The sequence below is a fragment of the Podarcis cretensis genome, assembly GCF_951804945.1.
Source record: "Podarcis cretensis genome assembly, chromosome: 1".
Lineage (NCBI taxonomy): Eukaryota > Metazoa > Chordata > Lepidosauria > Squamata > Lacertidae > Podarcis > Podarcis cretensis.
Genome location: NC_137170.1, coordinates 33408938 through 33481026, shown reverse-complemented (window position 1 = coordinate 33481026; position 72089 = coordinate 33408938). Strand labels below are relative to the sequence as shown.

Genomic DNA, 72089 nt, shown 5'->3' with positions numbered 1-72089 from the left:
AGAAGTCAAGAAATAGTGAGGGCACCAGCACTGCAGCTTGCTTCTATAACTACCACAGTGGAATACATGCTTATTTTTGCTGAGCAACTTAAGAATTTATTCTTGCCTTTGCAGTAGATGAAAATCAGTGATCCCAATAACAACCAATACTCTTTATCTATAAAATATTCAAAATAGATTTAATGAAGTTTCATAATTATTTTTCTTGATTTATTTATTTTTAAGGAAAAACACCCATGGAAATGGGGAATGGTATATTGACAGGAGAAGCAGTAAGTGATGAGAAATGGCTCTTCTCTCATGCTGCATACAAGAAACAAGAAAAATCCCTGCTGTTGTTTGTTATTGTTTCCATTGGATGAAGAAGAGTTAAGTGAAGAGTGAATGGTTTTTCTATAGGTTTTTTTATTCTCTTTCAGTTATTTCAACTCCCAGTTCTCCCCTTCAGTGGTTAGATAAATTGAAAAGTGAAGTGAGTTCAGGAGCCACAGGACAATATAAGACAGTATGTATAACATCTGGACAATATCCTTCTGTATGTTTGTAATAGTATCAATTCTTTGGAAGTATGAATTTGAAAGTGTATGAATTAGTGTGAAAGAGCAACATGTCAAGCCTAGAGTGCCACTCGTACACACTAAAGAAAAATTCTGGAACCCTCTTTAAAGCTTCCAGGAACTTTTATCTGTTTCTTAAAGAAAGTTTTCCTAACACTAAGAGCATAAGAAAAGCCAGTAGCCTCTATTCTTGCAGTTGCCAAACAGATGCCTTATGGAAGCAACTGGTACTCAAAACCATACTCCCTCTAGCACATTTTATTTATGGGATACATTTTAGCGATCACTTCAGTCAAGTGTCAGTGACCTAGACAAAGTCTGATTGTCAAGTTTTGCAGGAGGCAACTACTTTACTCTCATAGACAGAGAGCGTTTTGTGGTTCATCTCAAGTGGCAAAATGTCTCAGGCTATCCCTGTGGAAGAGTCACTTGAATAATGCAGACAGGGTTCTGAGAGAAAAACAGACTGATAATACTTTACTGGGTAAGCTGAACAAAAGCAGTATAAGGAGAAATAAACAGAAAGGTTTTGTGTTTCAAGAAATAAACGGAAAGGTAGTGGTTCAGGCTTACCAGGCCTTAGTGTTTCTTAGTGGAACCAGGCAAAGGGCCTTCTTGGTAGTGGCGCCCTCCCTGTGAAACGCTCTCCTTTCAGATGTCAAGGAGATAAAGGATCACACAACTTTTAGAAGACATCTGAAGGCAGCCATGTATTGGGAGGTTTTTAACGCTTGATGGTTTTAGATATGCTGTAAGCCACCCAGAGTGGCTGGGGAAACCTAGCCAGATGGGTGGGGTATAAATAAACAATATTATTATTGTTGTTGTTGTTGTTGTTGTTGTTGTTGTTGTTGTTGTTGTTGTTATTTTATTACCACATAGCAGGAAGACATTCAATGCCACAAACAGAAGAAAACTCCCTTAAAACTATGCAACCAAAGAGAGCATGTGCTACCATCACAGTCAACATCATGCCATTCTGCCTAGTGTTGCAAAGGAACATCTCCACCCAGTCCCTCCTTGACTTTAAAGTTGACTTTAACACTAACAGAGGTAACTCTTACATTTCCAACAGAATAATCCTTGATATTGTGCTTCAAATATTTAAAAGAACTGGAGTAGCTGTAACAATCTTTGCTTCCCACAATGACAATCTAGCTGTAATGAACACTGCTTTTACACATACTACAAAATCAGTTTTGGGAAGTCTTGGACTGTGAGCATATTCATATTATTCTTTTAAGCCCCTGCCAGAATTGTAGCTTTAATTTTTCTGGCTTTAATTTTTCCTGATGCCAGCATTCGTGTGACCCAGCATACGGCACAGCCACTGAAAGTCAATTGTGACTGGCAAACAGTGGTTTCTATGGACTAAGACCCAGTTTCATGACAGCTGAAAGCAGTTTGAATTAATGCATGGCTGAAGGGAATTGATCACCATAATGGTTTTTAAATCACATCTCACACTTAACAGGCCCGTTTGTCAAGCAACATGGTTGCCCTATCAAAATGCAATGTTCCCTGCTTTCGCAGGAAAAAAAAAGAGGGGGGGAGATACTTTCTATCTCATTTACAGCTATCCTTTCCCCCTTCTGACCATCTTTGCCTTCAAATGGTACATTTAGCACAGTGGTTATCCTCCTTTATTGAGTGAAGAAGGGATGCTAAGATAACAAGCTGGACTCTAGCCAGCCTTGCAAAGACAAACCAGGAAACATATTGCATGAATCATTTGGAACTAGCCTGTGTGGAGGGAGATGAAAATGCTGAAGGCAAAAGCTTTAGCAGAAAGCATGCGCTACAAGACTTTGAAGTGTTCCGCCCTCCTTAACGAATATTACCTTAGGAGGCACCTCCCGGGACGCACACAAGGCCAGCTTTAAATGTTACTTCACAAGAGATGCTGGAACGAATTTTAACATTGCCCATCTGCTCTGGTTAGATTATTTCCCCCCCCCCCCTTAGAAGATTATGAAGGTGAAATAAGCACAGCTGAAAAATGGTTGCATCACTTTGTAGGCTGAATACACTTTTAATGCTTTCAAATGTCAAGAGTGTTAAATGGAATCAAATGAACAATCTGAATTCCCTTTCCTTTAAAGAAATGGTGTTGCCCTGCATTCTTTTTTATGGTCTCTACAGAAACAGTCGCAGTAGTAGCCATGGAAGCTGTTCATGAGGAAGGTGGGGTGGGCACAGGGAAGGAAAAGCAAGGAGGGGAACTAGCAATCTGTCCTGAAGCATCTGGCAGAAATCTAGCTGTGTGCTGGACTTCTGAGTGTCTTGGACAGGTTGAACAAGCAGGCAAAAGTCTGAAGAGGAGAGACGGAACAAATTGGTCTCTTGGAGACAAATGCTGTGTTATCTAAGAGGATCAGAGATGAAAGGGGAAACAGGGATCAGGCCTATGCTGAGGGAAGGAGGGAATTTCCAAATACAAAAAGTGACTAGTTGCAGGCTGACCAGAGACAAAAGATGATTAGACTTGGGCAAAAGGCATTCTGCTGAGTCACTGGATGTGTAACCTGGTAAGTTTCCAAGTAATGATTTGGTAGACCCAAGGAGCAGTGGGTAGGGCCTATTGGTAAAACCTATTTGGTGTTTCACAACTTTCCGACTAGTTGCAGGACCTTAGCCAGACCTAGCAGAGTACACGCAGAATCCACGGAAGCAATTGGCGACTTGGCTGCAGACAGGATAGACAAAGCAGGAACCAGGAACTTGTAATTAGGTGTTTATTATATACAGTGGACTATTTACAGGAACAGAACATGGATCTTTAGCTTGCTGTCTCATACACAACTCACAACTCCTACACTGACACAGAACTCTGAACTTACACATTCCAGTTAGTACGCCATTAATTATCACTCCCTTGAGAGAGCTTGACCAATAAGGGAGCGGTCTCCATGACTCTGTTATCTCCAGGCAGACTTATTCCTTCAGGTTGCCTTCTGGCTGGCTGCCAAACCTTAACTGACTCTGTGTGAGTAGCTGCTCGTACACAGTTTCCCAACTGGGCCAATACACAAGTATCTCAGGTGCACACCTCCTGTAGGAAAGCCTCATGTAGGGAAACAAATGTAACATTAAGTGATTCATAAAATCATAGAATTGTAGAGTTGGAAGGGACCACGAGGGTCAACCCCCTGCAATGCAGGAATCTTTTGTCCAACCTGGGGCTCAAACCCATGACCCTGAGATTAAGAGTCTCATGCTCTACCAACTGAGCTATCCCAATAGCTCTTGAATCGCTTATTGATGGGTAGTGCACCAATCAGGAGGAGACTTTTCTTCTCAGCAGGGCTAATGTGACCAAACTGAGCCATGTGCTTCTGTTAGCAGCTGGCAAACAGTACAAGTGTAGAATTAGTTATTACCATACAAATGAAGGTTGCCCTCTGCTTAGTCCCATGTGTATCTTCTGTTAAAGAGGGTAGCCAGCTTCAGGCAACATTTGGTTCCTCTGTTGTATTGTACAGTGGTACCTCAGGTTACATACGCTTCAGGTTACATACGCTTCAGGTTACAGACTCTGCTAACCCAGAAATAGTGCTTCAGGTTAAGAACTTTGCTTCCGGATGAGAACAGAAACCGTGCTTTGGCGGCGTGGTGGCAGCTGGAGGCCCCATTAACTAAAGTGGTGCTTCAGGTTAAGAACAGTTTCAGGTTAAGTACGGACCTCCAGAACCATTTAAGTACTTAACCCGAGGTACCACTGTATTTGCAAAGTTGTTCCATGTAGTTCCAGAGCAAAGTGTACAAAGTGACAGGTGAACTGATCAACTTGGTAAGATCCACGCCTTCCCCACATCACCAACCCTGTATCTCCTTGGCAATGTGTAAAGGTAAAGGTAAAGGTAAAGGGACCCCTGACCATTAGGTCCAGTCGTGACCGACTCTGGGGTTGCGGCACTCATCTCGCTTTATTGGCCGAGGGAGCCGGCGTTTGTCTGCAGACAGCTTCCGGGTCATGTGGCCAGCATGATTAAGCTGCTTCTGGCGAACCAGAGCAGCGCACGGAAACGCCGTTTACCTTCCTGCCGGAGCGGTACCTATTTATCTACTTGCACTTTGACGTGCTTTTGAACTGCTAGGTTGGCAGGAGCAGGGACTGAACAACAGGAGTTCACCCCATCACGGGGATTCGAACCGCCGACCTTCTGATTGGCAAGTCCTAGGCTCTGTGGTTTAACCCACAGTGCCACCCGTGTCCCATTGGCAATGTGTAGTAAAAACCAAAACAAATTTGATACAATATCATCACCCTCTTTATGTTCAATAGTTTAATTTATTATTACTGTACAAAGGAGAGGCACTTATGGGATTTTCTACCCCAGGTTTTAAAATAATTTGGTCAGCTTTGTGTATTTTTTTTTTAGTATAACTTGGCCATGATTTTTAAGTGGGCTAAACAAATCATGGTTGTCTGATCAACCTGGTGATTAAGCTTAAAATCTTAGATACAGTATATACAAGTGTGTGTGTGTGTGTGTGTGTGTGTGTGTGTGTGTGTGTGTCTGTGTGTCTGTGTGCACGTGCACGCACGCACGCGCGCGCACACACACACACACACACACACACACAATACATACATCTGATCTAAAGCTGTGGGGCATTCAAAGGCCTGCAGAACATTTCCTAGAAGCTGCAGTTCAATCATATCTTAATTTTTCTTCTGTCTCACCTCTGTCACCTGAGGATAACTGACTTGTAAACCATTCTACAATTAGTATTTCAGAATGGTACAGTGGGGCTCATGAAATTCCCAGGAAGCAATGAAGTAGAAAGAATATAGGCCTAGTTATTAAGATACTGAGATTTATTACATGTGGGGTTTTTTTTAAAAAAAAAAAACCCCACCTGAAATGAGGTTGTTAACTTGGGATAATAATTTCTGGCTCATTTTATGTACTGCAGGGATACTTTATTTAGTCAGTTGATTGGCCAGATCAATCAATTGATCTTTCACCAATTAGAAATATGCCATTGACTAAGGCAGCAGATTTCTTTTTTAATTGATGCAAGCACTTATAAAAATTAGTGTCAGATTATTTATTTTTTTCCCCATTTCCCCCCCCCAATTTTTTATTTTAATTTTTTAGTAATAATCCAAAAAGAACAAATCCATTAAAAATACAATTAAAATGGAAAAGTAGTTTCAACATATTTCATACAATTCATACAAGTAGTTTCATACAATTAAAATGGAAAAGCAGTTTCAACATATTTAGAAGTCATATTATGGGCCCAAATTCTGTCTAAATAAAAATGGCTTTGCCCACCGGCTAAGGAACTAACTGGGTTCAGATGCCAAGGAAGCCATTTCTTAAGTTTCCATCTTAGAAGAGGCATGCCTCTTTTCCTCACACATATAAGAGATGGATGGGGAAGTACAACCCTTTAGATGCTGCTCAACTACAATTTCTGTCACACTGAACGTTGGCTGTGCTGGTTGAAGCCAATAGGAGTTGGAGGGCCACAGTTTCCCTAACCTAAGACTATGCTTGCTGCAACACGCATATATATCCATGAAAAATAAAAAATTGTTTTCCTTCAGAACGGTTGTTTTATGCACATGCAAATAAATGAACATTTAATACATTGCAACTCATAGGACTGATTGACTACAATTTATTTAACTAGGTGACAGACCCCATGTACTATGCTCATCAAAGCACTCTGCTAGCACAAGCCTGAACCATTTCAACTGCTAATTTATGCTAATTCCTCATTCTGAGTATTAAGAATTCGTGCTTCCAGTTTAGTCTGGCTTTGAAACTTTACTGTAAATGTCTGCAAAGGAAATCTGTGCAGTCATGCTAATCTGGAAGAATCATTGTGCCTACTGACTTATCACTGCAGTTCAGTAGTTCCCAAAATATGAGAGTGACATACATTTCTAAAGTGAAGTGAGGGAGCTGTTGTTTCGTATTTCCCAGAATGCATCTACTACACTGAATTGTGATTTGGCCTGCGAATCACTGCAATGCAAAACAGGAGACAGATCATTGACCTGACTTTATATCAGTTGTCAGAGGCCATCCACTAACAAAACACTTCTATGTACGTAAACTCAGAAGTACGTCCCACTGTGTTCAGAGGAGCTCAGTCCAAGGTGTGCATAGGACTGCAGCCTAAATCTCCAGCATGTGGTCACTGGCGAAGGAACAGGGGTGCGGGGGGAGATCACTACCCCTGGCGGCACGATCCCGGTAGGTTGCTATTGCGGCTCCCCCCCCCCCCACGCTGGGTGCCATGCCCCCACACGCAGCACGCCATGCCCCCAGGACGCACACCATGCCCTTGCAGGCAGCGCACCACGCTCCTAGGGTGCACAACACGCCCCCCGGGATGTGTGCCTGCTGTCCACCCCCCCAACAGAGCTTGAAGCTCCACCACTGCACGTGGTTTATCTGCCTTCCCCACCACCACACATACAACAGATGTCTTGTCCCAGATTCATGTATTTATCATTTGTATTTATGACCCATCCTTCACCAAATGGCCCCAGGACAGGTTACAAAAATATAAGTATGAAAATAGGTATTGCGTACCATTAAAGTCATAAATGAAAAATCACAAAACGACCAATTATCAGAATAACAACAGCAGGTTGAACTGTTGCTAATTGCTAATGGGCTTTTTTCAAGTGCCAGAGTTGTCATCAGTATTAGATGAGTTTCACCTAAAGCAAAATATGAAACCAATTTAAAGTTTCATACCCAGGTGACACATCTGAAGGATTTTGAGGGGGGTGGGGAGGAAATGCAATGAGATTTCAGCTTTTCAAGGGGTAACCATGTTATGCTCCAGAGTCTTGGATCATCTTACTATTTATTATGGCATAAGGCAGGCATAGGCAAACTTGGCCCTCCAGATGTTTTGGGATTACAACTTCCATGATCCCTAGCTAACAGGACCAGTGATCAGGGATCGTGGGAATTGTAGTCCCAAAATATCCGGAGGGCCGAGTTTGCCTATGCTTGGCATAAGGTTATTTAGACTACTAGAGTCCACTTCACCAGAGGAAGCATGAATCTCAGTTGGCAGATACATGGATATAGAAGAAAGGGAGATGTCTACACTGCGTAGCTCAGCTGGTTAGACTGAGCATGGTGCTGATAACACTAAGGTCGCACGTTTGATCCTCTTATGGGACAGCTGGGTACGTGGCTGGAGCTATGTGCCTCCCCACACCTAGAAATGTGGCTGCCCGACCTAACAAGGAAAGCTGGTTACAGAGATGTCTCCAGGGCCTCAGGCAGGAGTCTTTCTCAGTCCTACCTACAGATGTCAGCTTCACCCATGTACTTACGGTGCATTCAAAGCATTTGCATCCAAAGCTAAGCAGTTGGCTCCTTACCTCTCTCGCCCTGACCTGGCCCACTGTGATCCATGCGGCGGTCACCACCAGACTTGATTATTGTAACTCACTCTACATTGGGCTGCTCTTTGAGACTGACCCAGAAACTCCAGCGGGTGCAGAATGCCGCGGCAAGACTCCCTACAGGGTCCTCGCCAAGGGATCACATTCACCCGGTGCTATACCAGCTGCACTGGCTCCCAGTGGAGTACAGGATCAGGTTTAAGGTGCTGGTTTTAACCTTTAAAGCCCTATATGGCCTAGGACCTCTTACCTACGGGACTGCCTCTCCTGGTATGTCCCACGGAGGACCTTGCGGTCTTCAAACGAAAACATCTTGGAGGTCCTGGGCCACAGGGAGGTTAGGCTGGCCTCAACCAGAGCTAGGGCTTTTTTGGCTGTGGCCCGATCTGGTGGAACGTTCTGTCACAAGAGACTAGGGCCCTGCGGGACTTGACATCTTTCCGCAGGGCCTGCAAGACAGAGCTGTTCCACCAGGCCTTTGGCCAAGGCACAGTCTGACCCCTCCTTTGGTAATCCTCATAGAACTCTAACCCAATGGTTGCCATTAATTTGATTCTGAATTGATTTCTGTTGTTAGCCTCTCTGAGCCCGGCTTTATTCTACCACTGAGCATTCTTCTTCAACCTACAGTCCAGTTGTTAGATCTCAGGTTCACATTTCAAGATGGACGTGCAAAAGGACAACGCAGAGCCACTGATATCTTAACTGTTTATTGGAGATAGGCTAAATGTAAAAAAAAAGGCAGATGATTCTAGTTGGAAGGTGATGCTTTCCAAACTGCCATTATCAGAATGAATCACTTCCAAGGGGATATTTTTATTCTGTTGTCAGCTGAAGTGGTGGAAAGGTCAGGCACTGTGCTAAAATTAAGCTGATAAACAGTGCTTTCAAACCCACTGGTTTTTCTTTTTTTATCAGGCTGCAACTCCAAATAGGGCATGATCCACCTATTTAAGCGATTTCCTCCAAAAATGAGGAAAAGCTTATAATATTTCCTAAGTAACATGAAGGAGTATTTCTTCACTCCTTTTTCTTTTTGTCAGATATCAATTGTAAGTTTATTGGTTCTACCATGAAAAAAAACTAAAATAAAGAAGAAATTCACCAATTCTGCACATGGGTGTAGCCAGGATTTGGGGGGGGGCAGGCTTTTGTTAGGAGGGCAGACTTTTGATGGGGGGTGCAGAACCTCAGATTTGTATTGATTTTTATTGAGTAATATCAATAAGAGTAATATCGAAGAACAGGGTGGTAGAGGGGCATTATGGGAGAGAGGAGGATGTGTGTTGGTGTGGAAGCAGCAATTGTGGTCATGCGATGCACGAGAATCTTTCCCATTCCACTTACTGTGTTCTCACAGTGGGCAATCAGATACCTGTAGGAAACCAGTGAACAGAACATGAGCAAAAAGCAGTCTCTCCTCCAGTGGTTTCAAAAAATAAATAAATCCCAGTTCTTGTCTGTGCTCCTCCAACATCACACCTGAGCCCACCTTCAGCAGGTGAGTCAGAGAAACTGGTGGGCGGCATGGTAGACTAGCAGCAACCCTAGTTTGCTATAACTGGCACCACTCTTCAAATATGGATTTTCATCTGAATCTTTCTGATACTTCAGGGAGAGTGAACAACACACACTCTCTCTCTCTACCTTTCTTTCAGTGCCCTGATACATGCCCTCTAGCATTTAAGAACATCTTAAACTCTTCCTGGACTTTAGCCTGAGAAAACCAGCCGCTTTATGGATGAGAACAGGTGATAATAAAGGCATTGGTTTAGGCTTCATGTGGTGGTAGGTTTGTGACTCACCATCTAAATAACAAAATCTGTGCAGTAAGATGAAGTCACCCAAAGATAAGGCGATGAGAACCAAGGGCATCGCTCTGCAGGGTGTCATCAGAAAAAAGAAAGGAAGCGCCATCAAAAATAAGATGCAGAAAGAACTGTTTTTTTGGGGTTAAGTGTTTTAAGTGTGCAGATCACTTAAATTACTGCTTACAGGAGTTATGAACATGTGCTGGGTGACAAATTAATTTGTTATCTGTTTGCAGAATGTATTAAAGCATTCATCAGAGTTAGACGCTGCCATTAAATACAGGGGGAGAGAATGCCTGTGATAGAGCTTTGACATTGTGAATTGAGCAACCTGGGCAGAACAAAGTTCTTGAGTGAAATGCTAATTAAAATGCACTGACAGCAATGACTTCTTATATAATAATGAAAGTTGATGAAAAACAGTGCCCAAGCAAGGTCATCTTTAAACAACACCCACATGCTCAATCATTCCTAAATCTTCAAATAGCTAGTGGGTATAGTAAACCGATACAGACTCCTCTGATTATTTGGAGGATGAGACATTTCCTGTTCCAACAAAATGCAGAAGGTTCTTCACTGAACTTTGTCCCTATACAGTGGTACCTCAGGTTACATACGCTTCAGGTTACATATGCTTCAGGTTACAGACTCCGCTAACCCAGAAGTAGTGCTTCAGGTTAAGAACTTTGCTTCAGGATGAGAACAGAAATTGTGCTCTGGCGGCACGGCAGCAGCAGGAGGCCCCATTAGCTAAAGTGGTGCTTCAGGTTAAGAACAGTTTCAGGTTAAGAACAGACCTCTGGAACAAATTAAGTACTTAACCTGAGGTACCACTGTACTGCATTAAAGAAAGGGGATGAAAAATGCCTTGTGGTAGCAGATTGCAGCACCTCTCCCCAAAAGGTCATAATTTACTGTCCACTTTTGGAACTTCTGGTGCTTTTGACACCTCTGTACTGGGATGCTAAGATGTTAGTGGATGAAGGATGGGTTCAAGTTGTGGTACCATCAGGCCTGGGCTTGGGAGCAGAAGCCAAGAGGTGTTGTTTGCTAGGACCTCCTGCTTGGTTTACCTACTCCCAGTAGTGGCTCACTAGAGGTTCCTCATCACCCTGGAAACAAGTGACAAGTGGGGTGCCATAGGGTTCTGTCCTGGGACTGTTGTTATTCAACATTTTTATAAACGACTCGGATGAAGATACTGAAGGGATGCTCATCCAATTTGCAGATGGCAACAAACTGTGAGGGGTAACCAGTGTTGCAGAATATTCAAGATAACAGATTGGAGAACTGGGTCCAAACTAGCAAAATGAATTTCAACAAGGACAAATGTAAGGTTCTACACTTTGGCAAGAAGAACCAGCTGCACAAATATAAGATGTGAGACACCTGGCTTGCCAGTGCTACATGTGGAAAGGATCTAGGGGCATTAGTAGACCACAAGCTTAACATGAGTAAACAATGCAATGAAGCAGCAAATATATATATAATGCTTTCTAGGCTGTATCAACAGAAGTTTAGTGCCCAGATCAAGGGAAGTATTAGTACTGCTTTATTCTGCCTTGGTCAAACTCCCATCTGGAGTATTGTGTCCAGTTCTAGGCACTACAATTTAAGAAGGATGTTGACAAGCTGGAATTTGTATAGAGAAGGGTGACCAAGAAGATAAAGGGCCTGGAAACAGTTGAGGGAGTTGGATATGTTTAGCCTGAATAAGAGACAAAATGGAGCTATGATAATAATATCTAAAGGGCTGTCATATCATTCATTCATTCATTCATTCATTCATTCATTCATTCATTCTCTATACCACCCTTCATCCAAAGATCACTGGGTGGTTTACAATATAAAAGCACATGGTAGATGGAGCATGCTTGTTTTCTCCTGCTCTAGAGGGTAGGACCCAAACCAATGAATTCAAGTTATAGGAAATGAGATTCCAACTAAACACCAGGAAGAACTAATGATAATAATTTATAATAATTTAATAATAATTTATTATTTATACTCCGCTCATCTGGCTGAGTTTCCCTAGCCACTCTGGGCAGCTATGATATATCCTATTCTACCTTCCAAATCCATCCCAACACTTTGTCATGATAATCACCTTGGGAAATGATTCAGACAAGCAGAATGATACTGACTATATTTTCATTTAAACCATTATATTTAGAATCTTAAGTTGCCTTACTGCCTTTCTGCCTCTCGGGAGCTCTTCCACCTGACCCATTGCAGAATGGGATTAAAGGAGGCCAGTCACACGTTTGCATTCCACATTTCTCTATAGCCTTTGGAATACTATCCTGCCTTGGCCTTAGCTGAAGGTGTTTTGAAAAATTCAGAGTGCCAACCTATACTGCTCAAAATGTTCAACAAATTGCAGATGATCTGCCTTTTTCATTCAAAATATATTTTATCTTTTCTGCTTTGTATACAACTGGCCATGATCTCCACCTTCATTCTAAAAAAAAGATACCCCACAACAACCCTAATACAATACAGCAATTGGTATTATCATAATTAATTTCAGTGGAGAGAAGCATTATTTACATAATACTCCGTAAGGACAGCTGATTCTTTAAATAGTTGATTAACTACTGCAGCTAATGAAATTATCATTCCTCATAATCAAGCTTTAATTCTTTCTTAAGATATGGAGCAAAAACAGATTTAGACATTTAGACAAACTAGATGTCTGTAGCTGAACTCAGAAAGTACTAATTAAATATATAAAGGACTGTTTTAAATCACTGTCAGAGGCAACTAACTGATCACCCAAAAGCTAATTGTTGTGCTACTTTGTTATGAAAAACAAATGTCTTTTTCTCACAATGTGCAAATGCACTGTCAGTTTCTAGAGCACAGGGACAATGTTTGTTTGTTTGTTTGTTTGTTATAAATAAATATTATGTTTTGAAGCTGCTTACAAAACAACAGATTGCATCATATTAAAAGATAATCAATTTTTTAAATGTCACAATAAAACTATTTTTTAAACCCACAGCAGAAAAAAGGCAGCATCGTGGACAGAATGGGTTACAAATAAAATTCTAAATTGTGAATTAAAAGTACACCTTAAAACCCCTGGTGAAAGAGATACCTTTCGATGGATAAAGGAGGCTAGCAGACCACTAGGCTATGAACCATTCCAGATTCTAGGTCTCCTCCCTCATGTCCTTCTCCAGCTAAATATCCATAAGAAGATAAAGAGCCCTGTTGGTCAGAGCAAAAGCCCATCTAGTCCAGCATCCTTTTCTCACAGCAGAAGCTAGCAGGTGGGACCTTAGTGTAACACTCTCCCAAACTGTGGTACCCGACTACTGGCATACTGTCTCCAACAGTGGAGGTGGAACATAGCAAACCTTCTCATATGCCAATGAAAACAATTTCCTCAACATGTAACAGTGGAATGTATGTCTGAAAAATGTGGCTCCCGAAAGCAGTCGTAAACTACCAAAGTCAGTTAAGGAAACCCTTCAAATAGAGGACTGCCCTAGGCAAAGTGAAACACATGGCCGCCTGACCCTGGTCTGATTTCTTAATACATGTGGGCCATTGTAACTAGTTTTGCTTTCGGATATGAACAATTCATGCTTCCTCATTTTTGTATTTTAAGCTAAGTGTGCTGTTGTCACAGAGAGTGTCCTGAAAGCATGTCTTGAGACTAAGGGCTGAATTAGATAATCGAGGCCTGCCCCATTTTCCAGGCCTGGCCCAGTCACGTACAAAGTGGGTGATGGCAAAGTCTGATTTTATTGAAAAGTGGGTGGGTGGGTGGGTGAGAATAGCTGGACTTACCCTGGTCTAACAGCTTACTTAACTGAAGCCTCTTCCTCATTTCCCCCCCTCCCAACCAAGCTTAATTCCTGTATCACAGCACAACTGAAGAGGTAAGTGCCTGGGGGCCACTGCAGGGAAGGAAGCAGGTTACCAGATTTTTTTCAATGAATCTGGGGACACTTTTCAACTTCAGTTGAAGGGGATGGATTTTGTCAGGGGACTGATTTGTAAATCCGGGGACCGTCCCCGGCAAACAGGGACATCTGGTAACCTTAAGCTAGCTGCTCCGGCACCCGGAGCGGCACACATGCTGTGCACTCTGGGGTGGGGCTAGCTGCCCGCAGGGGCATGATGAGTGGCAAGCGTGCCAGGGGGTGGCACCCCCCCCCTCAGGGATGACACCCGGGGCGGACCGCACCTACCGCACCTGCTTTCTCCACCAGTGGAAGGAAGATACTGTAGGGGGAGACATTAGCAACCCCACCAGCATGCCTCTCTTCCTTTATATGTTAGAAAGGCACACACATCTTTTATACATTATTGAGCAGACCTAGATTTAAACAAACAGGTATTCTGCTGTAATGTCCAGTTTGGCCTGCAACTGAGGCAAAACTTCAATTGCAAGGAAGGCATAGTAACTACTGGAGCACTGATAGCATTAGAACCTTGATGTGGTTTTGGAACATAAAGTGCTACTGTGGGGTTTGCAGCCAAAATCACAAATGCATGCTTTGCTAGACAAGCACAGGGCTAGTACACATAGAGTTATTGAACTTCCTAGATAGAACCCCCTGTGTGTAGTCACTTCCTTTGTCTCCTCTGGGTGAGAACTCTGTGACAAAGGAGGCAATCGTTTATATTTCCTTCTGTCTATGAGACTTTCTTTTCTACCATGCCTTCAAGCTGAGCAGAACTGTATAGCTGAGGTTCCATGTTAACTAAGACTACCAACTTTTGTTTTACTGTAACTTAGACATACTACTTTTGCTGTATGTGCTGCCTGCATTTAAATGTAAGTAAAACCTTTTTCTGTTTATTTTACTAAAAACGTGTGGATCATTCTCTGCAACAGGGGTGAAGAGGGGGAGGTCTGCAGACCACTAGTTTGAAGGGGATAAAAAGGTGTCATTGCCTAATTTTGTATTTCTCCCACACACCTGGGATAGGAGGCTTATATCTAAATCTAAATTTAACCCTCAATCCATCTCCCACAGTTACAACTAGGGTTTGCCGTAGAAGGAGTGTAAAATCTTCTGCCTTCTTCTTGTATGCATCACAGGAAAACAAAGCCTGTTTTCTACATCATCTATCTTCAGAAAAAGTGACTTTGTTTCCAGTCCACCCAGCAGATATTACTCAGTAATAATTTAATTCAAAAAGTTGTTGTTAAGCATAGCACTCATTCTACTAAATAAATTGTTTGATCCCACTAGAAGGAATATTGTATCAGTCATTAAATTTCATAGCATAGTTCTAATTAATTAAATAACATTAAGTCACTAAAGAAAACATGAGAGAGGGACCGTGGATTTTTTATATATATAGCTCACACACTTTATTTTAGGGTCTTTATTACTTACTTGCATTGGCAAACTGAAATTCAAGCTTTTTGTTTTTTAAAAAAATCCAGTGTCGATTCTTGAACAGTTCTTTTACATCTCAAAAGAAGAAACCTGGAATACACGATTGGCTTCAACAATCATTTTTACCATATGGGCTCTGGTGTGGTGATTCATCAACTGCAGAAGGAAATAATGATCATGGAAGCATAATTTGATATGAAAAGTTTCCAAGAAAGGAAGCACCAGGGTATCTCTAGATGTCAGGAGGTGTAAAGAGAATGGGTGGGAGGATAAAAAATTGAAATGATAGCTTTACAGTACAGTCTGCTTGGTTAGCATGAACTGCAGAGCAAGTCGTGTTTTCTTTTTTTCATACAGCACTGCCTAGTAAATTGAATGTTTATGCTTGGGTAATTGTGCAATACATTATTTAAGAAGGCTTCCTATAATAGTTTAAAAGAAAGGGGGAAAGTCTGTGTAAATATCACATAGGCAAATTGTCTAATAAGAAATGGGTTTTCTCATGGTCTTCTGCATTTCAACCAGAGGAAGGGGATGAATTTAAAGCATAATATCCTAATATTCTTTCCATACATAACAGCTGGAAAAGATACCCTTGCAGAGTTTCTGTAGAGGAGTGATATTGCAACTTTATACTCCTTTAAAATGGCATCAACAGCAGCAACTTTACATATCCCAGTACACTATTATCTAGCATCAGAGTGTTGGAGAGAAGGGAACAAACCTTGGATTAGTTAAGAAAAATCACTTTGGTTCTTCAGATTTTTATTTTTTTTAAGGACAGAAGAACTTGTGAGATTTCTGAGTTAATTTCAGAAAATCCTGGAAGAGCTCATTCATCTCTGCTGAAGTTCTTACAAGGTTTGGAATACCAAGAAAGCTTTAATGCATAATTACCTGGCCCAGTTTGTAATGGTTCTGCTGTATTCTGAACTAAGTACCAGAGAACAATTGAGATCTTCTCCAGCTTGGAATGTACAATGAGGTTCTGAGCATTGCCAGCATGCAACACCCAGAGGCAGCCAGCTACCTTATAGCTAGCTACAAGTACAAAATGCTAACTGATAACTGTGGATACATGGCGAGCCACTGAGCCAATTAACCTTTTGTTTGTTGAGTATCTCAATGGTTCCTTGCAAATGTATATGTTAGTATTGTCACTCATGCTGTCATAAAATCTTCTCTTTCCCCATTTCCCTCCCTATTGGGAGGGGTTGGTTGAATTTCCAGGCAGCTCTCCACCATACAGTGGTACCTCGGGTTAAGAACTTAATTCGTTCCGGAGGTCCGTTCGTAACCTGAAACTGTTCTTAACCTGAAGCACCACTTTAGCTAATGGGGCCTCCCGCTGCCGCCGCGCCACCAGAGCATGATTTCTGTTCTCATCCTGAAGCAAAGTTATTAACCCGAGGTACTATTTCTGGGTTAGCGGAGTCTGTAGCCTGAAGCGTATGTAACCTGAAGTGTATGTAACCTGAGGTACCACTGTAATTTGTTCTGGGAATGGCAACTCCCAGGAGACAATATGATAAAGCACATGTACACAGCACTATTAGACCACATATGCCAAGATTATGAGCCACGAGAGAACTCTCAGAAAACGGATGTACACCGGTATTCCTGTCTGCCAGCCGCCAAACACTTGCATGGAAAAAGCTTGTAATTTCCAAGATCATATTAGATCAACTTAAGGGAGGTTTGCCTGCCTCTAAAGATCACCAGCTAAATAACATGAGTGGTATTTGAACCTATTTCATCAGTCTGAGTCCAGCACTCTCCTTTTCTATTCCAATTTACCATGGTGAAAAACTTCACTGATAATGTTAATAGCGTGAACCAATCATTTAACCAACCTAAATTTTTTCTCTTTTCAATGTGCCACGCAGCTTCTTCTAGCCCATAATCACAGTATTTGTCTGTAACTGGCAGGGTAACTCTCATCACCCCATTGAAACAGCCTGTGTGTAGCTTGGTAGTACTCCTGAATGCTGCTTTGCTCTTTGAGACGCTAGTGGCTGCAGTAGGTACAGATGCTTTTAATCAATTATCAATTTTATATAGAACATAATTATATCAATTATATACTAGCTCTGCTGTTTCCTAGAGTAACAGTTCCTGTCTATGGAAACCACTGTCACCGCCAGCGGGTTGCCATATGTCTTCTTGTTCTGGGACACATCCTCTTTTTCATGGAGAGTTGTCATAGCGATCCAATAGAAGTTGGCAAATGTGTCCTCTTTTTTGCTCTTCAAAATAAGGCAACCCTACAGGCTCTGATCTTTCATTTTGTAAAGTAAGACTCTAGTCAACCTAGAAGGAATGTTCTACAGCAAATGTGCAGGTACCCTTCTAGTCATTTTTTGAGAAATGAGCCTAAATCCTAAACTGCTACTGTTTTGCTATGTCCTTTAGTGCGCTTCTGTATTATTTTCTCTGCTGTTTGTCCTTCCGTTTTCCCTAGCAACCAGGATGCATCTTTCCCGTGGTGGGTTCAGTGTGAGATCAGGTAGTCCCTAGAAGTTATTTTCTGCAAATACTACTACACAGAAAGCGTGGGTGGATGCAGGAGCTAAATAATTCATTAAGAATTATCTGTATGGTTATCTTACAGTATAGTACATCTGATGTCCTTTTAAATGTGTTGTGGATGGAGGGGCTTATTGGTTTGTTTCTGCTGGTATTTTGTATTTTGTCTTTTTATATTGTAATTTTGTGTTGTGGACTGCCTTGAGATCTATGGGAATAGGGTGGTATACTAAATAAATAAATAAATAAATAAATAAATAAATAAATAAATGGATAATGGTATACATGTCTACTTAGAAGTAAGTCTCTTTGTGTTGAATGGGGCTTACTCCTCGATAAGTGGGAACAGGATGGCAGCAAAGGCATTGGTATAGGATTGGCAGTGGGGGGGAAACAGAATTTTGGTGTCTTTAACAGTGGTGTGGCAGGCAGAAATTCAACATGTTTAGCCTTTCCTTGTATGGAAATACGATTATGAAAAGATGCACAGGATCCACCCATTTGCTGCTCTGTTTTCTTTGTTTTGCTGCCTGTCAGCAGGGGTGGGCTTTGGGAGTACGGTGCCCTAAGCAAGGACAAAATTTTTGGGGACCCCCCATAAATATTTCTTATTTTCATGTCCTCCTCCATCTCGCCTTCTATTCTGCATGCCCTTGGCATGGAATAGGTAGTGGGAAGCTACTTGAGAGGCTTTTAAAAATGTGTGTGTTGGGCTATAACCATTCTGAAGTTATAGAGTGTCTTAAAGAAATCATGTTTAATTACCTAAGACAAGCCTGCCAAAGCAGTTTTGTAAAACTTGCTTGTTAGTACACATTTTTAAAAAAAGATGATTCAGTCTATTTGTAGTCACAAAGGGAAAATATTTCTCGAGTGACGTGGATATCTAAATGCCTGATGATGCTAAAATGCATAAGCAGGGGTTTACAAACCTTTTATGCCAGAGGATTCGGCTATTACGCTTGTTGCCAGAGCATGAATAGGATCTCTTAACGGGCATTGATGTGATATTTATAGCAGTAGTAGGGAAGGAAGGCTATGTATGTGTATTCCCAGTGTGACGTGTTGTAATTTTGTAATTTCATGCGTGTGTTTGCCTATCCCTATAGATGTCCACAGATGTTTGTATATGGAGACAGGACTTGGTGCAATAGTGTGTGCAGCAGCTGGAAGCTATAGGTGCAAGTTAACATAAGGATCACTGTGAGCGAAGATGGGTTAAGGTGCTTCTGCAGTTGCTGTTTTTTATGGTGACGATACAAGCGGCAAACAAGCTGCAACTGTACAGCAGGCAGATTGTGAAGCACAACATCCCCACCGAGCCCGACTGCTGCGCTGCCCATAAAGTAAGCATGGAAGCAGCTGCTACCACTTCCCCTCAATTGTTCAAGGCTTTCTTTCAGTAGCCACCGCTACCCGAAGGCCAACAGGTGAGCAGGGGATGCCAGTGACTCCATGCTCTTGCCTGTTCTCTTCCCCTGGGGGAAGGTAGCCAGGCAGAGGAAACATCATTTCTGCTCATCTCTCACCTGCTCTCTTGCAAGCAGCTCCAGCCAGTGTGACTTTGCCGTTTACACTTCCTCAGACAAGTGTGCTGCAGCAATGCTACAAGGAGCAGTTGCTGTTTGCTCACATGTGCAAATAATAATAATAATAATAATAATAATAATAATAATAATAATAATTTATTATTTATACCCCGCCCATCTGGCTGGGCTTCCCCAGTCACTCTGAGCGGCTTCCAAAAAAATATTAAAATACTGTAATACATCTCTCTGTGTGTTTGGATCCAGCAACTGGGATTGGGCCCACAGTTTGGACTGACTGCAAGGAGGTGGAGGTGTGGTGGAGGTGGGTTAAGTCCCACCAAGCATGTTGCTGGGGCCCCACAAAATCTGGAGCCAACCAGATTAGACAGGAGGCTGGGGCACATTTGGGGTTGAAGGAGGAAGCACGTGGTGGAAGGCAGAGAAGTGAAATGGTCTAGGTTACAATGAGGTAATCGCTTGTAGGGAAAGGTGGGGATGTGAGAGGGGTAGCTCCGAATTTAGGGCGCTGCTGGCAGTTCCCCAGCTGCGGGGATGCAAAGTTGAGAAGATCCATCAGCGAGCAGATCCATTTGGGGGCGCCAAATTTTGGCATCGCACGGGGCGCCATGTTAGGAAGATCACCAAAGTCCTTCCCTATTTGGGGAGGGGGGTGTCGGCTGTCGGAATACAAATCGGCACAAAACATCTGGATCGGCCAAGGCTGCGCTAGAATGTCCGCTCTGAGGGAGGTGGCGCTGAGAAGATAACAAATGGGGGGGGGGGAGGCATGGTTGGCTCGAAGGTGAGCGCGCCTGTGCCCTCCTGGGCTTCCAACTTGTGGCTTTTCCCGGCCGGCGAGGAAGAAGAGGAGGCTGAAGCGGCACCACAAGAACTCGGGTCGGGTTACCACTTACCACTGAGGAATCCCGCTCGCCCTCCTTGACTCCTCCGACTACTGACTGCCTGAGGAGAGCGGGAGAGCGCCTGGCCCTCTGGAGCAGCTTGGCGGGAACTGGAGGCGAGAGAGCGAGAGCAAGGAGAGAGGCGCGCCGGCGCCGCCTCCCGCTCCGTTCCCCGCCTCAGCCTCCTCCCCTTCCCTCCCTTTCGTCGGCTCTGACGCGCCTCCTGCCGCCTATTAATCATCCCTCCGAGCCGGCAGGCTGCAATTAATGCCAATCGGACTCACGGCGGCGCCCGGCTCCCTCTTCTCCTGCTTCTGGACGGCTCTTTCCCGCGCCGCTCCTCAGATGCTGCCAAGCTGCGTGAGGAGGAGGAGGAGAAGCAGCAGCGCAGCGGCAGCCGGAGAATGCTGACGCCCTCCTGCCGCCGGCTGGCCCGGGCGCGGGCGGCGCTGTGAGCCCGGGCCGACGGGGCGGAGGATGGCCCCTGCGCCCGGCTCCTGGCGGGCGCTGCTGGAGGCATGGACCCGGCGGCGGACGCCAGGAACTCCTCGGGCTCCGCCAACGGCACGGTGAGCGGCGGCGGCGGCGGCGGCGGCAGCGGCGGGAGCGAGTCTCAAGGCAGCAGCGCCATCCTGATCTCCTTCATCTACTCGGTGGTGTGCCTGGTGGGTCTGTGCGGCAACTCCATGGTGATCTACGTGATCCTGCGCTACGCCAAGATGAAGACGGCCACCAACATCTACATCCTCAACTTGGCCATCGCCGACGAGCTGCTGATGCTGAGCGTGCCCTTCCTGGTCACGTCGACGCTGCTGCACCACTGGCCCTTCGGCTCGCTGCTGTGCCGCCTGGTGCTCAGCGTGGACGCCGTCAACATGTTCACCAGCATCTACTGCCTGACGGTGCTCAGCGTCGACCGCTACATCGCCGTGGTGCACCCCATCAAGGCGTCGCGCTACCGCCGGCCCACCGTGGCCAAGATGGTCAACCTGGCCGTGTGGGGCCTGGCCATCGTCATCATCCTGCCCATCATCATCTTCTCCAAGACCGAAGCCAACACGGACGGCACGGTGGCCTGCAACATGATGATGCCCGAGCCCAAGCAGAAGTGGCTGGTGGTCTTCGTGGTGTACACGTTCCTCATGGGCTTCCTCTTGCCCGTGGTGGCCATCAGCCTGTGCTATATCCTCATCATCGCTAAAATGCGCATGGTGGCGCTCAAGGCCGGCTGGCAGCAGCGCAAGCGCTCCGAGAGGAAGATCACGCTGATGGTCATGATGGTCGTCATGGTCTTCGTCATCTGCTGGATGCCTTTCTACGTCGTGCAGCTGGTCAACCTGTTCGTGGAGCCCGACGACGCCACCATCAGCCAGCTGTCGGTCATCCTGGGCTACGCCAACAGCTGCGCCAACCCCATCCTCTACGGCTTCCTCTCGGACAACTTCAAGCGCTCCTTCCAGAGGCTGCTGTGCCTCAGCTGGATGGACAACGCCGCCGAGGAGCCCGTCGACTACTACGCCACCGCCCTCAAGAGCAGGGCGTACAGCGTCGAGGACTTCCCCCAGGACAACTTCGGGGAGTCCGGAGGCATGTACAGGAACGGGACGTGCACCTCCAGGATTACAACCCTCTGAGGACAGGCCTCGCCGCTCTCCCCCACCAGGAGAGGAAGGCCGGATCGGGGGAGGGGATGGGGGTCGAGAAGAGGGGGCGCCAATGGGTCAGTGCAACCCCCAGGAGGTTGGTGGCTCGAGCCCACCCAGGGACGACAGGAGTCCTGCGTTGCAGGGGTTGGACTAGATGAGCCCGGGGGTCCCGTCCAACTCTGCATATGATGTAGCTAGAGAGAGCAGCACTGCACTAGTTGCCCATCAAATGGGGGGAATATGTGCGCGCGCGCGTCCTTTCTGCTCAGTTGAACCCGGGCACCCCTTCCCTCTTACCTGCAGTTGCTTTGGACACCCTCGTCGATCAATCCACAGCTCGCCCAGCAAGACTTTGATTCCCACCACCACCACCACCTCCCCAGCGCTGCGCTTTGGGTACCAGGCCATTGAGTGTGGGTCGGTTTGTGGGTCGCTTGTGATTTCTTTCTTTCTTTCTTTCTTTCTTTCTTTCTGCCCCACGTCACTTCTGCTCTACTTGCTTGTGGCAGATGACAAGCTGAGGTCCGTTGCGTTCAAGGCCCCCTGGGAAGAGGAGACGTGGCTTTTTATCAACCAAATCGAGACCTAGCTTGTCTTTATTTGTTGAAGCGGCGTTTGCTTACTAAGAGAGAGGGATGGAGGGGGAGAGGTGCTGGGACTCCAAGTTAGCCCTCTAATTTGGAGGACCCAACCAATAAACACAGGTGTGGGTGTGGGTGTACTTTCTCACTTCTGAGGCTGGAAAGCACTCTTAACATGCTCAGAGGGCGCTCACATAGACTGACCAGAGGGGCATTAAACGAGCCTTGCTTCGAATTAAGCCCTGGTTGCCTCAAACCCCTCCAAGTCTTAGAAATCATGTTTGGCAAAGCGAGCGCACAACTAGGCGCGCCCCTCGAGCGCTTTTCTCTTCTCCCGAGAGGCGGAGGAAGCCAAGAGCTTCCCAAACGCAGGAGGCAACCGACCCCTTTGCAAGAAAACAGTCCTTGGGGCAGCATAGATCTTCGATCTGTCTGCCTGGAGGCAGCTCCGGGGAAATGCGAAGCTAAATACGATGTGGCTTCCCCCCACCCCGCCCCTGGACACGAAATTTCTGTTTGGCATTCAGCGGCGCTCAAGGGGAAATGGCAATGCGTTTGGAAAGGGAAAGGAAACCGGCCTGCTGGAAAGCCAGGCGATTATGTCGTTATCTCGCGGCAACAGCAGGCTGCTGATAAGAGCGAGATAAATAGCTTTCCCTGCACCCACCCGCACCTTCCTCCGTGACAGTCGAGAGCCCGGGCGCTGGGCGCTCCCAGCGATGTTTGATCTGGGAAGCGTAGCGCTGTGTGGGTACATATCATAAAGGTGTGTAAACAAAGCAGGTTAAAGAGCTGCCAGGACTGTGTGACAGGCGGCGTCAGCGGTACGAGGGCGGGAAATTAAGGGAGCTCCTTCTGTCTGGAGAAAAGAATTGGTGAGTCAGACTAAAGAGACAGTTTATCTTAAAGACTTTCTTTTTTTTTAAGGGTGCCAAATGATTTCAGCTACAATGCACAAAGTACTCCCTACTGGGTAGTAAATCTGATGGACTTCTGGGGAACTGGCCATTATTTAGTAGCTTGGGGAAACTATTCAATGGTAAAGGTAAAGGGACCCCTGACCATTAGGTCCAGTCGTGACCGACTCTGGGGTTGTGGCGCTCATCTCGCTTTACTGGCCAAGGGAGCCGGCGTACAGCTTTCAGGTAATGTGGCCAGCATGACTAAGCCGCTTCTGGTGAACCAGAGCAGCGCACGGAAATGCCGTTTACCTTCCCGTTTACCTATTTATCTACTTGCACTTTGACGTGCTTTCGAACTGCTAGGTTGGCAAGAGCAGGGACTGAGCAACGGGAGCTCACACCTTCGGGGGGGATTCGAACCGCCGACCTTCTGATTGGCAAGTCCTCGGCTCTGTGGTTTAACCCACAGCACCACCCGCGTCCCATTCAATGGTAACTTAAGATAAACCAATAACATTCAAGACAAATCAAATTGCCTTGCCAAAAGAATCCTAAGGCTCACTTCTAGGTGGCTTAGAGACGCTCGCAGGAAGGGTCTGATGTAATAAGCTATAGCTACACCCTCTTGTTTGGCTCCAGCCTTTTCACAAGTGACACACCATCTATACTTTTGGGACACCTCCACAAAGTACACACGGGCTGCTAGGTGTTTCCCCCTTGCTTCCCACTGCAGGTGTAATGGGCATTGCTGCCCCTGGAGGCTTGCCATGGGTGGTATTCTTAGTAGAATCAGGAGGGATATTTCCAATATCACTAGGGGCTTAAAGAGGAATCTAAGACCAAGAGAATTGCCAAACTGGGTCAAGTCAAGTGGACCCATTTGACCAAACGTCCTTTCTTTGAAGCAACCCAGGAAGAGATCCTACAATAAAAACAAACTGTACAGAAACAAGGTGCTGGGGTAGGGAAAGATCCAGCCCATTGCTACCCCACCCCATTTCCAAGCTGCAGGAATTTGTTAAAGCCCCTTCCCACTTTTGCCTTTGCAGCCCTCTTCATCATTAATTTGTAATACACCATCTAAGTGCTCTGCTGTCTGTTCCATTTCTGGGACTCCTGTTTTTAAATGTGAGACCAATCAGGTTTTTATGTTACTCAATATACTTGTGTTTCTGCTCTGTGAAAATTATTCTCTTTAAAACTGTTTTCTTTTGGAACAGCTTTTGATGTGCAGCAGTTTTTGGTAATTATTCAAAAGCTGAATTAATAACAATTCACAGGTTGGAATTGTTCAAGAAACTTTCTGGAGGGCGGGGACTGTAACCATGGGAAAAATTCATTTTTTTCCTTACATTTCTGTGTCCTGTCTTTTGTTTCTATTATTGTTGTTCATGTACATGTCTGGAAAACCAACAATGTTTTGTTTCATATATGGCAATAGCTAAAGTGCAATCCCTCATACTCCTTCCTGTTTTAAAATAATCACAGGTATACAGTCTGATAAAATATACCATTTTGCCCTTTATTTTTACACCATTGCACAAAATTAATGTGAAATGGAAGACACTGTACTCCAGTGATGTACTTCAACTCTTTTCCACTAAATGTACTCTTCCGATGATTGGGAACACTGAAAATTGCTTAAAATTATGTACCCATAATGTTAACAACAACTTGTAATAAGTAGCCTGAATATTACAGCTATGGTTGTCTGGTACCCTTAATGAAAGGACCAAATTTTCTCTCTGACTGCAGTGCTGTTAAATTATACATTTCAGGTGTAAAGCAAAAAAAGTAGGAGATATGGTTTAACAGTGCTGCTTGCTCACTTTTTCTGAGATCCCTGCTCCAAATAGTCTTAGTTTGGCTGGACAATGCCCTTAAGTCCCACTGACTTTTAATGAATTGAAATTGCAGCTCCCACTTTCTGCAAAGTTGCTGACTGTCATAGGATTGCATTTATCCCACTGAAATCATCAAGATTTAAAATTATTTAAATTTGGTTGGATTGTGTGCCTTGAATTTGGTCAGTGACAGTAAAAGAAAGAGGGAAAACAAAAGAACAGAGGGGATAGGAAAGGGGTTAATGTGTGCAAATGAAGCAACATGTACTTTTGCCTAGTTTCACTTGGGGGTGTCAAAAGGCAGGCTGAATGTAATTTGGACAAGCCCCCAATGCCCCCAATTTATACAGCGATCCTATCAAATGCTTCACAGAAACTGGTAATGATGTTGCTTCATGGAACTAAAAGGGGGGGGGGGATAAGTTCAATTATTGGGGTTAGAGACAACTAGATTATTTCAATCACCAACACAGAAATTATTGATTCATGCTTAAATATTTGAGCCTCAATTTCAGTTCCCTCATTTTTCTGTAAATTATTCATCTGAAACCATTTTTATACGTTTGCTAATTGTACCTTGCCTCCCTGAAGAGCTTGTTTAGAGAAGCTCCCCTTTCCGTGTATTTGCTCACATGCCAACAAATTGGGGGGGGGGTGTCAGCAAATTGTTCACAACTGACAGAACCTCCATTGTGCCTATTTTTAATTGACGTATTTATTTTTATATTTTTTGAATGACTTTTCAAATCTGGGTCACTGTTTCTTTAAGAGGGTTTCAATCTCTTACGCTGTCATTTTTCCCTAGCAATACTGTAATTCAGTGTTAGCTTAATAAACAGATGTATTAAACAATACTCTGCAATCCAGTTTCTACTGCGTCTGTACAATTGCTCAACTGGCTTCATCCTGAACAGCTACTGAGAAAGCAAATTTCATTCAGTGTATACACTGAAGATAAGAAGATAAGACATTAAATAACACCATACTTGTTTATTTTTTGCCATCATGCAAATACACTTTGACATGTGGGTGTTCTGGACTAGGCAGACTAAACCAACACAGATACATGAGTTTAACTGAATTGTCCAGCCTTTATGTGGGAGACCATAGACATATAACAAAGATACTGAACTGCTAACATAAGACACTGCTGGTCATGATTGCCTATGGACAAAGAGGGATATTGCTTCATTCCTGCTTTTTCTTCTTTTATGTTTGGCAATTTGAATGGGAACAAATATGATTTTATACTGGAAGCACTTACAAAGGGGCTGCAGTGGGGCTGTTTCTCCTATGGGGAGACTTTACAGCAGGAAAACATTAAAGTTCATAGAAGCACATGTTAAATTTCACAGAAGATGGCACTCTTCCCTTGAGAGAAAGCAGCTTTTGATGTTTGTTTACCATACCAAAGCCTCCGCAGCTGTTTTTCATTGTGTTTTGTTTTAAGTTTGGGCACAGAAATAAAGTGCTAGCCCAACTCTCTAAACTACCCTGAACCATCATCGATGGCTGCTAGCTGATGGCTATGCTCTACTCTACATTCAGTATGTTTCTGAATACCAGTTGCTGAAAACAGCAGAAGGAGAGAGTGCTCTTACACTCGTCACATTTGTGCCTTTCCCAAAGGCATTTGGTTGGCCAATGTGAGAACAGGATGCTGGACAAGATGGGCCAATGGTCTGATCCAGCAGGTTTTTCTTACATTCTTATCCATGTGATTTTAAACAGATGCAATACTGATTATCCAAAAATGGAAAGATACACTGATTTAGGAGGAGGGACTTAAAAAAGAAGAAGAATCTAAACAAGGGTGGATAATCATGTCACTGTTTGGAGATGAAAGCAATAACCAAGGTTATATAATTAATTAAATAATAATAATAATAATAATAATAATAATAATAATAATAATAATAATTTATTATTTATACCCCGCCCATCTGGCTGAGTTTCCCCAGCCACTCTGGGCGGCTCCCAATCAAGTGTTAAAAACAGTACAGCGTTACATATTAAAAACTTCCCTGAACAGGGCTGCCTTAAGCTGTCTTCTGAATGTCAGGTAGTTGTTTATCTTTTTGATATCTGATGGGAGGGCGTTCCACAGGGCGGGCGCCACTACCAAGAAGGCCCTCTGCCTGGTTCCCTGTAGCTTTGATTCTCGCAATGAGGGAACCGCCAGAAGGCCCTCAGAGCTGGATCTCAGTGTCCGGGCTGAACAATGGGGGTGGAGACACTCCTTCAGGTATACAGGACAGAGGCCGTTTAGGGCTTTAAAGGTCAGCACCAACACATTGAATCGTGCTCGGAAACATACTGAGAGCCAATGCAGATCTCTCAGAACCGGTGTTATGTGTTCCCAGCGGCCACTCCCAGTCACCAGTCTAGCTGCCGCATTCTGGATTAATTGCAGTTTCCGGGTCACCTTCAAAGGTAGCCCCACGTAGAGCACATTGCAGTAGTCCAAGCGGGAGATAACTAGAGCATGCACCACTCTGGCAAGACAGTCCGCGGGCAGGTAGGGTTTTAGCCTGTGTACCAGGTGGAGCTGGTAGACAGCTGCCCTGGACACAGAGTTAACCTGCGCCTCCATGGACAGCTGTGAGTCCAAAATGACTCCCAGGCTGCGCACCTGGTCCTTCAGGGGCACAGTTACCCCATTCAGGACCAGGGAATCCCCCACACCCACCCGCTCCCTGTCCCCCAAAAACAGTACTTCTGTCTTGTCAGGATTCAACCTCAATCTGTTAGCCGCCATATTAGAAACCCTAAGATAAAACTCACCAGACAGAACAATTTCCCTGCCCCTTGCATGCTGTTCTGGGGCGCTGTGCTGACATCCCCCCCCCAGCCAATTTCTTTGGGGGGGAGGGAAGGGGAGAAGCCCCACTGTGTAAGCAAAAGCCCTTAACGTGGTTCATTAGGTGAATCCTGCTCTTTGTATTCAAGCGAAAAATAGACATTTATTAATATATTTTAAGAAAGCATGGACTGCGTAATATAAAATATGTACCGTAAGCAGTAGACAAAAATATACACAAATATAAAAGTTAAACTAAAAAACCCAAATTACACTCCATTTGAAATTGTTCGTTGTATTCTTGTAAACGTTCCATAATGTTGCTGCAAGCCCACTTGAAGGCCTTTTTGCTGATAAATACATGCTGAATAAAAGGGACGCAGGTGGCGCTGTGGGTTAAAGCCTCAGCGCCTAGGACTTGCCGATCGAAAGGTCGGCGGTTCGAATCCCTGCGGCGGGGTGCGCTACCGCTGCTCGGTCCCAGCGCCTGCCAACCTAGCAGTTCGAAAGCACCTCCGGGTGCAAGTAGATAAATAGGGACCGCTTACCAGCGGGAAGGTAAACGGCGTTTCCGTGTGCGGCTCTGGCTCGCCAAAGCAGCGATGTCACGCTGGCCACGTGACCCGGAAGTGTCTCCGGACAGCGCTGGCCCCTGGCCTCTTAAGTGAGATGGGCGCACAACCCCAGAGTCTGTCAAGACTGGCCCGTACGGGCAGGGGTACCTTTACCTTTACCTTTTACATGCTGAATGCATGGCTCTGCCCACAAGGCCTTGTCATCTCAGCAGAGGGACAGCAAGGCAGTCTCTAAGATAACTTGGTGCTGAGTTGTTTAAGTTTTTATAAACTAAAACTAAGATCTTAAACACGGCCCAGTAGACATCTCACAAATGGTATCAGGTTTTAGTGATAGGCACAGACCTGTTAAATTAGTTACAATCCTTAACTAAGATGTGCTGTGCCAGCAAAATAATTGCTTAGTTTATAGCTCACCAGCTGCTACACCAGCACAATATCACAAAACGTCCCATTGGTGCTGCATGCCCAAGCACCAGGATTAAACCCTTAGTTTGGGATTCAGGGTGGCGGCTGCCCGGTTAAACTGTACTGCAGCATTTCCCCAGCATAAACAATTTGCCTTCCTTTTTAGAACCAAAGCATCCTTAATTACAGTAGGATAAGATACTGATGGGACGCAGGTGGCGCTGTGGGTTAAAGCCTCAGCGCCTAGGGCTTGCCGATCGAGAGGTCGGCGGTTCGAATCCCTGCGGCGGGGTGCACTCCCGCTGCTCGGTCCCAGCGCCTGCCAACCTAGCAGTTCGAAAGCACCTCCGGGTGCAAGTAGATAAATAGGGACCGCTTACTGGTGGGAAGGTAAACGGCGTTTCCGTGTGCTGCGCTGGCTCGCCAGATGCAGCTTTGTCACGCTGGCCACGTGACCCAGAAGTGTCTCCGGACAGCGCTGGCCCCCGGCCTCTTGAGTGAGATGGGCGCACAACCCCAGAGTCTGTCAAGACTGGCCCGTACGGGCAGGGGTACCTTTACCTTTAAGATACTGATATAATGGAAGATCAGTAAATTTAATTGGAATAGAATACATTTGTGCATGAGCAGGGCCGTCTTTAGCAGATGCGGTGCTGTGGTGCAAATGTCCGCCCAGCACCCCCAAATTACCACGGATGGGGGAGGGGAAGCAAAGCTGTGCACTGCCAGCCATGGGCAGGGGCACAACTCTCCCCCATGCCTCTGTGGGAGGTCAATGCCCACAGAAGCTTGGAAGGCAAGCTGCACACCCACCAGCCATATGTTCAACGGGGAGCAGCTGGCGGGCGTGCAGGGAAAGGGGAGGCCACTGGCAAAGCCGCGCAGCTCCCCCACTCACTGGGTGCCCCTGAGAGGCTGGCACCCTGGCGCAATGAACCACTAAGCCCTATGGGAAAGACGGCTCTGTGCATGAGTAAGGTCTGATTCATGCGTTCTGCTGCTGGCATGGTTTTTCCTTCAGAACAAGGTCCATATGGCAAACTGGGTGTATGAAGTGAAGAGCAGGATCCCCAGCAGAAAGGGAAGTTTTTAATGTTTGATGTATTATTGCATTTTTATATTTTGCTGGAAGCCGCTCAGAGTGGCTGGAATGGTATTATTATTATTATTATTATTATTATTATTATTATTATTATTATCTCTTTCAGAAGTGATGCTGAATGCATGTGGGATGAGGAGTTTGAGTAGATGCAATCAAATTCTACCATCTATAATCATGCGTGTGAATATAACGTTTGTAGGGTCCTAACTGGAACAACAGGCTGTGATTGAGTTCCATCAGATGTAGATATACAGAATTTTGATTTTCCTAAGTAGCCATCTTTCGATGGTGGGGGAGCTTTTGCATATTAGGATTCAAAAAGTTCTCAAACTGATGGATTCTTTTAAGAAATTTCTCATATATTGTCATTTTTCAGTATCTCAGTTCAGGATTGCATAGTTTTTAAAGCACCCCTTGTAACCTCAAAATATATAATGCAAATGTATTATGAGCTGCCCTTAATTTCAATATTCATTGAAAACAAATATTTCAAAATATGCACATTTTGATTCAGAACCTAGTCACCATGAAGACAGCACACTGAAAAATGCAAGCAGGAGTTGATGGTTTCATTTCATTTGCCTGAAATGGCAGGGTTTGAAATAAATATTCCCATTATGATACCCACACACAAAAATCATATCCAAGAAACAAAGAAATAATAAATGCATAGAATAAACTTCATTCCTGAGAAAGAATTGATTTATGTTTGGCCTCCGCTATTTCTAGGCTCTAGAACTTTATCAGTCTCCAGGGATTAGCCATTGAGAAAATGAATCACAAATCTATGGAGGCAAATAAAATATTTTCTTCTCATTATGCATTCAACACTGCAGATTTCTCTTGTGCAGAATCCCACTGGACTAATAGCTAGAGACCCAAGTTTATAAAAAGAAAAATACATGTTCAGCCATTAACTCTCTTGCAAAGAAAATAGGAGTGTACTGCAGACTAAGAGTAGTCAAAAGCCAAGGCACAAGGAATAAGAGACTGAAGTTGCTCGGCTTGATCAGCGAGTGCCCGCCAGATGCTGGTGGACTACACTTCCCATCAGCCTTAGCCCATATCACCAATGGTCAAGGATGATGATGGGAAATGTAGTCCAGCAACTTCTGGAGTACTTCATATTGACTACCCCTGGACTAGAATACTGAATACAGTGGTACCTCAGGTTAAGAACTTAATTCGTTCTGGAGGTCCGTTATTAACCTGAAACTGTTCTTAACCTGAGGTACCACTTTAGTTAATGGGGCCTCCCGCTGCTGCTGTGCCGCCGCCACGCGATTTCTGTTCTCATCCTGAAGCAAAGTTCTTAACCTGAGGTACTATTTCTGGGTTAGCGGAGTCTGTAACCTGAAGTGTCTGTAACCCGAGGTACCACTGTATTAGAGGTTTAAGCTTTCTTCTGAGAAATTATTTGCCTGGACAATGCACACATGGTGGGTGGGGGGAGTAGTCCAAGTCTACTGCTTGTCTTTATTACCAGACCTATCACCCTTCCCTCTGCTTCACCCCAAATACTGTTAATTCTTGCAGTAGAGGGCCTGCAACATAAATTGAGGTCCTATGGGTACTTGAATCTCTCATCTTGCTTGGGAGTGATGAGGTTGATGGCGGGTAGGGATTTTGATGTGGATGATAAGAGTTGGATTGGCAGAGTCCATACGGGATTGCAAAACAGGGATTATTAAAATGTCTCATGGCTAATTTAAGCCCACTGATTTCTGTGGATCTGCTCTGACTATGATTTTCTGGGCCATCCTAAACACAGGAAGATGGCATATTTTATGCCACGGTAAATTAAGATGGCCTAAAGGGTGCCAGATCCTTTGCTAGTTCAGGATGCTCAGGGAGGGGAAAACACTGGTCAAGCTGGCCCTAGCCTAGTGGGGTGGAAAGAAGCCACTGAAATGGGAACTGGGCCCAACTGCTGACACACAGAGGAGAGATCCCAGGTGTCATTATCGGGTTTGGATGAACACATAGATTGTTCATGAGGAGCAGTGCACAATTGACAGCAGAGGAACTTGCCAACACGCAGTCCACACAGAGCTGAAGGGCTGTTCCTTGGTTATCCATCCACATTCACATTAAGGCCAAGGGGGAGAGACAAACAAGTTGATATGGTTGAGATTCTAGAAACTGATTGATTCGACCACATGGATTAGCTCTGACCAAGTTCTTCAAAGCATGCGAGATACATAAAATTAAGCTGCTTCAGTTTAGCTCCTAGTTAACATTCACAGCAGGTAAACAGAAACATAACATTTTGGTTTTGCCTTTGGAGGAAAGTGCATTGGAAGTTTTAAGTGTTCCATTTGATATTTGCTTTCTATTATTAGCTCTATCTACAATTTCGAGTTTGCTTTGAAAAAATTAAACTAATGAATGCAGCATACTGTATTGTTGCATCTTTAAAAATATAATTAGCAAATTAAAAGCAAACAAGCATAGATTAAAATCTATTACTCTTTTTCCATTCACACAGCGTGATGGCAATTGCAATTTAGTTTTCCCTAGCTCAAATGAGGTATTTAAAAAAAACAAAACACTTTATTGAAGTTTCCAACAGAAAGATAACTGAAAAGTAACAGTCAAGTAAGGAATGCAAACTGTAATATATAGAATTGGTAGAACTGATTAACAAAATAGTCATCATAGTATAGACTACAGAAAGTGATTTGGCAAACACAGAGTGAGAAAACACAAAGGAAAAATATTACAATCAGTCTTAGGACAACTTCTGTTCAGTTCTTCCCAATCGCTACAAGAAACGTCCTTTATAGTGCTAGAAAGCATCTATGACTTCCTAGATGGGGAACTAGTATACAGGCAACTACCAGTTTGTGTGGGGGTTGCGTTCCTGCCCCCGCACACATTGGCGGAGCACAATACCCCCCCCTCCCGTTACACCCCGCTCCATTATGCCTTGATGTGTCCCCTTTTCCAGCCACTTTCGGGTCTGCAGTGATGAGCAATGTGTGTGGTCACGTGTCCATCGGACGGGCATAAAATGGTCACTGCCTGTATATAAACGACAAGAATTGCATCTCTTGAAAAGGGTGATTCCTCCACATTTCAGCTTTGCAAACCTAGCAAGTCACCTTGTGCATTATCATGGCATTCCACATTTTAGTTTTAGATTAATTGTGAAACTGGTGGCCCTCCAGAGGTTGCTGGGCTCCAACTCCCATCAGCCTCAGCCAGCATGGTCAGTGGTCAAGGATGATAGGAGTTGTAGGCCAACAACCTCGGGAGGGCTGCGGGTTCCCCATCCCTAAGTTATAGGAAGATGGGTAATTTTTGGAGGGAGTACACTTGAATTAGATTAGATTTTAGTCTATGTTGTAATTACATGTGTTTTATCACTTTTGCAAGCAAGTCTTCCACCAACAGAGAAACCCATTTTATCCCAACACCCTTATTTCTACCCACAGGCATCCCTGCACTCTATCTAGGATTCTAACTGCGATACCACACTGGCTCTTGAATATGATTCTATGACAGATTTATTTTTAAATTGCCAATTAACTGTTTTCTCTCAATTACATTTTGGTTGTTATTGGGAAAAGGAGACTGGGTAGATGCAAATATATGCTTTCCAGAGACACTAAAAACTCGTAATTCCAACTAAGTCAACAGACGCTCCAAAGATTTGAGTCCAAGAACTTAATAGAACATCATTTGCCACCTTTTTCAAGCTGGAGATAGAATTAACCAAGGCTGAAGCTCCTTATTTTGAGAGACAGAATTCTTGGGAGACCTGCTGAGTACACTGTACTTCTACTTCCATATCTTGAAGATAGGCACAGTCTATAATATATTGTTACCAGCCATCTCAATCTCCACTGAGCGGTGCAAGATTCCTGGGGGTCTTGGCATTCAGATGGTTTTTGTGTTTCTTTTGGGGGAAATGAGGCACAGTGGAGGCTGTATTGTCTTTATGAAATATGGCTTATCTTCAGATATTTACACTTGAGTCTGGATGGAGAGAACATTCTGAGCAATATATCTCACGAGCAATACATGTTACAGCAGTGCAGCATGTGATTCAAAAGCAGTCAAAACACCATCTCTGTGTCTTCTCCACACAATTTGTCTGTCCCTCAGCCTGCATGCCCTCTGGCCTGACTCTTCTTCCCCACCCACCCTTGCTAAAAATGTGATGGAAGCTTTGTGTAAAAAGGACATTTTTTCCTGTGGTGACATCACGCCCCTGTAACCCTGGCAACTTTCCCTTCCCAACTTTGCTATGTATTGTCTTTTGCTAACTAATAATGCACATCTGAGGGAGGGACTCCACCCCCCACTTCTTGACTGAGACTGAATGTCCCACCTTTTGTCAGGGTAGTGACTCTGCCATTTTGCTTTTGTGCTTTGATAGCACCTCTCTCAAGCAATCTCACAAGGAAGCTGGCTTGGCTTATTTTTTTTAGGCCTTACTAAATCCATCAATCAGACCCCACATTTACTAATTTCAGAAAGTATGAGAACTTAGAACCCAGGAATTTTAGGGGATCCTTGCCCCCCGCAAACCCATAACAATATTTTATCACAGTTAGGAACATAGGAAGCTGCCTCATATTGAGTCAAACCACTGGTGCATCTACAGCCATGAAGCTCCACAGGACACAGAAAAAACGTTTGTGTGGTGCGGTATGTTTCTTTCCCCAATAACTAAGGAAAAATTACAATTGGGGATAAAAGAAAGAAGGGGAGAGACAACGGCCAAAAAATGTTTTATCTTGCAATAACACATGAATGCTTTCTAATCTAAGCCTTCAAAACAGTGTTTTACTGCACTTTAATTATGCTACAGTGTTATTAGAAAGCATTCTGAGGAATTAGTGTTCTATAATTACAATTCCTGAATACTGTAGACACATCCAACTCTCAAATCATCTGACCTGTTCCAGATTCTCAATCTTCTGCAAGAATTTCTATAATAATATAAATTAATGCCTTTTATTAAAGGAACAGTATTTCAAACCCTCAGTGTCCCTATTTTCCAGGGACGGTCCCGGATTTACAGAAGCTGCCCTGGTTTTTTATTTGATCCCTGGATGTCCCGCTTTTCCTTAGGGCGTCCCTATTTTATCCAACTCCCCACCCCCATCCTGCCATCTGAAGGCAGCCCTGTATAGGGAAGTTTTAAAAGTTTTATTATGTTTATATATACATTGGAAGCCACCCAGAGTGGCTGGGGTAACCCAGCCAGGGATATATATAGTGAACTTATTATTATTATTATTATTATTATTATTATTGAATAGGATGTCTCTATTTTCATCAGAGAAATGTTGAAGGGTATGATATTTTGAGTTCCTTGTGTTAGATGACAATCTAACATTCACCTCATCAGCAAAACAGAAATAACAAGCAGTTATTAATTTAAATTCTTTTCCTCCAGGAAAGAGCAACATGACCCAATTTCAATATTCGTTTCTGATATGGAAAATCATCTTGAGATTATTTTAGTTTTTTCTATTTCATGTATAAAATACTCCCCATTAAATGCACACCCACATGGTGACAGCAAATATTGTATACCATTCAAAGCAAGTGACTTGTAGATTCTCATGCCATTTAGTTTAACACTTTCAAAGATACGAACTGTGTTATGTATTGATGGGCTGGAATATGTTTAATGAAATGGAAAATGCATCATTTTCATCAGGGAGCCAATTAAGGCTCAGTGGGAGCTACAGGGACACATTTTGGTAGTAGAACTGTTGGCAACGTAAAGGTCCTATGTAGGTTGCTCCAGATGGTTATGTAAAAAAAAAAACCTAGATTGCACGTACAAAAGACAAAAAAATTCAGAACACATTGATCTCTGCAGCTCAGAAAATCAATAGTACAGTTAAAACCTTTCTTCTTCCTATCATCCTGGCAGGTTTATTTTGCATATGATTTGACAGAAACAGCTAGAAGAGCTGAAACACCAAGTTCTAAATATTGTTCAATAGGAAGGGGTTCTTAGGAAGTTTTGGGGAAGACTGGAAAAACATTTTGTTTAAACCTACCTTTAATTTTAATTGTATATACACACATGTACAGCCTTATATTGTCCCTGCAGGGTAAATAGCTGGCTCGGGTGAGTGAGATTTAAATCTATTTGCAAAACATGTGCTCTGTCCATTGATCTGTGGCCCATGATACCAATCCAAGGTATCATTGTGAACAATTTCATGGTTATGTCAGGGATAGGATATATTTTTCAAGAAGAACATCTTCCTTTCTGAGCAACCTTCCAGGGGCCACACGGCAGTAGTGGATGGGGTTAAAGGCAAAAGTGAGCGCAACAATAAATGGAAATTTTACCTTTGTAGTTCGCTTATTTCTTCACACTCACTTACCCCATCAGAGCACCATCAGGACCCAAGAGCGCATTCCAGCCTGGCATAAATATTCAGGAAGGGTGCAGAGCAGGCTTGGAGGAGGGGGAAGGTGTGGGCCTGGGGAGCACTCCAAGGGCCAGATAGAGGCCCCAATGTGTACTGTACGTTTAAAGCAGTATCATACAAATTTAAACAGACTGTTTTCCCCAAAGAATCCTGAGAATTGCAGTTTGTTTGTGGGGTGTGAAACACAGATAGCAGTCAAATACAACATTCCTAGACTGAACATGAAAGGGGATGTTTGCACCAGCCAGTAGAAAACTTCCTGTTTCCCTCTGGGCTGGGACAAACTTCCTCTACATATGACTAGAGGTGGGTGTGACGTTACCTGCCCAGGTGACAAAAGCACCTTGGACGCAGCCCTCTCTCTCTGACTTCATTCGTCATAGAAGCAACAGCTCTTCAGCTAGAGATGTCCTGTTGGCTTCCAGCCAACAGAGCACAAAGGGACTATCTCCTTATGGGATAGATTCAAGTGTATATGTTTTGTAACCTAAGTCTGCCTTCAGGGATCAACTGTGAACTGATGATGCTGTGAGTAAACTTCTTTTATTGACTTTAAATAAGATTGTCCTGTCTATTCTTTTCAAGGGGGAGATAAGGGGACTTACCAGGAATCCTATTTTTAGAAGCTTAAACGAGCTTGCAAAAAGCTAACTGCTGTGCGTTTAAAAAAGGGAATGTTAAAACTCTGCTGAGTTATAGAACTTGCTAGTACAAGTTAGGAATGATATTATTAAACAATATATCCTCTCCTGCCTCCCTGAACATTCCCACATTGTTAATGGTGCTATTCCCTTCACAAAGCTGCACTTTACAGAGTTCCCCTGGAAGAGTCCCACTCTGGGAATTGCAGCTCTTAGCTAAGGGAACCTGAAGTGCTATGATACTGTTTTGAATGTATAGTGCAGATGGAGACAGAGAGGCCAGGAACATAGCTGTCAATGTTTCCCTTTTTTTAAGGGAAATTCCATTATTCCAAACAGGATTCCTCACAAGAAAAGGGAAAAGTTGACAGCTATAGCCAGGAAGGGTGCATTTGAGGCACCCTTCACTTGCCTGCCATCCTTCTTCTAATAATTTGTTGTTGTTTAGTTGTTTAGTCGTGTCCGACTCTTCGTGACCCCATGGACCAGAGCACACCAGGCACTCCTGTCTTCCACTGCCTCCAGCAGTTTGGTCAAACTCATGCTGGTAGCTTCAAGAACACTGTCCAACCATCTCGTCCTCTGTCGTCCCCTTCTCCTTGTGCCCTCCATCTTTCCCAAAATCAGGGTCTTTTCCAGGGAGTCTTCTCTTCTCATGAGGTGGCCAAAGAATTGGAGCCTCAGCTTCACGATCTGTCCTTCTCTTCTAATAATAAGTAGGAACAAAGATTCTGACTGTACTTCATTTCGCTTGAAGAGGATTATTTGAGTTTCATCTTAAGGACATCGATGCCTCACCTCTAATGGGAACCAAAAACACTTCAGAAAGAAAAAGAACAGACTCCCAGTGCTACAGATGCACTTGTGAGGAAACTCACATTTATCTAATTAATAAGGTATCTTATTAATGAATAAGATGAATGGCTGGACTAGATGAATGGCTTACTATTCACCTAGTCTATTACTATTACCATTCATCTAGTCCGTTACTATTACTATTATTTACTAGATGAATGGTTGGACTAGACTACATCAGAGTAGACCAAGCCCTCTGGACAATGACTGCCTGACTTCTATGTCTGATGTATTGCCAGGACCATTCTACATTGCAAGCATTAAGCATCAAAGTCATCGCAACAGTATATTTATCTCCTTCTGAGGATTACATGGTGCAATAGTACTAATTTAGAACTGGCAGAATTCTAATCCTCTTCCCAAATAATTATTGCTTTCTGCCTGGAAGACTACCTGCGATCCCAATCAAATCTACTCATATATATGTGTGTAGTAAACAAAAACAGATGGCTATCTATATTTTATTGGTTCAAATTAAACAATACTGAGCTTTTGAATACAACAGGGAAAGGGGAGTCTGTGGTCCTCTAGGTGCTATCCTTTATATCATGCCAACGGTCAGAGATGAGGGCAGTTGTAGTCCAACATGTGGATGGCCAGTTTTTTGACATGTTTCTATGGTTACATTAAAAACAGAACAGAACAAAACAAAACAAAGCTGTTGCATTTCCTGTTTGCAGGCTCATTCACAAGCATAGGAATGGGAGTTTCACCTCGCACCTTAATTACATATCTTTAGGTGTCAGGTGAAAACATTCCTCTTCTCCCAGGCCTTTGGCTAATCAAACAATCTATGGCTATTTAAACTATAGAGGGGGTTATTGTTTTGTTTGCTATTATGGCCTGGATAGCTCAGTTGGTTAGAGTGTGGTGCTGATAATGCTAAGGTTGCAGGTTCGATCCCCATATGAAACAGCTGCATATTCCTGCATTGCAGGGGACTGGACTAGATTCCATGTTTGTGTTATGCATTTCTGTTTTTATACTGTAAACTGCCTTGTGATTCTTGGAAGAAGGGCAGTATATAAATTTAATTAACTAACCCATTGAACTCAATGGGACTTATGAATAGGCATGCATTGTATATCCTCTAAGACTGCACTTCATGTGAATTGAACATGGGTATACTGCACTTCAATTGTTCTGTCAATATTTAATAAAAGTTTTCCAATTATATAAGCAAAATTTCCAGCTGTTTCCCTTTCTTCACTGCCATATAATTTGTAAGCTGTGACATGAAGGCATATTCAAAGCATTCATTTTCTCATTCCACTCTTAAAGGGGTGGATAGGGATTCTGCAATGTTTTGCATAACTTCAATCATACATAAAACGAGTTCATAACAGTTTGAAGATCTCTTCTGTATCCATAGAAAAAGAATTACACGGTTCAAAGAATGCTCTATCATTTCTTTTACATGCTCCATTTCTGTTGTCCTTTTTAATTGCTACCTTGATCTTTTTCTAAAACCTTCTCGCAACAAGGCAGATCCACCAAAAAGGCATCCTTTTCACAACAAAAAAGCTATATCCCAGCTTGTCATGAGCGTAGTTATCTCTTAAATTGACATATAAAGAGGAATTATTGCGATTTTATTTTCACAATTCCAGATATAAGCTCGCATATAGATCACCTAAGACCTTGTCTACAGCATATATGATGCCATGCCACAGTATAAATCTAAAAGAAATGATAGGTAGGTAGGTAGGTAGGTAGGTAGGTAGATGAGAGGTTAGCAGGAGCTGGGACCGAGCGACGGGAGACTTAACTGTCAGGGGTTCTTTACCTTTAGGTAGATGAGAGAGGTTTCATCCGATTTGCACTCATTTGATTTGCCAGTACAATTTAATATATTAATTTTGACACGTCTGTCTTTTATCAGGGAAAGAACATTTGCAGTAGATGTGTGATTACTGGCTTACATTTTTTCCAGCGATCAAACTACAGTATTTTGTCACTGGAAAACATAACAGCCAAATCTATCCATCACCAGAAACACATCTGCTGCAATAACAAGTACTGCCCAGCAGAAGGTCATTATAAGAAGTGTTTATTGGATAATGCCTGTGTTCTAAAACAACACTTGGAAGAACAACCCAATCTTCTAACTCCTTTGTGATCTTTTAAAATTATTTAAGTTTTATACCAGAGTGGGCAACTCCAACAGGACTGGCTTCTGTGTAGAAATATATCGGATTGCACTGTACTTCCGTTTTATTTTATTTGGTCATCTTGAAAGGTCCCCAGACAGCAAACAATAAACCCATGCTGGCATTGTCTGTAGTAAACACATAAGTCATCTATACTGATTTTGTGCTATAGAGAAAAAATACTTGTCTCTTGATACACAAGCTACAGCTGCTTAATTGGCACTTTGTCAACAGTTCTTTTGAGCTTTTCTGAGAAACGAAGAAATGCTGCCTGCAATCCTGTTAAAAACAGCCTGCTACTTCAGTGGTGCTTGGAACCTGCTCGACGATACATTTTATTCCATGTTTCATGATCAGCACCGTTGATTTAACCCCTAAGATGGAACCCAGTAATACCCACTTACCTAGAAGTTACCAAGGGCCTTATTTCTGGATAGGTATGTATAAGATCATGCTGTTGAGACTTACAAACAACAACAACAAAATCAATTTATGGGACAGAACCAGTAGCAGACAGCATGGTGGAGCAGAGATACTTAGCTCACCTCCTGGCAGGTGAGTCACTGCTGCTTACCAGGAGGAGGGTGTCACAGTGCAAACACAGCAGCAGGAGCATCGGATTGGCTCAGCTGCTGTGTTTGCACTTCATCAACCTTTCTGCTCCCTCTGCTCCCCCTTCTGGTAAGTAGCAGTGACTCACCTTACAGGTCAGGTAAGCAACTGCACCTCACCATGCCAACCATTTCTGGGCAGAACTAAACATTATAAGAAATTTTTGGTTGCCACTGAAAATAGCAGCCCCATGCCAAATTGCCTTGTCCCACATTTGTACAACTTTTCTCATGCCCTAACCCTAGTACAATGCATTTCCCTGTTACTATTCAACAGTATTGTCTGCTCCTGGTAGGGACATGCACTGTGTAATGATGTCAGGACCTCTAGGCATGTTGTACTAGCTATCATGGAAGGGAAGCGCTTGATGTGGAACTACTGTGTTTGCCCATAATTCTGAGTGCCGTGCTTAGAATTTTAGCCTGAAACTCCCAACCTAACGTTCCATCAAAATCAGTAGGACTTATTTTCGTTCCATGTAATAGTTGCTTCGTGCTAAAAACAGCTACCCTATTCCACAAACGTATGATCCAAGGAACCAGAGTGCCTATGCTTCTATAGCATGGACTGCATTGGTGCACTTTTCACACACTCTTCACAACATAACAGAAGGCTGTACTATCACATCTCATTGAATTACAGGTATTACATTGTATTGCAATGGATCACCCAAATCTAATGAGTTCATGCATTATTGGTAGTTCTGAGGTGTATACACAAAGCTTTCATGGTCGTTTCCCTATTCCCTCCAAAGCAATATGGATAACTTGGTACCCCATTGAGCATAGAGAGCTATGCACATCAAGGTATTTGTAGCAGAGCCAACAGACTGAATGCAGTTCTAATAGCACATGACTACATGTGGTTAGGGGACGCAGGTGGCGCTGTGGGTTAAAGCCTCAGCGCCTAGGGCTTGCCAATCGAAAGGTCGGCGGTTCGAATCCCTGCGGCGGGGTGCGCTCCCGCTGCTCGGTCCCAGCGCCTGCCAACCTAGCAGTTCGAAAGCACCTCCGGGTGCAAGTAGATAAATAGGGACCGCTTACCAGCGGGAAGGTAAACGGCGTTTCCGTGTGCGGCTCTGGCTCGCCAGAGCAGCTATGTCACGCTGGCCACGTGACCCGGAAGTGTCTCCGGACAGCGCTGGCCCCTGGCCTCTTAAGTGAGATGGGCGCACAACCCCAGAGTCTGTCAAGACTGGCCCATACGGGCAGGGGTACCTTTACCTTACATGTGGTTAGTGGTCCCAGACCAGCATGACCACCCGCCATCTACATTGCTTGCATCTATCAAGTTCAGCAGAGGGTGGATGAACACTGCAGTATACATTCACAACATAAGCAGCACATGCAGATCTCATTTGCTGGGTGGATGTGAATATATCCTGGATAGTGGTTTTAGGAGATGAAGCTGTTTTTAGATGAAAAGAAATTTCACCAAATGATAGGGAAATGCCCAATTAATCAGTTTAAAAAAATCTTCATTAGACTGTAGTACTTTGCGGGTGGGTGTTTAAAAATGGTCCTTTGAAGTCTTTTAATTTTGCCCCTGGCCACCTTTCAATTTCACTGTAATCCCATGGCACATTTAATCAAGCCCTCTGTAGTTTAAAATATTATTAAACGTCTTTTTGAGGATTTGAATTTTACTCCTGATTATGTGATGAAGATCAATCATCAAATATTCATCATATATTCATAATCATAGCTTACATTCCCCCTCTGATTCAAGATGCATAGAATCATTTTGAAGTGTCTTAGAAGGAATTAATGGTCTAGAAATAAGATTTAAAGAGTGACAAGAGGATACACTGTCCTACTGTACTAGATGGAATGGGCAATCCCTGCCTTTGCAATGTTAATGGGTTTTCTGTGCTTTTAACCAATGAACATTAGGAGCCTTAGAAGCACTCAATGCTATAACATATACTACAAACATTACATACATATTTGTTGCAAAAATATGGTTTGTGTTGGAAATTAATGGCCTCTTCAAATGATCTGGGGCAGGTGTGTGGGTGTGTACCAACATTTACGTTATTTGAATACTGACTTAAAATATTCCTTACCTGAAATGCACACATACAGGCAGGACTGTCCCTATTCAAGTAATGCTAAAAGAGAGAAATGCAAGGAACGCAGCTGTGGAGTGGGAGACAACAGAGAAAACTTTAAAATGAAATCCTCTACCCCTTTCCTTTACTGAAGAGAGAAATGTTGCTTAAAGTTTTCACTGAGTCCCATTTCCCCACATTCCCACCCCATTTGCTTCTCCTTCCAAACTGGCCCCTCCACAGTGCTCTGCAGTGAGAAAATGGCAGAGCAAACCAAACCCTGGCAAGGCATGATAAGAGTGCTGGAGCCACTGCCACATCTGTAGCCCCATTGCTGATGCCAGCTGGGGTGGAAGGTGGAGGAGCCAGAAAAAGCCTGTTGCAGACTAAACTAGCCTGGAGCTGGCATAGTGATTGGGCCTGGATCACACCCAATTTTAATCAAATAATGGCAGTAGGACTGACTCAGAATCCAGAATGTATATTTCAGGGCTTTCCTAGGGCTACTGGCATGCATTTGTGTGTACCAATTAAATTTCATTTTTTAAATCTTCATTTTATGCATTAATACATTTTCTAACGCTGCCTGTAAAACACAATATTCCAAGGTGGCTTACACCAAATCTGTAGAGAAAACAATCAGCCATATAAAAAAACAGAAACATTTAACAAAATTAAAAGTTTCAAATAAAGGCAGCCTCAGATCAGTCAATTTTGGAACCAAATATTTGGGAAATTTAAAAGGTATTTGCATGGTTCTGAAAAGGCTACAGCATGAGCGCCAGGTGACCCCTTCCCCCCAAAAATAGTCTGTACCACCTGGACACCACCACCAAGAAGACACTCTCCCCAGTCAAAACCTACCACACCTCAGTTGGCCAATGACTTCCAGAGGCGACCTCAATGAATTGGAAGGTGGGAAAATGAGTTGGACCCTCAGTGAAATCTTGACAGATTGCCACCCCACAATGTTATACAGTGCAACGAGCCAGTATAAGCTCATACCTTGCAGGTTTTTGGAATTCCCACTTAAGGAAACTGGAACAGATAATGCTTTTGTGCGACAAAATCTAGCATGCACTGGCCAACACTTCTCTTATGAGTTCTCATACATCCAATCCATGAGTCAGTCGAGACACAGTACTAAGATTTCAGGCTGTTTTCTAAGTCTCACAAATAGATCACACACATGCACAATTGTACTGGCACCCCAGAAGACTAGTAAGGATGGAGGACAACACCAGATTCAAAATAATGTTGGAAAGCTATTTAAGTCATAAAAATCTTCTTTTACAGGGATGGGAAAACTGTGGCTATCTAGGTGTTGCTGGACTATAACTCCCAATATCCCTTTGCCCATTGGCTAGGGGTGATGGAAGCTGGGGAGCAGCAATTGGGAGTCCCACAGGGTTCTCACCATTACCATAAGACACCATACGCTGCCATCTTGCATGCACACCTGGGAGAAAATTCTACTGAAGTTGATGTGACTTACTCCCAAGTAAGTGTGCATAGGATTACACTGTTCTACAAGCAGCTTGGCAGGTCTTAATGAGACTTGTCTCTTGCAGCACTGTGGAGTTACTTAGCACTGTAACTGAGAAAGAACAGCCAACGGATAAGGATGATAGGAGTTGTAGTCCAACAACCTTTGGAGGGCCACAGGCTCCCCATTCCTGTCCTAATAAAAGCGCCTTCTCTGAATGAAAGTCCCTTGCCTCCTTCAAATACAGCCTCAGTCCCCTCACGGCTGTTCCTGCTCCAGCTGCCCCGCCACACGCTTGGGTTCATCCTGAGAAACCTCGGCAGGCTCTGCCTTGCTGGGCCCCAGGGAATGATCCGAATCCTCGGGGTCGCCATCTGCGGTCGTGGCCGTCGTAGCCGGAGCTCCGTCCTTCTTGGTCTGAGACCCATTGGAGCAGCAAAGCCTGAAGCAGGCCTGGAAGATCTGCAGCGCGGCCATGACCAGGATCACCAGCGTCACCACAGCCACCGTGATCAGGATGAAGAGGTAGTTGGAAGACACGGCTCCGGGGGCGCTGCTGCTATTGCCCACCTCGGAGGGCAAGGTCGCTTCCAGGGAGTCGTTCCGCCCCGGCAGGCCGTCCGAAGAGCCGTTCGGGGAGGGAGACAGGGCAGGCGACGGCGGCGTTTCAGTTCCTGCCGGCGGCACGCAGGCTTTTTCGTCGGCCGCCAAGCGAGCGCCCCAGGAGCACAGGCACAGGAAGGCGCCCCGGGCGCCGAAGCAGTCGGCCAGCTCGACGCACGCTCCCTCGCTCGGGCTCCAGTAGCCGCTGGGGCAGGAGCAGAGGCCGCGCTCGGTGCCTTCCCAGCGGTAGCCGTCGGGCGAGAGGCGGCAGGTGAAGCGCGCCTCCCGCCCGGGGCACCTCAGGGTGAGCACCGTGCCAGGCGGGCCGAACTCCACGGCGGCGCTTTGGAGGCGGAAAGGGAGCGCGTAGTGCAGGTGGCCTCCCGCGCCCGGCGCGCGACACGCGCCCGCGTAGCTGTACTTGCACACGTAGCCCGCGTTGGCCTTGGCGCAGGCGTGCTCGGCGAGGCCCCACGACTCGGCGGCGCGAGGCTCGCCCCAAGTCACCTGCAGGCCGGCGCACTTCTGCGTGGTGCACGACTTGCTGGGCTCCTTCACCCACGAGAGGCTCCCCTCCGCCGCGCTCTCGTTCCTCGCCTCCGCAACAAGTCCTCCGGCAACGGCCCAGGAGAAACCCCGCAGCGGCAGCTCCTCCATGGTGCACTGCTGAGCCTTCCTCACCAGGCCCAGCCAGAACAAGGAGGCGCCCGACCCGCCGCGGGTCACCCCTCTCAGCAGAGACACGATGGCCTGCACCTCCACCCGGCCGCTCGCCGTGCTCAGGCGCCCGCCGTGCGCCACGCAAGCGTCCTGGGCGCGGGCGAAGCTCAGGCTGCCCACGTGGACGCTGTAGCAGGACCCCGAAGGGTGGCACCAGGCCTGGTCGCTCTGGGGGCGCACGGCGGCAGGGGGACCCCCTGGCACGGGGAGAGGCTGCAGGAGGACGAGAGAGGCAAGCACCAGGCCCCTCATCTTGCCTCGCCTCCCCGCAGTGGCATTCGCGAGCACCAGCCAAGTCTGGGTGGCGGGCATGTGGCGTCGAGGCGACTCCTTTTCTTCACAGCTCACATCACAACAATATCTTCGCTCCCGCAGACCTTCCCTTTCAGTGGCTGAAAGGAAATGTGTCAGGGGTTAGGCTTGACCTTAACATCCTTGATTTGTTGAAGTCCCCGCGCCAAAAGTTCCCTTCCAGAATTGGAAACATCTGATAAATAAAACCCAGACGGCAGGGAAACTTTTCTTTGCTTGCACTTTGTAGGGAGAAACGCTAGCATAATCTAGGCGCAAGAAGGCAAACAAGTTCTTTGGGCTGAGTTGTTCACCTCCGTGTTAGTAAACACAGGCCGGATGTTTAATAAATTATTTGAACTCTGTGCCTTTTATTGACTTAAAGCTTAGCACTGATTGCAGCGGATCTTAAAACTATCAGAAAAATAATTGCTTGATGAAATGCAGTGGAGGGCAATGGCATTAAGGCCCTAGTTAACCCCCTCCGATGCAAGCACACACACACCCTCCCAACCTACCAGTGTGCAGCTGCAGTGAAAAAGGCACGTTCCATGCTAGGAATCATTGGGAAAAGAACTGAAAATAAAGCTGCCAATTTCATAATTCCATTATACAACTCTAGGGTGTGATTGCATTTGGAATACTGTGCTGTGCAGAGTTCTCACATCAAAAAGGATATTGCAGAGTTGGGAAAGGTTAAGAAAAGGGCAACCAAAAAAGGAACAAGGCAGACGTAGTGACTCTTCTATGAAGAAAAGGACTTAGTTTAGAAAAATGGTGAGTAAGAAGTGAAATGATAGAAGCTTATGAGATGGCTAGTCCCCATAGTGGAGGCAGTAATATTTCTGAGTACCAGTTGCTGGAAGCCACAGGAACAGAGAGTGCTCTTGTGCTCAAGTCCTGCTTGTGGGTTTCCCACAGATATCTGGCTGTCCACTCTGAGAACAAAATGCCGGAGTAGATGAGCCATTGTCCTGAAACTCTTCTTACGTTCTTATGCAGGAAATCCGAGACCATGTGGGTAAACTGGTAAAAAGGACTGGTAAGTAGTTAAAGATCAGATGAAGAGAGTAGAAATAAATGGACAATTCTCACAATGGAGGGGTAGAAGAAGGATCTGTACTGGGGCTGGTGTTTTTGTAAAATGTTTTTAAAAAACAGGGCTAAACAGTGTGGTGGCCAAGCTTTTGATGAAATCCAGCTATTCAAGGTGGTTTACGGAAATGGGGTTGTTAGTAGCTCCAGAGGAATAGGTATAAAAAATTTCAAATTTGGTTCAGTATAAGCAAGTGTAAAGTGATGTGCATGGTGGTGGTGGTGGAATCCTAAATTCACATATACAGAGATGAGGTCTGAGGTGGTGGGTACCTGATCAGGAAAGAGATTGTGGTGGAGAGGTTGATGAAAACAATGGCTATGTACACACCAACCCCTTCATTGCACGAAAATACAGTTTTTTTCCTCAACCCTGCATCATTCATGCTCATCCTTAGCATGCTGCTGTCAATCTAGATTGCGTCCAGATCCTGCCATCCACAAGGGCTGGCGTTAGTTACTTGATATGTGTTTGAAAACACTTGTATGGATTAGGTTATCAATGCCTTTTCCTCCCTGAACATGCTCCAGGTGAATGAAGATGGAAGTCGTGTTTGTGATCTTGGTATTTGTTGTTGTTTAGTCGTTTAGTCATGTCCGACTCTTTGTGACCCCATGGACCAGAGCACGCCAGGCACTCCTGTCTTCCACTGCCTCCAGCAGTTTGGTCAAACTCATGCTGGTAGCTTCGAGAACACTGTCCAACCATCTCGTCTTCTGTCATCCCCTTCTCCTTGTGCCCTCCATCTTTCCCAACATCAGGGTCTTTTCCAGGGAGTCTTCTCTTCTCATGAGGTGGCCAAAGTATTGGAGCCTCAGCTTCACAATCTGTCCTTCCAGTGAGCACTCAGGGCTGATTTCCTTCAGAATGGATCGGTTTGATCTTCTTGCAGTCCATGGGACTCTCAAGATCTTGGTATACACCAAGCCAAAATGCCATTTATTGGACAAGTGTGGCTACACCCCATTGCCAAGACCACCTACATCTGTTTTCAAATGGACACACTTTGCCTGTGAGGTAAAGCAAAACCAATCTGCAGCAAGCAGATGGAAGGAGAAAGTGGGAAGCATCACCTTTCTTCCAATTTCCCCCTCCTGTGTACTTTCCAGGTGAGAAAAAGGTAACCACCCTCACCCCTTCCTTCGTTACCAAGTGAACAGTGGAGAGGGGGTGTCATGTTGACCACTCCAACTTAATCATATCCTGACATTTCCATTTTTAAACGAAAATCCAGAAATACTCCATAATAAAGGTAAAGGTAAGGGGACCCCTGACCATTAGGTCCAGTCGTGACCGACTCTGGGGTTGCGGCATCTCACTTTATTGGCCGAGGGAGCCGGCGTACAGCTTCCGGGTCATGTAGCCAGCATGACTAAGCCGCTTCTGGCGAACCAGAGCAGCGCACAGAAACGCCGTTTACCTTCCCGCCGGAGTGGTACCTATTTATCTACTTGCACTTTGACGTGCTTTCGAACTGCTAGGTTGGCAGGAGCTGGGACCGAGCAACGGGAGTTCACCCCGTCGTGAGGATTCAAACCGCCGACCTTCTGATTGGCAAGCCCTAGGCTCTGTGGTTTAACCCACAGCGCTAATAAAGGTGATAGTAAAAAGTATCTCATCAACTATGGACTCTGTGGACAATGCAATCGTTTATTTTAATGATTAATTAAAAGTAAATGACGATGAGAGTTAATTCCCATTGATTTATGAACCTATTTCCCCTGTTTGGCATTAGTCCTGAACGGGGGGGGGGGGGGGAGGACCTGTTTGCAGGGGTTGTATTTGTCTCTTACCTTTCTTCTCCCCCTTAACTCCTACAGCTATGCTGCTTAGCCAGGATTTGTCCATCTCTCATTGCTCAGCTCACGCCAAAAATAAAGCAGTAGCAACACAGGCTCAGAGTAAGTTAATGTCACCATAATTCATCATCATGACTTCTTTGAAATTAGTTGGGAAAATTCATCATGACTTCTTTGAAATTCGTGGCAAATTTTCCATTGATCTTAGTACAGAGCCAGGATTTCATAAAGTGGCTGAAATCTCTCTTGCCCCTCCCCTGGAAAAATAAAGAAATAAAGAAGAAAGAGCCAAGCCAAAGTAAGGGTCTGAGAACAGTGACTAACATCTTCCAAATTTTGGCTTTGTTTTACAAGCCAGTGATATGCAATAAGATCAGTGCAAGGGGGTATTGTTAAGTTTATTTATTTATGTATTTATTTATTTTTTATCTGTATTCTGCCTTTCCTCCAGGGAGCTCAAAGTGGCATACATGCTTCTCTTCCTCTCCATTTTATCATCACAACAACCCTGCAAGGTACGGTATTTTAGACTGAAAGATGTGCCTGGTGCACATCCCATTCTAATAATCTGCTACTTGAAGCAAACAGTTGTGCTTTCAATCTCACGCTTACCAAACCTGTCCTGGTGTTTCCCATTCCATATTCCAGATTTGCACAAGAGAACTTTTTAAAAAGTGTGTTGCTCTAAGCCAGGCAAGGATTTGGAGTTGCTCCTCCCAAATGTTGGTTCTTCCTTTCCTCCTGTTTGTCTTTTCTGCTTCCCCTACCTGCAAGGGGAGTTTTTATTTTTAATGCTCCTTTTTTGGTGAAAATCTGAGCAAGTGACTAAAACAATCATTCAATACAGCACTCACAAATGGAGGGAGGCTGCATATAGTAAGCACAAACACTGCTGGAAAATAACTTTTTTTTTTTAGGAGGGGTCTGGAAAGGGGAGTAGCTAAAGTGGAGGGTTAAAAAGAAGTTAAAGAAACCAAGTTAAAAAGAAACCCAAAGCAAAACATCCGCTACCCAAAGTGCACCAGGCTGAGGTCATTTTTTTAAAATTACTTCTCTGATTGAGAAACCCAACTTCAGAGGGGGAATGTGTGAGTTCACAATTATTTGCTGCAGATGTCATGTGGGTGATGCTAAATTAATGAGAACACAAGCAATTTCTGATTCGCATTATACTCTGGTGTGAGCAAGCCCTTATTTTCTTTTTTTTCCCCTTATTCCTTTCTGAGAGGCTGAATCTTTTCCTGCTATACTAAATTGCAGGAGCATTCATAAAATCCTGTAAAAAGAAACAGAAACATAGCAATCAGCAGAATGCCTGGGTATTTCAGAGAGCCTTAAAAAACCATGCAATGATCGGTGCTCCCTTTCAGCAGCTCCTGTGTTCAGAGGTCCGGTAGATTATTCATCCACACAAAACACACACACACACATACAGTGACCCTGTAGTAAGTCTAAACTTTGCCATCTGTTATTTGTGGACAGTGTGTTATGCTACCATTGCTTCATTGATTGAGGCTATAGCATTGCAGAGAAAGCCTAGGTTTTCATAGCATCTGTGCAAGCTACATTTCATATACTGTGCAGTATCCATGAGACAACTATACTCCTTTGGGGAATGGTAGCAGTGTGAAGTATTTGTGCTCTCAAATGGCAGCCCATATGAGAGTAAATCAAAACTCTGGAGAATTCAAGTCATTTGCAACGAGGCAGAGTTTCCTAGGGAAACCTGCTAGAATAGCAGGAAGCCTTAAGCCTTGCCATAAATAGCAGACTTCAATCCCTGGCATTGTGCCTAGGCTGACCCTTCAACGTCTATGAAGTTTATACACTGCTGGTTTTAACTGTAGTGTTGTTTTGAATTATGTAATTTCATTCTTATCTTGAGCTACCCTGGGAACCCATTGGGGAGGAAGGGTGGGTTATAAATTTGAAATAATGGCTCAATAACTGAGCATCTTGGTGGGGAAGGCAGGAGGGGTTTGCTAAAAGAGCTACTGAAAACAAGAGGAATGGAAAATTGCTGTTGTTGTTTAGTCATTTAGTCATGTCCGACTCTTTGTGACCCCATAGACCAGAGTACGCCAGGCACTCCTGTCTTCCACTGCCTCCCGCAGTTTGGTCAAACTCATGCTGGTAGCTTCGAGAACACTATCCAACCATCTTGTCCTCTGTCGTCCCCTTCTCCTTGTGCCCTCCATCTTTCCCAACATCAAGGTATTTTCCAGGGAGTCTTCTCTTCTCCTGAGGTGGCCAAAGTATTGGAGTCTCAGCTTCAGGATCTGTCCTTCCAGTGAGCACTCAGGGATGATTTCCTTAAGAATGGATACGTTTGATCTTCTTGCAGTCCATGGGGCTCTCAAGAGTCTCCTTAGACTTCAGCAAAATTATTGTTGAATTCAAAGACAAAGAATCGCTCTGAAGTCCAGTGCTGAAGTCTCCTTGGTGTAAGCCTGACAAAATCAGAATGAAATGGTTTTGCACTACAGTCTCTTCTGTGTTAACTTCTTAACCCAAACCTCATGCCAACATTCCATGGAAGTGTTTCTGATCCCCATTTGCAGGTACACACAGCTCCTTTACTCAGTTCCTCTGCCTGTTCCAGAAGAGCGGGCATTTACTTTATCATTAGCCCCAAATCTCTGCTAAGACTGACAAGGTCAGGGGAAAGCCTTGCCAATATCACCAGTGCCTCATTCATTTAGTCTTTTTAATTAAAGTAATACTATGCGCTCTGCCACCTCCCGCATGTGTGTAGCTTTTCAAAGGAAACCATGCAGTTGAAATTGATTACATTTCCCCTTGACACTGTCCATTTCATCGCAGGGCAGGGCCTTTGCTGATAAAAATGACCAACCTTTCCTACAGTCAAAGGCTAGCGTGGAGTTTAAAATGTGGCAGTGCAGTGGTCAAGCATGTAATGTAAAAAAAGGGGGGCTACACGCTGTCAGTCTTGTGTCCAAATCTAGTTACTGAACAATATGGGCCGCATCCCAGTAGGCAAGGAGAGGGGTGTATTTTCTGCATTAACTGGAGGTGATAACTTTTAAAGCACTGAAGTAGGGGTGAGATTCCTGATTGATTTTGAAATGCATAATTTTTAGGGTCATCGCAATAATTGGTATAAGGGCCAGGCAACCCGTGAGGCAAAGTGAGGTGATTGCCTAAGATGGCAGGATCTACCGGGCCAGCAGATCCCAATGTCAATCTTTCTTACCCCCTTGTTCCTGATGTAGATCTTCCCTTGCCACTTCTTCCCTTGCAGGGAGGGGAGGTGCCATATTGGCGTCCGCCTCAGGTGGCAAAATGTCTTGGGCTGGCACTGCTCAGTATCGTAGGTTCTTTGTTAATTAGTTTGTTTTGCCTTTATCTTGCTTAGAGAACCTACATGCCTGCTCTTCTGGAATGTAACATGTTACAAAATCAGTATCTGCTCAGTTATCCTCAACTTTGTATCAAAAGTTGGATAAATGTGCAGGAAGCGAAAAAATAAGGATGATATATTCTTAATTCTATTTGTAGCTTGTCAGGCCACACTACTAACACAGCGTGAAGGGCATGGTAGGCCATTAAAATCTATGGGCAGCAGTACATTTAAGTCTGATGAATTTTGTCTGAAGTCTTAAAAGGTGCTACATACTTGGTTGTAGTTTGTATGCAGTCTGATCTAATATATATATATATATATATATATATATATATATATGACAATAGATTTTAACTGGGTTTAATGGGGCACACCTCCAAACAAGAGTGCATATGATTGCAACTTTAAGACCTTTGTAAGTACCCACATAATGCAATCCATGGCAATGTTACCCATGTAGGCAAGGCAGTTTTGCAACCAACATCATTCAAATAAATATCTGCCAATCGTAAATACCCTCCAGGCTTCCTTTGAGACATATGTAGATTGCTCTAGCACATTTTTCCTAAATTATTGCACTACCAAAGTAGCGTAAGAAGAAACAAGTCAGACACGGTAACTAGAAATATAATTTCAAACTGTACATTTCTTATTACTCTAGGTAAGCAGTCTCAGGCAGAGTTAATGATTCCCATTTTCTTTTATGATGATTAATAAAACACAGCTCATTGAAAGCACTGATGAAAGAATTATATTCAAAAAGCTTGTTAACATTTATGTATCTGTCAGAGCAGGCTGGCGAGAGGATGCAAAAACATTGTGCTGTTCTTGAACTTGGTGCAGGGAGGGGGGACTAGGATCTGGTGTTCCCATTATGCTGAAGACTTCAGACTTGAAAAATATTTTGCACTATTTCTTCCCCTTAACAGCACAGGTTCATCCAACACATTTTTAGTTATTATACCATTTTTTTTTTAAGTCTCCGTTTATTCTGATAATTGCTTGACTCTTTACAAGGGCTATTAGTTTTTATAACACATCAAAATATTTTTAATTAGTGATTGACTAAGTAGATATTTGTTTTTATCATCTGCCTAGTGACTGTCAACTGATTCAGCTGTCTTGCATTCATGGGTGAAATTAATGAGTCAAGCAGGCCTCACATAAGGCTTAATCTTGTCATGTGCCAAGCATTTCCTGGCTCCTAAGAAGGGCATCAGTGCTTCACAAGAGCGCTGATCTTCATGTATCATAGAAACAACCCTGAAAAAGAGACTGAGAATAAAGAAATCCCTATTTCTTTTAAGGTTTTCTTCAGGAATTAGCCTTTTTGTCCTAAGAAATGCTTGTACTACACTGTACATGCACACACTAAAGCATCATCATTAAGTACTCTCGGGATCAGAATGTTCCTAAAGAATGTTCTGAAAAACCTCCCAAAATTGAAGCTAGGGGTGTAAACAGGTTTCCCAAAGGAACGAGTTTCAAAAATTAGGTGGCATCATTAAGAAGTGTTTTCTCCCTCACTTCACATGGTGGTGAGACATGGGACAGAACATCCCCAGATCTTAACCCATGAGCAGAATACCAGTTGAGCAGGTGGCTCTTTTTAAATATCCTGTATACAAACAAACCCTAACATTAGGCAAAGAGTAGCAGCAGCCACTAGCAGCTGATTTCAGGTACAGTGGTACCTCAGGTTACAGACGCTTCAGGTTACAGATGCTTCAGGTTACAGACTCCACTAACCCAGAAATAGTACCTTGGGTTAAGAACTTTGCTTCAGGATGAGAACAGAAATCGTGCTCCGGCGGAACAGTTTCAGGTTAAGAACGGACCTCCAGAACGAATTAAGTTCTGAACCGGAGGTACCACGTATTGTGAAAGGGCAGCGAAATGTTAGTTATTGCATTTATTATTGTTGTATTTTTGCCACCAGGAAGGGAGAGGCTCTTGTGGGGTTTTCTATCTGAAGTGCCAAAATAATTTCATCAGCTTTTGCTACTAGACACCTTGACTTCAGGGTGAGGCTGGGTTCCATTTTCCACTTCAGCAAGCAAAATGACTTCTGGCCCTGGCTTTAAAGGTGACTATGATAGGGAGGGGGTATCAGCTAAAATGGCTTCTCTTCTTTTTCCTTGTTCATTTTCCCATTCATGGAAGGGCAACTTAGAATCCAATTCAATATTGTTATGCACAGAGAGAGCTGTAAATCCAATAGAACCCACAAATGGAATGCAAAAAAAAAAAAAAAAACCCAAACAAAACACCAAAAGAAATTTATTTATTCTCATTAAAATTTGCATTCAGAGAAGCTGAGACTTTTCTTCCCCTGCTCAGTTCATTTCAGGGTTAACTGTGACAAAAGTGGGAAACGCTACAGGTCACTCTGTCTTCTCTGAGTGCTGTGAAAATTCTTACTTGGATCTCCATGAAATATTGATTTCACGTCATGACTAAGCTTCAATTAATCCACCACCCTTTCAGAAATGCACTCCTACATCTTGACTTGATAAAAAATGACTAATGGCTGGCTGGCTATATAGGATTTAAATAGTGACGGTCTTCCTTAAATGAGCTTTCATTCCATGATTCAAATTTTGACTGTTCGACTTGGAATAAATGTGCAAGCAATTTACACATCATTATGCTCTTGTAACTTATTCTGCTATTTCCCACATTGCTTTCCAGCATGAGCATAAACTATCCTGATTGACTGCTTTGGCTCAAGTTACTTGGCACTGCAAAGTGCTGGGGGGGGAGCTTGGAAGCCTTTAATTAAGAAAGAGTAAATTAATAATGCAAACTACTGTGGTAGAATTCATGCTTGTTAAATCTTAAGTATATTGGACTGGAAACAGTCCCTTCTGCAAATAGCAGGGTTCCTTCTGTCTGTGGAAGGAACCAAAATCAAGTGAAGATTAACATTGGAGAAACAGCAGGAGAAGCACTTTTCACTGATTGCCCCTTCCCACTGCCCTCCACAGTACTACTCCCAGCACCGTTCTAGAAAGTTCCACAGACCTCTTGATCAGCTTTCAAGGAGACTGTGGTGAGAAGAATTGGCAAAAATCACCCCCAACAACCTACATGCGTCCTCCAGCATCAGGGGTGCCAACTTGAGTAAAATATTGCCAGGTAAGCCCTGCCCCACATAATTGATTGCACGACATGGTGCGCACACACCATTTGAATGGCAATGCCCATCCAGTTTGGGGGTTCCGGTCCCCTCAAATATTTTCAGCCCCTAGAAGTTGGCTGCTATGCCCAGCAAGAACATCCTGTGAGTGGTGCCTGCTCATTAGTAGCGCCCCCCCCCCCTTTGGAACACCCTCCCATCAGATGTCAAACTGATTAACAACTACGGTATATGACTTTTCTTAGAAGACATATGAAGCCAGCCCTGTATAGGGAAGTTTGTAATGTTTGATGTTTCTATTTTGCTGGAAGCCGCCCAGAGTGGCTGGGGCAACCCAGTCAGATAGGCGGCATGTTGTTGGCAATGGCAATGGCAATGGCAATGTAGTCCTGCTCACAGGAACTCTGCAGCCAGCGCATTGTCTTCTGTCTGAAAGTGCAGCATAGATGCATTTGAAAGGGCATTTGTGCTACGTGTGAGGTTGTTCTGGGTCTTATTCCCATTCAGACCAATATTGCATTGTCATCACCAACCCACACAACCATTCTGTTTAGGAAGGTACCGTATTTTTTGCTCTATAGGACACACCAGACCATAAGGCACATCTAGTTTTTGGAGGAGGAAAACAAGAAAAAAAATATTCTGAATCCCAGAAGCCAGAACAGCAAGAGGGATCGCTGCGCAGTGAAAGCAATCCCTCTTGCTGTTCTGGCTTCTGGGAGCTGTGCAGCCTGCATTCGCTCCATAAGACGCACACACATTTCCCCTTACTTTTTAGGAGGGGAAAAGTGAGTCTTATAGAGCAAAAAATATGGTAAATGGTGATGAAACAATGTTGGATAGGTTTTTGTTTTGTGTAAGAGAGACTGCATGCATGCAGACACTCAAGGCTCTAAACTGCATAGACTGTTCTCTTGATACAGCAAAGCCTTTATCATGCAGTGGGAGCTCTCCTGAACCGCAGTGCACCCTCATTCACTCCAATGATGGAAGAGTGAAAACCCATGCACACAAAGGGGTGCAGTCAGGAAAGTGCCCCATCTGTTTAAGTGCATAGGGAAGGTCCTGTGCAGGAACTTTGTGAACACAGTGGAACACAAATGGAGCTATGCGCTTTTACATTTACTGAAATCTTCGCAGACGCACAAGGCTGCACGTTCTTCAGAATTGTGCAGGATGACTATTGCTGCATGACGATTCTGAAAGGTAGAAAGGGCAAAGAAAAATGTAAACACCAGGACCTGAGCACAGATTGGATTAGATTCGCTCTTTTAACTGTGTCTTAGATGGAGACTGGTTTGGGGGAGAAATCTGATTTTGTTTGCATATAAAGGCAAGCCTGCTTTATTCACACTTTCCAAAAGAGAATGTGAACTGAAACACGGTCTTCTGTTGAAATTTGTAAGTTTTGCAATGCCAAGTAAGCCAGATAACATGTACAGAAATGCACATACATGTGCGAAGTATGTGAAAAAACATTAAAAAAACAATTTATATTATGGAGAATTGCTTTGCAAAAATATATGTCTCAGGCAAGAATGCATACAGAAATGTGTATATTAAGATAAAGTTGCAACAAATGCCTATGAATTTTCTTGACGCCCTGTTTAAAAATAGTCATTAAGCGTGTGGAAATGTGGATAACTGGATTTAAGACTGGGAAAATGAGAAACCAAAATTGACAGATTTGCCATCCCTGCTGGGAAGGTTCCCATGCCTTGCTTGAGGAAGCTGGTTGTTGTTGGAGTCTTTCATCCTTGGCAACTGATCTGTGTACTCACTAGGAAACAAGCTCCCACGCTATACCTCACGTGAGATAGTGTCTGCATTTTCCCCTACGCTGAGATTATCTTTCTCCAGGGACAAATGTAGTGCATGCAACTGTCTTGAGTTACACTTTCCCAATAAAGGTTTATCTTTTACCACTGTATTCCTTGCAGTTCCATTCACTTTCTGTATCTTCTTGTTTTATACGTCTTCCTTCCATTCTTTTCTGAGAACATTCCCAGACAGGTGAATTATTGCACAGAATAACCAGGTAGTACCTGGAGAAAGTAACACAAAGGTTCTTCACAGTTGCTCCCCTTCCCATGTGTTCAGTAATCACATGAAGGGGGAATCAAGACTGTATCTGAAGACCCCATCTCATACAGCACTCCCAGTCACATCTAAAGCCTTGCATCTAAGGCTAGGTTCCCCCTTTCAGACATTGCATGGGTGTTAGGAACTGAAGGAAGTGACATCATCGGCTGGGCTGGCATGATTGACCCTCTACACGAGCCTTCCCCAAACTCACCTCTCCCTCAAATCCATTGTATTGGTTTACATTAAGTGTTAATCGACTTAAATAATTTGCAAGATAAATTTACTTGTAGATGACCCTCTTTGCGCTCTCTTGAGTAATGTCTGATCACACCCCCTCCCACAATCTTCCTTGCTGTTTTAGCGGCCCCTAAATGTATGCATTTACTTATAAATGAGTTTCATGACAATTTTAATGGTAACGATAATGTTATTACCCACAGGGATGATGCAGCAACTGTGATCACATAAACACAGAGAGAATATTTTATTGCTCATCTCCATGGGAAAGTGACCTGCATCTAAAAAAACTCAACAACACATTATGCTGTTAAGATGTAATTTAGAAAAAGATTGACCTGGTGCATCTGCATTCTAATGAAGTCAAACTTTTTTATTTGGAAAATGAGTTCTGTTCATTTTCACAATCTTCACTGGTTGCAACCTAGCGGAGAAGCAATCCGCAAGGGTAGTTGCCACTGGTAATTTACTCCCATGTTCCTTTGCCATATCACTGAGAACTTGTGGCCTGCCAGGTCACCTTCATCATCCACACCCCACCATTACCTTCCACAGTTCCCAAGCACAGGGACTGATTCCTCCTCCCTCATTGGAACTACAGCTGCATGCCACTTTGCAAACTGTTGACCCAGGACTGACCAAGCAAGGGGCATCACATAGATAAAGTAGATAGGAAAAGTTCTTCTCCCTCTCTCATAACATTAGAACTCATGGACGTCCAGTGAAGCTGAATGTTGGAAGAATCAGGCCAGACAAAAGCCTTATAGTGTGAATTTTCTCCCACAAGTGACAGTAATTGCCACCAACTTAGAAAGTTTGAATAGAGTATTAGACAAACTCATGGAGGATATCAGTGGCTACTAACCCTGATGGGTTTGCTCCAGAGGTAGGATGCTTCTGAGTACCAGTTGCTAGAAACCACAGAAGGTGAGAGGGCGGTTGTCCAGCTTGCAGGCTTCCCACAGGAGTCTGGTTGGCCATTGTGAGAATAGGATGCTGGACAAAATGGGCCACTGTCGGGCTGCTGCCAGCAACTGGTTGCCCAGACACATACAAAGACAAGGGAATGTTTTTTACCATCCACTTTTTATTCAGTATTTACAGTAGGAAGCTATAGAACCCAGCCTCTTGGATAATAGCGTTGTCCTGAGTGAATCTCCACCACCACCCCGTCTCTCCCACTTCCTCATTCGTCATTCTCATAGTCTCTCCTATGGGTGCTGCCCTGTGGCCTCTGTCTTTGAGCTTTTTGCTCTCCTACTTTCAAGGCTCGCCGGGTTCTGGGAGAGGGAACTGGAAGAAGAAGAAGAAGAAGAAGAAGAAGAAGAAGAAGAAGAAGAAGAAGAAGAGTAGTAGTAGTAGTTTGGATTTGAGATCCCGCTTTATCATTACCCTAAGGAGTCTCAAAGCGGCTAACATTTTCCTTTCCCTTCCTCCCCCACAACAAACACTCTGTGAGGTGAGTAAGGCTGAGAGACTTCAGAGAAGTGTGACTAGCCCAAGGTCACCCAGCAGCTGCATGTGGAGGAGCGGGGAATCAAACCCAGTTCACCAGATTACGAGTCCACTGCTCTTAACCACTACACCACACTGGTTCTGGAATGCTTTCTAAAGAGACTGTGTCCATCAGCTGTCACACACCCCCCCCCCCGGTGCTTCCTCCTCCTCCACTCCCATTATTTCCCAACTTTCCCCCTCATTTGGCTCTGAGCTGTGACCTCCCTCAAACCCCTGTTGTAAATCTAAACGGTCTTCCTCTTCCTCCTCCCTGGAAGGGTAAAGCTGGAGAGGTGGTCTCCACCATTCCTCCTCTACCCAGTCCCTGACAGTCACTGCCTGATCCAACAGGCTCTTCTTATGAGACTCTGGCCCCATGCCAGCAACTGCTGTACAAGCAAGAAAACCAGCAAGGGAAGATCAATCTGGCCCCAAAGTGCCACTTACCACATCTTCTGGCCCTGAAGAACTGATATCCCTCTTCTGCCTTTGCCCTCCATTCACATTTTCTTGTGTATCTGGTTTTTGTAGTGTATACGCCTAATGGCAGAGCCTCTATCTCTTTGATGTGAGCTTCTTTGGAAGATGGTAATTATCTGAAGAGGGAGGGAGGGGACTACAGTAAATAGATAAATAATATCAGGTGCACAACAGAAGGAGAATGCATCTCTCTTTCAGTGATGGAAAGTCACAGATGTCAGCCTTATTATCGCTGCAGCATCCAGAAACTTGCTCTTACCCCATGAAAATCCTCCTCATAGTCATCAGTATTTAGCTTCTTTGATAGGAGTGGTCAACTGCATTAAACTGCGTAAATTTTCTCATTTCTTTCCCCACTTTTTTCCACCCTTTCCAATGTAATTCCACCTCTGCAGTCCCATGAGCTTACTGTACCTGAACTAAATCAAATTCTGCCATCATCTAGCCAGGAGGATGTCACAGTCATTTGACTGATCTCAGCATAAGCAATGTCTCTTGTGAGCCACTCTCCATCTTCTTGTTCATTTTTCTTTCTTTGCCTTTTAGTGTCTCCTTGCTAACATAGTTTTCCTCGCTCGCTTCCTGTTGTCAGTGGTGCAGCGAAGCAACTTTACAACTTCATTTGAAAGCTTATGCCAACAGCATGCTGCAGGAAGAAGTCTGTCCTAGCAGTTTGTGTGTGTGTGTGTGTGTGTGTGTGTCTGTGTGTGCCCAGCCTTGATTCGCTATGTTGACGTTCTAGTTTCTGCCAAGGAATTATTTATTTCTGAAAGGCATGAGCCCACCCACAATAAGGTCCAGCAGTTTCTCCATCTTCTTTTCTGAATTTTTTTTCTTCAACTGCAATATCATTTTTGAGGTGAGACATAACATGCAGCAGTGCGCCTTTACCCCCTGATTTTGTCAAACCAAAAGCAAAAAATGTCTGCTGGGGGGGAGTTGAACATCTCCCCAACCTTTCATTTACTCATACTCGCAGCCTGCAAAGGTTGCTTTCCATTTTGGGGCCAGGAAAAAGGTTCACATAGCTGTTTGTGACTTCCAGTATAGGAGAACGTATTCCTTACACTTTGTGAACTATAATACGCAGAGAACGCAACATATTATTGGGCGGGGGAGAATCATTACTCGCTCTGTATAGGTAATGAGGAGCCTTGTTGTTATTGATCCCATTGTACTGGCAGGGATAAGAACTCATTCTCATTTTGAACAAATGGATTAGGACTGCACTATTTAACAAGAGCAAACTGTGAAGATTAATTGTTTTAATATACAAAAGCACAATGAACACATTTATTTCCAAGTTAGATAATTCTGTATGAATGATTTTTGTTCCCTACACACTTGTTTATTGCAAAGTGCTTTAAAATGTTCATTATATACCACCCATTACAAATAGCAGGGGAAAATTTTTGGCTGGGACCACAACAGCCTCCCTCTCCCGCCACATCACTTCTCCAATTTGATTCGGAGAGTCTTTTGCTAGCTGTTGTTTTTTTTTTTTTAATGAAACAACACCATGACTTCCCATGAGAAAACTACGTCACAATCCTTACATCCGGTTTGGCACCATGAGAATGAAATCAGGAGGGGGAGTACTTGTGTGACTCTCTTGCGCCAGTTGCATATTAGTATTTGAAATTGCCTCCACAAAATAAAAAACACTGCAAGGCAGCCATGTTATTTAAAAATGTATTTTTACCTATTTTCAATAGAAAATTGGCCAGAAGAGGCAGGGAGTTGAATCATTCCTGTGGCAAGTATGCTAGGTACTTTTAGGATAATGTTGATCAGAGCCATACAGAATTAGAAACCACTGTCAAGTCCAATGGAGGCTTCTAGAATGCTGTTTAGCCATGTTATATTGGACCAGTTTTAATTAGGATAAGCTGCTTAAAGGGGCATGTCCTACTCACGTGTGTTCTCAACTGTTGCCCATCTAAGTTTACAAAAGCTAATTGGTGATGAATGTATGCCTTGTTGCAGGGAGGGAGGCAGTGTCAGGTCTCAAGGAGCAGATGGTTTGGCCTTTGCTGAAGAGACTTGCTCATCTCAATACAGAAGTGCTTGACAACTATCACCCAGTCACTAATATCCCCTTTCAGGGCAAGATCTGTCCCAGGGAAACTGGTGGTAAGTATTGTTAAAGATAAGCTAACCAAGCTTATAGAAGAACAAGCCTTACTGGAGCAAAACCAGCATGGCTTCTGCAAAGGCAAGTCCTGTCTCACAAACCTATTTGAGATTGTCAACAAGCATATAGAGAGAGGTGATCGGATTGTGTATGCGGACTTTCAAAAAGCTTTCAGAATACCTCACCAAAGACTCCAGAGTAAGCTTAGCAGTCATGGGCTAAGAGGAGAGAGGTCCTTCTGTAGCTCAGGAATTGGTTAAGTAGCAGAAAGCAGAGAGTAGGGATAAATGACCAGTTCTCTGCATGGAGAGATGTAGAAACTAGAGCCACCCAATGATCAGTATCGGGACCTGTGATTTTTAACTTGCTCATAGACAATCTAGAGTTTGGAGTGAGCAGTAAGGTGACCAGACTTGATGGTGCTAAATTGTTCAGGATGGTTAAAACAAAAAGAGATTGCACTCTGGAAACATTTCTCCAAACTGAGGATGACTGAATGAGTGAAAAAATGGCAAAAAAAAAAAAAAATCAGTAAATGTGCTCAAGTAGTCTGAACTTTTGGTGGCTAACTAGGAATAAGACACTATCATGCTGGAGTTGTAGTGCATAGCGTGAAGAAGATGTCAACACAGTGTGTGGCAGCTGTCAAAGAGAACAATTTCCTACTAAGGATTATTAGGAAAGCTTTAAAACTGCTGATATTGTGATAAACTTATACAAAACTATGATGCAACAGAATTTGGAATGTTGTGTACAGTTCTGGTCGCCTCAAACTATCTCAGTTAGGAGGTGAGCCACTTCATTCTGCTGCTCTTGAACGTACAGAATATGATTAGAGGCAGCCCCCCACAGGATACATTACAGTAGTCCAGCAATATAATAGGCTCAAAACAAATCACCAAATCAGATTCTAACAATCCTGATTGTAGCACTCTAACTAGAAAGAGTTGGCAGAGAACTTTTGGCAACTGTTTCGATTCCTCTCTGACCCTTTATCCCTCACAGTTCACAAAGGGCATCGGCCATTTCCATTTTATTCTTTTCCGCTTTTAATTTCGCCTTGAATCTCTTCACCAGAAGCGGACAACTCATCATTGCTAATGGGATTTAAATGGCTTTGCAGCCAAGTAGAACAGGCTCTGATGAGTGAACTCTCCTCTGCTTCTTCTGTTTAGCCTACATCAGTGGAGCTAATTGGGGAACAGTAAAAAGTCAAACAATAGCAATTTGAATATCATACGCACACAACTCCCCACCACCACCCAAACTCTGTATATTGCTTCAAGAGCATTAAAAAATACTCCTACAGTGAGACGATTAAGAAAATGCCATTCTGCATTTAATTAGGTTAAACTGCTGGGCTTAAAGCTTTCTACATCTAGTCGATAAATTACTTAAGCAGAAGAAAATAATCATGCAGGTTCCAGCCAAGCCAGTTCCTTCCACCTTCTTTCTAATTATAAGTTGCTGTTAGAGAGGACAGTGTACCATGCCAAGCCAGTGGACTCTTACACTGCTTTGAACACTTCCCAGGTCGCAATATGGATAAGTCTACACAACCTTGATGGCAGAAAGTGAGGAGGAATTAAAGAACCTTTTAATGAGGGTGAAAGAGGAGAGCGCAAAATATAGTCTGAAGCTCAACATCAAAAAAACGAAGATCATGGCCACTGGTCCCATCACCTCCTACCAATAGAAGGGGAAGAAATGGAAGCAGCGAGAGATTTTACTTTCTTGGGCTCCATGATCACTGCAGATGGTGACAGCAGCCACGAAATTAAAAAATGCCTGCTTCTTGGGAGAAAAGCAATGACAAACCTAGACAGCATCTTGAGAAGTAGAGACATTACCTTGCCAACAAAGGTCTGTATAGTAAAAGCTATAGTTTTCCCAGTAGTGATGATGTATGGAAGTGAAAGCTGGACCATAAAGAAGGCCGATCGCTGAAGAATTGATGCTTTTGAATTATGGTGCTGGAGGAGACTCTTGAGAGTCCCATGGACTGCAAGAAGATCAAACCTCTCCATTCTTAAGGAAATCAGCCCTGAGTGCTCACTGGAAGGACAGATCGTGAAGCTGAGGCTCCAATACGTTGGCCACCTCATGAGAAGAGAAGACTCCCTGGAAAAGACCCTGATGTTGGGAAAGATGGAGGGCACAAAGAGAAGGGGACTACAGAGGGCGAGATGGTTGGACAGTGTTTTCAAAGCTACCAGCATGAGTTTGACCAAACTGCGGGAGGCAGTGGAAGACAGGAGTGCCTGGCGTGCTCTGGTCCATGGGGTCACGAAGAGTCGCACACGACTAAACAACAACAACACATACTAGTAGTTGTGAATCTCATCTCGCGGGGCACTTGGAGAAGGGCCCTGATGGATGAACTCAGATACATAACGGATTTAGGGAAAGGAGTCTTCAGATGCCACAGTTCCAAACTGTGAAGGATTGTAAATGATCGACACCAGCCCTTTGAATTTTATCCAGAAATGGACTATAAATGTGCATCAGCAAGAACATGTTGTTGCCTGCAGCCACACAGCAAATTATGACTCATATTAAAAATGCTCTTGTTTATTCATAGGCAACATGAGCAAAGGAATGCTGGGCTTTCATCATTCTGCCATTGTGCATGGCAGCAGTTTGATTGCCATAGTGGATTCTTATAATCAGGCACAAGTTTGAAGGTGTGATACCACGTGGGGCCCCTTCTAGTATTACTGGCAAAATCTTCACATAGGGCTTCCGTGAAAAATAACTCTATTGACACTCCTTTGGGTAGATTTTTATCTTTAGACAGAAATCCCTGCTGGAACAATTTCCATACAGATAAGTTTTAAAATAAAACGGCAATAGATTCTCTTTATTGATTGATACCTCTGCACGCAGTGTATTTCTCTGCACAATTGATATTGCTCCACACAAGCGAGACTCATTTCAGGATATTCATGTGCCTTGAAAGGTTAACAAATATACCAAGGAAAGGAGCAGAGTTTCATGAAATTTTCTCAGTCTTATAATAATTTTTGATGATCAGAAATGCTTTCATTCATTTCTCCCTTAGTTGGCTCTTTATATTGGGCAAGCTTTGGAACTTCCCAAAGCCTGGTGAATTTTCTGATCATTAAAAAAAACTCCAGCTATATTTCAGCACATTATAAAATTTTATGACCTAATCAAATGTCTATTCTTTGGGAAAGGGGAATTGCATTTGGATGTTAAAAGTGTAGATAGAATAGTATTGCACTTCTGGGAAGAAATGGGTAAGGACCAAGAATGCCCTAAAGTGTATTTGTGTATGTGTGTACAGAATATTATATATATTCTGCCTGTGTTATTGCTTTCTAGATAAATGTGATCAATAAAAATGAATCTGATGAGAAAATGTTACAAATTGCAATGCCTCTCATTGACTCCTTTGACTTGAGGTTTATAGCAGATATATTAATAATGATATTTTCTATAGCTGGTCACTCTGGAAATTGGATTATATTATTCTGTTGTCACTACTTTGAAAGAGCATTCCATAAAGATATCACTCGTGATTTTAATGGCCACAGCTTTTGTGGGATTCCATGTATGTGCTTTGTAATAATAAAGTTTCTTCTCCTGTTATTTTCCAGCAGTACTCCGGTTAGAACCACCACTTCTTGGTTCTAACAGCTTGGAGCTAGTCCCAAACTATAGGGTTATAATAAGAATATTAAAAAGGTGGGGTCTGACCAAGGCAGAACAGAGTGGAACATGATTCCCTTGATCTGGACATGCAGCCTAGAATAGCATTAGCTTTTTTTGCTGCTGCATCACACTCTTGAATCATGTTAAGCTTGTGGTCCATCAAGACACCTGGATCCTTTTCACATGTACTACTTATAAGCCAGGTGTCCTACATCTTATATTTGTTCAGCTGGTTCCTCCTGCCAAAGTGTAGAATCTTACAATTGTCCCTATTGAAATTCATTTTATTAGTTTGGGCCCAGTTCTCCAAACTGTTAAGGTCATCTTGAATCTGATTCTGTCTTCTTCAGCATTGCTTACTCCTCCTAGTTTGGTGTCATCTGCAACTTGATTGAGCATTCCCTCAGTATCTTCATGCATGTCGTATAGTGCATCAGCTAGGAGATGACTTAAAGCAAGCAGACTTCCATAGCATGGATGTTGTTTCTTTTTTTTTATTATAATGGTTGAAGTCCTCTTGCCTACCAAGATTTCAGAGTTGTACTAAGCTATTTCCTGGTAGTATGAACACTACTGGCAAGGCCCACAGATTTAGTTTTCCTTGTAACTGAGGACTGTTGCCTGGTAATTTTTAACAGTTTAGTTTAACTAGTAAGCAACTGCCACATTTTATAGTTCCCCTAATATTTATGCTCAGAAGCATAACCTGGAGTATGTGTTTGTGCTTATGTGTGTTTAGGGTTCTGCCAAGTCAGTTGACAAAAACATCTCTCCAACCTAATCATACCGCAGCCTCTGAAGTAAATTACACCTAAGACCACTTCGGCCCCAGAACAATATATTTAGTCACTACACATGCAATTAACAAAGGAGAATTAAAATTGGCGCTGCTGCATACATTTGACAGTGCTGTCTCAGCATTGTTGAATTATTCATTGTGATTCCATTCGCTTATTATTTCAGTTCCCTATGACCAGTGCTATTTTTCTAGAAAAAGAGGTGCCGGAACTCACCATGAATGCCTCCTTTGTCCTCTTATAATGGCAATGGCACCTACCTGAGAGGTGCTGGAACTGAGTTCTGGTGAGTTCCAGCTGAAAAAAAGCCCTGCCTGTGACAGATTTGCAAATCAACCTAGATTTTGAGTACTGTGGTACGCATACGCCCATAAGTGAAGATCCAATGTGAAGTGAAGATTGCATATAGAATACTTTTTCTGCATTTAGGGAAAGGTTTGTGTACAGCACACAAGCACTCACACATGACATGAGGCACAGATGTCTTACTTTTGCCAGGATTACAGGGCTTAAATAGACATCACACAAAAATCACAAATCCTGAGGTGAGGCAAGGTGCCTTGGAGGGATTTCTGGCTTGTCAGAGGGGGGCAGAATCTCACACCAAAAATATGTTTCATGCATGACGGTGGGCATATATTTTCCTAGTACAAAGAGAACAACTGAATATGTTTCATTTATTTCCTTGTTTTATTACCTCTCCACTCTTAATCTATCTGGATGCATAGCAGTTTACAATTCCATAAAATGCAGCAATGAAATTTCCAAATCCTTAAAACATTATATACAGACAAATGTTTCCTATGAAATAGATTTAGGCAAGCAGATTGATTTAACAGCTTTCAGCCCTTTTCAGCTGAGGCCACCAACTTGGACAGCTTTGAAACCAAATCCAAATCAAATGAAACAGCCAAATTCATGGAGGATACGGCTATTACGAACCCTCCACTGTCAAGAGGCAGTAGGCTTCTGAACAGGAGCTGCTGGAAATTGCAGGAAGAGAGAGTACTGCTGCACTCAGCTCCTGTTTACGTGTTTCCCACATGCCGCGGAACAGCCGCTGTAAGAACAGGATGCTGGACCAGATGAGCCACTGGCCTGATCCAGGAGGCTGTCACTGTGTTCATGACTGCTTAGTAATAGTTTATGGTATATGATTGATCACCTGCCTCACAGCTTAATGCTGGTGCAATGTAGTGGCTAAGCAGGTGGGCAGGAAAGTCCCTTCTTCAAATCTCATCTTGGCTAACACTAGGTGGCCCACAGAGAAATTCTAACTACCCCTTTGGGTGAGCAATACAGTGGTACCTCAGGTTACAGATGCTTCAGGTTACAGACTCCGCTAACCCAGAAATAGTATCTCAGGTTAAAAACTTTGCTTCAAGATGAGAACTGAAATCTTGTGGCGGTGGCGTGGCAGCAGTGGGAGGCCCCATTAGCTAAAGTGGTACCTCAGGTTAAGAAAAGTTTCTGGTTAAGAACGGACCTCCAGGATGAATTAAGTTCTTAACCTGAGGTACCACTGTACAGGCAATCTCTGATTTGTTTTGGGGTTGTATTCCAGGTCATTGCGCATTTACCTGAAATCACATGCAATTGAAGCACCCCATTCCACACCCAGTGACCCTGTTTTGCCCTTTTAGTGACATCTTTTATGAGGTTTCCAGGTCACTTTCGGGTTCAGTGCTGTGCGCTTGTGCGCGATCACACACACACTGGTCACACCTAAAGCAATGGTTGCCTGTATAGATTAACATTTTATTCAGATAATGTGTGCAAGGTGCTTCGAATGATGCTGCACCTCACCAGGTTAGGAATGGCCCTGCATATGTATTGGAGTCCAACTCCCATCAGCCCCAGGAAGTATGGATAATAGGCAGGGATGAGGAGAGCTGTGGCCCAGCAACATCTAAAGAGCCAAAGGTTAGCCACCCCTGCACTGCATAAATGCTAAATGCTATTATCATGTGATTTTTATTTTGTTTCGGCTGTTCAGGGAACAGACACTAGAATTATTGCAAAACAGAGTACAGAGAGTGATGAAGCATGAACAGCAAATAATTCCCTTGACGTACAAATTGCTGAAATACCTGCTAGTTCAGACAAAAATGTTTTGGTAAGGAAATGTTTCTGAATCACCAGTATGAATACAGATTGGTTTAAATGTGCCTGCTGTTGTGGATACATGAACAGTCATTTCAGAACCCTGCAAGGTGTTCTGTTATTTTCAGCCAATGAAGGGTAAAATAAGTAGTAGAAGCAAATGTTCTGAATGTAACATAAGGACAAATTAAGGTAGTGGAAGTAGTTACCTACATTAGTTCCATCGAAATTAATGTATAATTCTGTTTTGGAGATATCTTTGATATGTGAAAATATTTGCAGATGTTAATGTACTCTGAAAGCGGTCTGATGGACAACAAAAATAGGTTCTATGGGCCTTTGCTGGTATCCTAATGCCATTATACAATCTGTGCTGCAAACACACTTGGAATGCTGTGTATAATTCTGGTTTGTCACACTTCAAAGTGAACACTGTGGAGCTGAGAAAGGTTCCGAAAAGAGCAGCCAAAATGACCAGGGGACACTGCAGTAACTCCCCCATGACAACAGGTTACAACCACAGAATCATAGAATCATAACATCTTCGAGTAGTCATCTAGTCCCGCAATGCAGGAATCTCAGCTAAAGCATCCATGACAGATGGCCAGCCAACTGCTGCTTAAAAACCTCCAAGGAAGGAGAGTCCATTACCTCCCGAGGGAGACTGTTCCACTGCTCTTACAGTCAGAATTTTTTGTCTAGTCAGAATCTCCTTTCCTGCAACTTGAAGCCCTTGTTTCAAGTCCTACCTTCCAGAGCAGGAGACAACAAGCTTGCTCCCTCCTCCATGTGACAGCCCTTCAGATATTTGAAGATGGCTATCATATCTCCTCTAAGTCTCCTCTTTTCCAGGCTAAACATACCCAGCTCCTTCAACCATTCCTCATAAGGCTTAGTTTCCAGACCCTTGATCATCTTGGTTGCCCTCCTCTGCACACATTCCAGCTTGTCAGCATCCTTTTTAAATTGTGGTGACCAGAGCTGGACACAGTATTCCAGGTGTGGTCTGACCAAGGCAGAATGGAGTGGTACTATTACTTCCCTTGATCTGGACGCTATATGTTTTTTGATGCAGCCTAACATAGCATTCGCTTTTTTTGCTGCTGCATCACACTGTTGACTCATGTTTAGCTTGTGATCCACCAAGACCCTTTTGGTGCTTTTTAATTTTAGAAAAAAGGCAAGTAAAAGGAGACATGACAGAAGTGTGGTTGTCTGATCTTTGTCTGCTTGCCCACTAGAACAAGACCCTTTAGGTCTTGTGGACTTTGATCTAACCCTGATCTGGGCAGTGCTGCTTGCCTCTGATCCTGCCTTTCAAGATCATGTGATTTATTGTCATAAAGGGCTTCTTCCTTCTCCTTCCATATCAGCCTGCTCACTTATCTCAGTCAAGTGGGGAAGCCCTTCTCTGTTCCCTATGCAGAGCAGAAACCTAGTCGGCTAGAACAAGGGACAGGGCCTTTTTAGTGGCTGCACCACTATTGTGGAATAGCTTGTAGGTTTCACACAAGAATATGGTTGGCCACTGAGAACAGGATGCTGGACTAGATGGGCCATTGGTATGATACGGCAAGGCTCTTCCTATGTCATGATTGTATGGTATGTTGTAAGCTTCGGGTGGCCTTCTCCTCCTCTGGCTTTTTATTTCAGCAGACTTTCAATTTGCCAGAAGGAAGAGATTTACTTGGGCTGTGTTTTATCTGCCACACCGTTTTGTGTTAGGTTTTTGTGGTCGCTGCGCTTAGGTTTCATGAGTCATTTTGAGCAGTGCATAATTATTAGAAAGGAGGGGTTTAATCCTTCCCACTCCCTTCACCCCCTTGTTCTGATCCTCATTCCACCTCCTGCACAGCTGCTGTTTAAAGAACAATAAAAATTAGATTTGTGGTGAAATGTTCCTGTATTTAGGAGGAGGAGGAGGAGGAGGAGGCTTGACTCACACTACCTTCTGGCTTGTCCTCTGTGCAAGATCATCACAGGTGAGTTATTGCCCCACAGCATAGAAACAATTTCCTATTGGCCAGTCATTCAGAAAATCGAGTTCCTTCTTAATGGGAGGTATAAGGAAATTGCCCATGTAGTAGCTCAATTTGCTGCAATGGCTCCTTAAACTAAGAGCTAATTTTACAAAAGCTGAAGTAGTTGATTGTTACACAGGTATGTGGTGGAATGATGTATATGATATCTATGTGTTAGATCAGTAGTTTAAGTGTCATTGTTATAGCTTACGGCTAAGGCCGTGTAGTGATAGATATGTTCTCCAAAGTCAGTTGGTTTGTTGTCAGTTTGATAAATGGAAGTCTGATATCTAAATGGTCTTAGGAAAAGGGCAGCTAATCCACAAAGGACACATCTGACCCAAAAGAGTATTTTTGTGGCCACCCCAGACCTCACTGTCTTATATTTATATTTGTGTGTGTGCTAAAATGTTTTAACTGCTCCTATGGGCTCCCACCAAAAGATTTTTGTGCCCCCCGCCTCCCAATTCCTCCCCCCATTTAAAATAATTTAAATTCTTTTAATGACTTCCACACATATTGCACTGTGATACTGTATGACAAGCCCCCCCCTTAATGTATTTATCTTTTGGTGACCACTCTTGCAAGTCCTGTGGTACCAAAAGGATACCCCCCTAAATACTTGTTTCATAGTTTTTTAAAATAATTATCCTTGCCCACTTTTTTACTTTGGCCCAAAGAAGCGTAACTGTGGATCAGTACCGCCCTCTGCACTGAAAATGCTTAGTTCCCCTCGTCTAGGACCAGGTTACATTCGGACCTGTCTCCTTCCATATAATCCTGCACAGGAACCTCAGAGGTCCTGCTCTCAGTGCCGTCACAAGGCGTCTGTCAGGTGAGCGTAAGAGATGGCCTTTTCTGTGACTGTGTCATAGCTCTGGAAGACCTTTCCATTTGGGATCCATCAAGCGCACTCTTTGAAAGTGCTCCATCGGAATGGAAGATGCTGTTTTGATGGGTTTTAAAAAATAAATCTATTCATATACTGCCAGATTGCAGTCCTTCCGCATACCCTCACACACCTGTAAACCTGCTCCAAAAAGTCTTCCAACCTTCCATAGCAGATTTCGAGATGAGAAAGGGGGAGTCTCATTGTGCAAATGAAAGTCTGTTCCACTCACACAGAAATAGATGCTCTGACATGACAGTAAAAAAGAAGATAAAAACAACACATTACAATGGTAATTATTAAACAGGATGATAATCCAAGCAATCCCCAGTATAGGTGTATAGGTGTATATATAGCACTATTGTATCATGACGCAGTCTCTGCTGGATCAGACTGCGGGTCTTGGAAACTTGAAATACTTCAAGTTTAAGAGTTACACTAGGATTCAAATGTAATATCCACATTTCAATGCAAGCCCTGCTTTGTTTACACAGTAGATTATTGGATTGGACTGTGACTTAGATGACTGGCCAAGGTATATATTCAGCGGGTATATAGGCAGCTCTTTTATCTGCTAAATAAGTGTAACAAAGGCTTTATTCACAAGATTTACAAAATTCATCCTCGGAACCCATTAGAATGTAGTTTGTGTATTCTGATCTGGCACATACTTTGTGCATGTTACATTTCTACATAATTCAGTGGGTGTAAATCCATGTATGTGTTTATAGGATTGATGCCTAAATGGTTACTAATTTTGTTTATTCGCTATTAGCTCATGAGACCTTGCAGATAACACTATGGCAAGGAAAGCTAGCCTAGGAACTGAGCTCGACCCACTCTTGATTCTTTTGAATAATTTTGTGAGAGATGATTGCCTTTATAGCCATTTCCAATTCTCCTATGATGATTGAAAGTTGTAATGTAATTCAAATTGGATTTTTTTTTCATCATCGCGTGAATTAAGTGGGCTACTTCAATTCTTCTGAGTCTCCCATGATAATTGGTTTTGCTGTTTAAAT

General features: G+C 43.7%; 2 protein-coding genes and 1 long non-coding RNA gene across 4 annotated transcripts; 2 read left to right on the top strand and 1 right to left on the bottom strand.

The window, feature by feature from the left end:
* The first annotated feature begins 20562 nt into the window (after positions 1–20562).
* On the top strand, positions 20563–25917 carry SSTR1 (somatostatin receptor 1). Its single transcript, XM_079955116.1, has one exon. It carries the CDS (start codon positions 20597–20599, stop codon positions 21710–21712), a length of 1116 nt encoding a protein of 371 aa, XP_079811242.1. The 5' UTR covers positions 20563–20596; the 3' UTR covers positions 21713–25917.
* A 16862-nt stretch (positions 25918–42779) lies between these two features.
* CLEC14A (C-type lectin domain containing 14A) lies at positions 42780–46859 on the bottom strand. The gene has a single exon (XM_079955016.1). The coding sequence runs from the start codon at positions 45770–45772 to the stop codon at positions 44396–44398; it is 1377 nt and encodes a 458-aa protein (XP_079811142.1). The 5' UTR covers positions 45773–46859; the 3' UTR covers positions 42780–44395.
* A 9-nt stretch (positions 46860–46868) lies between these two features.
* Positions 46869–56264, top strand: LOC307204338. Of its 2 annotated transcripts, none has more exons than XR_013833608.1 (4): positions 46869–47423; positions 47775–48099; positions 48668–48748; positions 56223–56264. It is a non-coding gene; the product is annotated as an uncharacterized lncRNA (long non-coding RNA). The 2 variants fall into 2 exon arrangements; XR_013833609.1 differs by having other exon boundaries at positions 48445–48748.
* Positions 56265–72089: the final 15825 nt, after the last annotated feature.

Bases quoted from the DNA above. Each gene is read 5' to 3' on its own strand.
- SSTR1 (XM_079955116.1), top strand. From the start codon at position 20,597: ATGGACCCGGCGGCGGACGCCAGGAACTCCTCGGGCTCCGCCAACGGC.
- CLEC14A (XM_079955016.1), bottom strand. From the start codon at position 45,772: ATGCCCGCCACCCAGACTTGGCTGGTGCTCGCGAATGCCACTGCGGGG.